Genomic DNA, 58,579 nt, shown 5'->3' with positions numbered 1-58,579 from the left:
TTTTCTTGGACAAAGACCAGACACGGAAAACAAACAGGCACCACAAAGAACATGAAGTAACTAAAATCATACATACAAAGTAACGAAAGAAAATGAGCAACCAGACTCCTCTAAAACCTGGGAGCATGGACCAAGTGCACCGGTAGAGTAAGCGTTCTCTGCTTTTATAGAAACACCCACCGTGTTGCTCATAATAAGTCAATTCCGGGATAGACAAACCAGGAAAAGAAAACTATGACACGTTGAATAAATCAGTTTTCATGGCGCAGACGGATACACCATAACGATCCATGAGTCCATGATGACGGCCATAAAACTTCTGTAGCGATGACTTCAATCTTGTAGCAAAATAACCCTGTTCCAGAAGCCCATATGTTTGAATTCCATCGCAATACAAATAGTCTGCGTAGTTTCGGCAGGTTCTGGCATAACGTATGAGTTGTGATATGAACACTCCATACGCAGGTGCTGAAGGGATGTTGCCACAGATGAAAGGAAAGTTGACAATTCTGAATGAAAAGTCATCACGTTTGTCGTAAAGTGTGGTCAATAGTTTTCCTTTACCATCGATTACTAAGTGTAGGTCAAGATATGAGGCTGACTTCACACTGTCTGTAGTATTCTTTCCTCAAGTTCTTTGGGGTAGATACGATGTATTAAATCCGCGAAATTAGGATTGTTTAATTACTATAAGCTTTGATTTTATGGATAGGAACGGGTCTTTAATGCTTGGATAATTTCCTGCTTGTCGTTGATTGAAAACCAGAAGATTTACCATGACTCTTTTTTTAGACTGTTCTACATTTATTTATATTTTCTGTCTCTAAAAGAATAAAATATAAAAGATTCTAAATACTCTAATTTCACAAACAGACAAATGGACTATGTATTGTCCATTAACAACCATTCGGAAAATGCCTCAATATATCCACCAAAACTCGAGGTAAAGGAGAGTAAAGAAACGGCTTGTCTTTTATTTTTGCTGACATTTCGAATTCTACAACAGTTGTCATCTCAGTACTTATATTTATTATAACAGAGACGACTTTAGTTTTAAAATGATAAAGCAGCAACATACCTTCATCTCCTGCAAATGGTTTATATATTTCACAATTGATTCGCTACGCAAGAGCAAGTACTAACTACTCTGATTTCCGTGAACACCTTAGATAGCTGTGTATCTCCTGAATCGGTTATGAGTGAGCAAAATGCGGTACAAAAGGTATCTTACCAATTTTAATTCAGATATCACTCCTCGGTTGTAAAATACTCATTTTCTTCTAAAAACAAAGGAATAATGATTGCTTTGTGTAAATTATGTTTATGCTGTAACCACTGATTTATAGTTAGTGGACTGAGATAACTCTCGTGCACCCCCACTCATCAATCAAAATATGATTTTCAGGTACCCTTATACCTTCCATTTACGAATTTGTTGTCGTTAAAAACAACTTAAGCATTTTTGTGTTTTTGCCTACTTATTTTACCTCGTTCCTAAAAAAAATTGTTAAAAATATTACTCCTAAGGGTATTGACATTGAAAAATAGGTCAATGTAAGCGATTTATCGGCGGGGTAGGGGTGCATTGTTTTCATTTTACCCCAAAACCTTAAGTGTTACCGCAAATTGGTACCATTGTAAAGCCGAAGCATTGGGCTACACGATGAGACCTCAATTTGTTTGGTTTGTTCATATATGCTATCCCAGGAAGGCTTAGACGCTCAAACAATTGAGTCACAAAAATTTTGGCTTTTTGATTCAGTGGGGTAAAAATATAGGCTTATACTGAAAAGGAATCCGAGAATATTCTTTGACCACAAATTGATTCGGTAATAGGAGATATAAACGTACCTAAAAATCACCATGAAGTTGATGAGTGGGGGATGCACGGTGGACACTCTTACCAAAATTTACCTCGACCATTGTATATTACAAATTATGACACAAAAATATTCAAGTGTTATTCAGTCACCACCGGTATATTCTCGCCGCAATGGTAGAGGACTATGCGGTACCAACCACTCCTATGGTGTAATATTTTTTTTATTTAATTTGGTCTTGACTTGGTTACGGATCGGATTAGTGTTTGGTTGTTTTGTTGAAACCCTCATTTCATGATATGATTTTCATATTTTATATGTATTTCAAAATTTATTTATACAGCTGGTCCAATCTATATCTATTCCATGATGTAATCCCCCCGCAATAGATTTTGGATTATATATAGGAATAAGCATGTTTTCTGTTTAATCAATATTCTTTTAAGATACAAACGTTTCATTATTTCAATATGTATAATTTCAGTTGTTAAATGTTTAGAAAAATCAAAACCATGAAAGTTCTAATCAGTAAGCAGACGAAATCAAGGGATTTTAATGCCACGTGTATACTCCACTGAATTTACATACTGTTTTACACATAACTATCCTAAATACTTCCATTTTCTTTGCTACATAATTTTAGAAGACCTGACTGGACACTTTAATTAATGACCCATCCTCAAGATAATTCAAAGTGTCTCTCTCTTCCGTGAAAACATATTTATTGTGTTCGCTTCTCCTAGAGATTGCCATCATTTCGAAAAACTTTGAATAATAACGTTTCTCTTGCCTTTGGCTTTCTATTTAGTAAGAAAATGAGTTTAGACGAGTGCGCGTGACCTCATCTTAAACGGGTCGTCTAAACGCGCAAAAGGCTATTCCCGGAAGAATCAAACGTTTTCTAGCGAGGCTCCAGAGAACGATTAAATTTTACTCTCTCTGAGATGACCTGAACTTGTGTTTGATTATTTTTCTCATTTTGAGTTTGTTGTTTTGAATTGACCCACATTTAAAAGCTGACCATTGCTAATCATTGTGGTCAATAGTAGTGATACATCACGACCAGTTGTAAAAGGTAGGTCACTGGATAAATAAACTGAATAAAATTATCAATCAAAGGTTATGCTCGTGTAAAATAAAACTTTTTATGGTGTTTACAAACACAAATTGCTAAGATATTATCGTTTTCTAAATAATTATTTTATTTTGCAATTTTAAGGGAATGCACATGCGTTTTGTCTAAACCCGTGGGTGAGATATGACGCAGAGCTTAAAAAGGAATAGTTTTGTCTCTTTTGTCAGAAACAAAATCTAAAGTAAAAAAAAACTGGAACTGAACGGCGACATGATCATAAAACAGGGCATCACGCAAATGCTTCAATAAGATAATCGACCTTTATTTAACTGGAAAAGGTTTCTAATTATGTCGCACTTCATAATAGACAAGGCAACTTCGACATATGACAATGGTTGGTACATGATATAAAAGAGTATTGTCAAAGGACAGATCATACCCATCATACGGAGATTTTTTACGAACACTTTACATAATTGTATGACAAAATCATATTCAACATGTAAATGGTGTTTTATATGTTGTAAACATTTGATAAAAATGCATACAAGAAAAAATACAATACCAAAAAAATTAGAAGATTCCATATCAATTATGAATTAATTAATGTTCTATCAATATGTAATTCTAGATTCTAAGTTTTCGTTACAAGAAAAATGTATGATGTCTATGTTTTCAAGTTTTTTTTTGACAAAAATTTTGAAAATCCATATTCTACAAGATTCCAAATATGAAGACTCAGGTATTATGAAAACAAGAAGGGTTACCTTTATTTCAGATTTCAGAGAATATCCTGTATAGTATAATAAAAATAAAGGTTAAAAGTAAAAAAAAAACATCTTAAAAATAGACAAAAGAAATACAATGACATCCTTTTTCAAAATTTTTTCCACAATTCAAAACCTCTAGTGAAATATTTTTGTTACTTTCTTCAGTAAGGTCAACCAATTTTAACTGAATGTTCTTAATAATATTGTTGTCACCGCTATCTTCTATTGTATTATCTCCCTGGCAATTTCCTTACTGAAATTATAATTAAACATATTTAAATCATAGTTTGTAGAATGATTTATGTATAGAATAACATACAATGTTGTTTATTAAAGCTACATACGAAATGATACCGTTAACAAACTATGCAAATTAGCTGTCATTGTTCTGACAGTCGGGACGTTTTGGATCAATATTTAATATAAACAAGACACATATTTGAATTTGCAAACAGTGTTATTTCAATAATACTGAAGATTCATTCTCTGTATTGCACATGGTAGAACTTCTCGTTGCGATATTTGGCTTCATATTTTGATATTGTTGTTTTGGACTACTTCTGTTATACAAATTATTCATTTTTTTTAAATATATTTTATTGACAAATGACTAACATAAGTACTAACTTTAAAGTACAATATGATTTTTTAGGCGACAAAAACATCAAAAGGTTTTTATACTAGCTTATTTATTATTGCGATTTTCCATTTTGTTCTAATGCTGTTCATAGATTAATACTCCTTGGAACACGTGTATAGCATTCTATAAGTTTCTAGTATTGATATATTTTGTGTTATGTTTCAAGTACGTAATAATCAGAAAATTAATTCAATAATTAATTAAATCTTATGACGAATTAATGTAATAAATATATCTACCTTACAATGATTATATTCTACACCAGAGTTCATTGTACGTAACAAAAGTTCGGAAACGGGAAAAACAACTTTATAATTTTTAGACAAAGGCATGATAATGATACTTCAAGAGAAACACATTTCTGGAAAACCTAACTACCAATTCAGGTAATCACAATATTACCGAGCTCATGATCACAATCGGAAAGGGAGATAATTAATTGTTCATGAAATGGTAAAATCAAAAACGGAACTGGAAAATGAAATAGCCAATATGTTCTTGACTTGGTAAAACATTTCAAAGTAAATTGGCGGGTAAATCAGATTTTATGACTAACCAAACATTCTGCTTTCATAGTTGCAGTAAGAGTTCCGATAAAAGTATATGTTGTGGATATAATGGTCAAAGAAGGATAAACATTTGTCAAATCAGTGTTTGACTAGACTACTTGTGTAGTCGAAAATATATTTGTAAAAACTTGTTCCGTTTTGATGTCAAATTTAAATAACAAACTAATGCAACTCAGTGACATTGAGTATTTTACATTATAAGTGGATTCAAGTAGTTTCCAAAGGATTAATTGCCCAATATGTTTAGAAAATTTTGCAACGCAACACAACGTCCAAATGGACAGGGATTTGACAGGCATTCATTTTCTGAAAGAAAAATGTCAACAATGTTAGCATTCCATCCATTCATTTTCTCAGAATAAAGTCTGGCATTTACTACAATGTTAATAATTATCATATCTCAATTCGTATGTCAAGCACAAAATTTCAGAGGTTGTTGCCACGAAAACGTCAATCAAAAAGCACAATGTTCAAGATCTTTGTTACTGTCGGTAAAAAAATTTTATACGTCACAGGTATTCACCTGATTAGGTAGTGAGTTGTGTTCACAGACCATTTACTTTCATACACGCTCAGTTTATTTATGGCACTGAAGAAGGTCATTTGTTGACTGAAAATTTTGCCCATTATATACTTTATTATAGTGTGTTAACATCTTTATCGGTATCGTTGTACAATCCTTTAGACTTATATAATTATTTTTGTTTGTGCTGCATCGCCATGACTGGACGATCCGATACCCATTAAGTTTGCTGGTTGGCAGATTCCTTTAGACTTTATATATACATATACGACTCCGTGTAAAAATATGTAAAAAGAGAGATTCATATCCAAGATCCATGCTGCTATCAGGGAAAGAGATTCATATTCAAAATCCATGCTGCTATCAGAGAGACACATTCATATCCAAGATCCATGCTGCTATCAGGGAGAGAACGATTCATATCAAAGATTCATGCTGCTATCAGGGAGAAATATTCATATCCAAGATCCATGCTTCTATCAAGGAGAGAGATTCATATCCAGGTTTCTTGCTTCTATCTGGGAGAGATATTCATATCCGGGTTTTATGCTGCTATCAATCAGAGATAATTATATCCAAGATCCATGCTGCTATCAAGGAGAGACTCATATCCAAGATTTATGCTGCTATCAGGGAGAGAGGGATTGATATCCAATATTCATGCTGCTTTCAGGGAGAGAGATTCATATCCAAAATTCATGCTACTTTCAGGGAGAGACAATCATATCCAAGTTCCATTCTGCTATCAATGAGAGAGATCCATATCCAAGATCCATGTTGCTTTCAGGGAGAGAGATTCATATCCAAAATTAATGTTGCTATCAGGGAGAGACAAACATATCCAAGATCCATTCTGCTATCAGGGAGAGAGATTCATATCCAAGATTCATGTTGCTATCTGGGAGAGAGATTCATATCCAAGATTTTATGCTTTTATCAGGAGGAGAAATTTGAATCCAAGTTTCATGTTGCTATCAGTTAGTTTACCTGTGAATTATCGCTGAAGCTAAATCACACACATTTTTACGTCTTGAAATAAAACAAGATCGTATTGGACCGAAACGTTTACGAATTACCTTCAATTTGAGAAATCAAAATTACATTACGCCTAAATATGTATTATTCTATGAAACTTAAATTAGTATAAATTATGCAAGTAATTCTTTAAAGAAGTAATAACTTAGCACTAAAATTGTTGCTTATTTAAATATAGTATAAACAATATATATTTTGCGAGCGATTAATCTTTGCTTATTTTGCAAGTATAAAAGATCAATTATGACGATACTGTAAGTACATCATGATTAATTTTTGAAGAAATGATTCAGGATAAGATAATACCAAGACGACACCTTTTAAATTTTGTTTAATAGCATTCTACGTACTTTTTCATACTGGCATTTTCTTCCCATAAAACCGGGTCGGCATACACATTTAAAATTGTTCCTTAGTTCTTTAAAACGTCCACCATTTTTACACGGATTTGACAGACATTCTTTTTTCTCTGACAAAATATAAACATCTTTAGACTGATTAGATAGGATTGTGTTCCTCTAACGTTGGTATATTTTTAATAGTCAAATTAAACTGAAAATGCATATAAATACCTTCTCTACACTAAAGCACTTAAAGCCTTCCCTAATATCTTGATGTTATATATCTACAATTATATTTAAATAGTAAGGGCTTCTCTTTTTGAACATTGCCATCTGTAAAGTCATTTTATGAACATATTCATGCCGTAATGGATATATGTATGTATTTCTTTAACCATACGACGGACCATGAAGGAATATATAGTTTGTATATTGTTCTGCGAAAATGCCATATATCATGATATTTTGAAAAAAATGGTTATTTTTTTTAAGATTGTTATTAATTTAAAGCACTTAAAAACAATCTACCAATGCTTTTTCAAAATATAAACATCGATTTAAGAAAAGGATTGAAAAGGACCACTCAAACTTTCCAGTTTAACATTTAGGATTATAATTCGTTTTTTTTATTTTTATTTTTAGTAAACTCTTTACCACGATGAAATGTGTCAATTTCTTTACAACACCAAATAAATCTTGACTCTGATGGAATTTGAAACATTGCCAAATCATTTGAAATTCTAACGAAACTGAATTATAAACACAAATGTCAATTCTAAAGTTGATAACTTGGGGATTATCCAGTCTGGCAATTTATTTACAGTTTTTAATATATTCATCATCAAACTTTGCACTCGCTTTTACCCCTTGCCATATCAATGACTTCGAATTAACAATTGATCATGCACTGAAGAAAAGGTACAAGGAAAAGTACCAAAATAGGGAAAGTCATATTTGATAAATTTGATCTGATGAAGCAATGTAGCGAAAAGAGTCGTCACATTTTGAGACGTGTGTATATATATATATATTTACAGACACGCAAGATAAAAATGAGCTGCCTAATCTTTACATACAATCTGTGTTAAAAATAAGATTTTAAAATAAGATATTTCTATGAAATATTTAATTCCTTTATGAATACATTGCGATATACAGAAATCACAAATCAGTAATGTGGAATATACTGGTGGTTACTCTAAAAATCAATAATATCACGAGAGAAATAATATATTAAGGATTTAAAAAAAAACAAATCCATGTACTTTGTAAAACACAAAACAAAATGATATTACAATATGTATACCTGCAACAGATATGGCTGAAATCAGCAGCACTAAAGTTACCACTATGTACATGTTCACATAAGTTGATTGTAATGTCCGATTCACTTCAGATGAAAAACACTGTTTTCAAATATACCCAACAAAAGAATAAATGCCAAAATGTTAATCGTTGCTAAATGTATGCCATTATGTTTAATGTGTATATATGTAGAATGAAACAATGATTTGTTTTAATTTATTGATAGATTCATATACAAATAAGTCCCCATTTTATCAACTTTAATTATGATTATTATTTTATTTCATTCTTTTTGTGACTAGTATAATACATGTTCAGCATGTTACATCCAACGTTGACTGGTGATTTTATTTTTGGTAGTCGAATCGAAATTTAAGGGGAAAATACAAAGATTGGGTCGAAGAAATATTGACAAAAAAAGCTAAAACAAACCAACAATACAGATATTAAAAAAAATCATTCACTAGCAACAACTTTGAAGAATAAACTCATGATTGAACCATGGTAGGGTGAGCGTACTTATCTAATTCTATATACAGAGTACGTTTTCTTTTGTAGATACTCCCCCGCTTTTACAGCGAAATTTCAAACGTTTACCGGAGTTAATGTTTTACATAACGACATTTTTTTTCTAATTTTGGGACACAATTATTGACATATATGATATAGTATAGCTTTAAATCATTACTGCAAAAGTTGAACGCTATATCTTGTTTTTTTTTTATTTTAGATGATATTTCGTTGATCTGAAGCATAAGGAAAATAAATTGTACTATTTCTTACTTCAAAACACAAGAACTGTGCCAAATAACTCTACACTATGGACCAAGGCTTTTTTATGACCAAGAAACATAGAACAGGACTGTTCGACACGCTAATTGTGACGACTTTTATTGTCACTATTCTTCAAGAGTTTCTTTCTGCAAAAGTCTGGTGAGCGTTCTTCCGTCTATCGAAGCTACCAGATACTATGAAGAGTTTAAATAAAGTTGAAGTTTTTGCTACTGAACATGAGCACGTAAAATAATTTGGTAATAAAAAAAGCTATATTACCACATTTTCACTTCAATCATAGAATAATACGAAATTATCATGGCATTATTTCCTTTCATCTGTGGCAACATTCCTTCAGCACCTGCATATGGAGTGTTCATATCACAACTAATACATTATGACAGAGCTTGCCGAAACTACGCAGACTTTTTGTATCGCGCTAGAACTCTAACAAATAGGCTTCTGGAACAGGGTTGTGTTATAAGATTGAAGTCATCACTACAGAAGTTTTATGGTCGTCATCATGAACTCGTGGATCGTTATGGTGTATCCATCTGCACCATGAAAACTGATTTATTCAACGGGTCATAGTTTTCCTTCCCTCGTTTGTCTACCCCGGACCTGACTTTTTATGAGCAACTCGGCGGGTGTTTCTAGAAAAGCAGAGGACGCTTACCCTACCGGTGCACCTGGTCCACGCTCCCAGTTTTTAGTGGAGTCCGAGTTGCTCATTTACTATTGTTACTTTGTATGTATTATTTTAGTTACTTTATGTTCTTTGTTGTGTATGTCTGTTTTCCATGTCTGGTCTTTGTCCCTGGATGACATTCTTTTGATTACCGCTATAACCTTGGTTACCTTGATTACTCTTTTAAACTACAATGTAGAATCTTTGAGCGGTAGTAGAATTTTGCGACACTTGCAGTCATGATATATCTGAGAAACTTTCCTTCTATATTGCATTTAAGATGTCAAGACGTCTGATTTAGGCCAACTTGAAATTTTTGACCCAGAAAATCGCCAAAAGTGCCACCTTTACTGGCGTTTTACAACGAAATATTTGCGTAGAAATATCCATTATTTAGAAACACGAATGAAATTATTAGCCAAATGTTTACCGTCTTCTTTGTAGTTCTCTAGTTCAGCGGGCACGGTTCCTTTCAGATTTTGGATCAGGGTTTCTTTCAATTAGCTCATGAAAAAATTTTGTCAATAAATATCGGCAAAAAGATAACGAGGCGTCAGCAGTGGAATGATTCAACCCATAAAATCCAAAAACATGGCCTAAATGTGATCCCATGAATTGGTTATCTCTGCTTTTTCTCTACCAACACTGGATATAGACAGTAATATATATTTCAGCCTATATTTTCAAGATTGTATGTTATTTTTAGTACATTTTTGGCATTTTACTTATTTTACAATAATGCAAGAACATACCTAAATTAAGTATTCATGTTTCTTATATAACTATAAACAGAGGGTATAAAGATTACCGATAGTTTGACACAGGGAGCTCGGCACCATACAGTGTATAAAAACACAAAGCAATGCTAATTCAATGCATTTTTATTATCGTTTAATTTAAACTTTGGTATTGGTTTAACTTCCCTTCTATCTTCAGTTTCTTGTTTCTCCTTCAAATACTACAATTATTTAAATTAAAACGAATTAGTGTTATTAACAGGCTTAATAAAGATACAGGAAAAAATGTTCTACCAAAATAATATAAACGAGAAAGTTAATGGAATAAATGAGAGTATAACAAAATCCATTTTTACAACATAGAACTACATTTTACATGTATTAATTCTTTTTGTTTTTACATTCATCCTATTTATATCACTTTATTAACCAAGCGTTATTTAAAATATATCAACTCAATCAAAGATATCAATAACTGACCGTTCTGAGGCACACAAACTTTAAATGTTATGCTTAAGGAGGTAGACCTAGGGTAATGGACACAACTCTTAAAAATCATTGAAACGTTTGTATTCAGCATTTTACATCAATCTCATGTATGCATCAAAGTAACTTAGACTGATTTCCTTCTGTTTTAAAGGAAAGCTTGATAGGCTTTTGTGAAATTGAATATGATACAAACATATCACTGATTTCAAGAGTTATGTCTCTTACCCTAGGCCTACCTATACATATGTTAGGACTAAGTCATTGATTCATGAGAAATAATCTACATCTTATTGTTAAAATATTTTCTCGAAATTGATTCAAATTTATCGTTTATACCTTCCCTTAATGTCCGTAGAATGACACAAACGATTTAAATACAAATTTAATTAGATCTAAGAGTCTGTCCATGTAAAATTCAGGCAAATTCTATGATTGTGTGGCACAAGCAAATTTTACACCATTGATTTTTTTTGTTCCAATGTAATGTATATGCCGTATGTATGTCAGAAAATATAAGAATATAAAGTTTGTTTTAAATCGACAATGAATGGCTCAGAAATGGACTTCAAAATTCCCTAACAATGAAACCAAATTTGTTCCCAAATTGAATAGTCGTCTCCCATTTTTCAATGATTTCTTATGCTTCCTTTGTAATCTATTTCTCTTTAATCGTTAAAGTTTATCAAAAACCAAGTTTTAATTTTGAGAAAGGATGCAATTGTGTTATTAAATAGGTGATTTTTTAAACGAAATTTGCTGTGTGCCACCTCCTGCCTGCTTTTTGCATGGACTCCATTTAATTTTTTTTCATTAGACTTTCAGTGTCAACCTAGGTAAGAATCAGACAGAAACATGGTATGAAAAAAAATGCATTTAAAAAATTTAATTTTGACTTAGAATCAAGGAAGTAGGAGAATATTTTCCACATCATGTTGATAAATTCAGTTAGAATTTCATTGAAATGTATTGAACATGAACAGTTCAAGGGCAGAAAACTCTGTCAAAAATATCATTTTTCTGACATTCTAATAAAAATTTCTGTGCAAATCCAGTGATGCAGAAATCAAATAATGGTGTTTTCAAACAGAAAAAAGCATGAATTGAAATTATATTGTCCGATGGGGTGGCTTTTTTACATGCATGCTTCTGATTTTTCCCATTTTGTCTGATTACTACAAAAAGGTACATTTAGTCAACTGAAGATTTGAATTATTTAATGATTTTAGAATACCTTTGTTTTATTTGTATCACAGGAAAATCTATCCTAGCGCATCTTAAATAATCCAAAAACCTGTCTAAACCAGCCGCTTTTTAAAGTTGCTTTATATAAAATTAAATGTATTTTGAACCCTTGGTGAACCAAACGCATTTTAAAGTCTGAAAGGGGTTCAGTTTAGACAGGTTTCACTGTATGTACGAAAAAAAAAACATGTGTTTCCAGACTGGTTCTAAACATAACAAAAACACGTGTGTCACTTTTTCGTACGAAGAACTTGTGATGACTGGTGATTTGAAAACTTAAACCTGATTTCTGCCTTCTATCAACGCTTGTATACAATTCAATTTTAAATGTTTTAATGTTCCAAATGGATACATACATTTATAAAAAAGAAACATAAAACTCGTGACAAATACTCTGATTGCAAACAATAATCTACTCCCGGTTGCGTTTTCTGAACAAGAAAAACAAAAATTGAGGAAACCAAGATTCGAACGGTTACCAGAAGAATTCAGTCCAATGATATCTTCTTGACAGGGAAATATACACACATAACAAGGAACATGAAACAACCACAATATTATAGAAACAAAACTGAAGTGAGCAACCCGCATTCTACTTAAAACTGAGACCATACACCAGGTTTACCGTTAGGGTAAAGAAACGCTTATACTAAAAGTTAAATATTGAATTATTAGATTCCGTTTCATCTGGTTCTTAGTTTTCTTTTGTAGTTCGTAATAATGATTTTGATATAGTTAAACTTCTCCAAAAAGAATCTCTAAGGGGCTGTAGAATTTATCCGGTTTAGAAACGTTTTCGGTTTACCCAGGTTAAAATACATTTAAAATGAAATTGTAGGACTTAAGTAGCAGTCTTTCTAAAAATCAGACAGAAGTTGATTTATGCATGTCAAAAACCCACCAAATTCAGTTTTATTTCTTATTCAGAAATAGTTACTGATTACATAGCCTTCTTATTTTTTCATTGGAGTGTTGCACTTTTGAGATAAAATTATTTAGATTGTACATGAAATCGGCACTTTGGAAGAGATATCCTTCTCGATTTGGTTTCATTTAGTTGATTTCAGTGGGAGATGAATGTATGATTTTCTAAAAAGTGCGGATCTGAATGCAGAAATGACTATCGTTATTTGAATGTATATCATATGTTGACCGAAAAAACATCGTTTGTTTGGTGAATTTTTCTACACCATGAATCACTTGACCATTGGTAATGTCTGAATTTTATTTGAATTAGTACTTAAAAAGTGTCTGGTTAAGACAGACTTCTGCTTTATCCAGGGGTCGGTTAGGACAGGATCAACGTATATATCAGATTTGTGAATGTGACAATTCGGTTGTTATGCTATGTTTGCTGTAAGTATTGTGGGTTCCTACTTCGCTTTTATCTCATGTCTTTTGATTGATATATATTTTTACATTAGTTTCTCAGACAATTATTATTTACACGATAATAAGTAATAATAATAATAATAAGTTGTTAAGACAATTACAAAAATCTTTGTTATATTAGGACAATGACGGGAATGTTTACTTCCGGATGACAAATCACCTCGGACGTCTCGAATACTTTCAACTGGCATCTTTGACTTTGGTTGATAAATAGGCTTATACCCGTAGTTCTATTTACTTGTGCTTTTACTGCATTTAACATTGTGATAAAATCAGAAAAAAAGGTCATAGCATCACTAGCTAAGATTTTCTAATAACTATGAAAAAATGTTATCACGATTTGGTATGTTCAAGACATAATCATATTACAAATAAAACCACTACGTATGTAAATCAAAAGTATTTTATTGATTTTCTAATAGCCATGAATAAATGTCATGAAATATTTAAATTCTGAGGGTATCCTAATACCACAAAAAGGATCAAGCTAATTTCATAGTACGTACTTCATTTTTGTTGACCTATTGAGCCGGTAAATCTAAGTCTACATCTACAGATAAAACCTCTCTTTCCTGAACTTCTTCTACATCTACCGTTGTTCTTATATGGATTTTTCAGACATTTGTCTATAATTAATGATATACTACGTAAACGTAGAGTTTGTATACAACTGAATGTAGAACTTATTCATCATACAATAGATAATGTTCAGGAATTTCTTGTAACTAAGGACACTTCCAACATACTTAAGTCTGCTCTATGATTTTAATTTTAAAATACATACCAATAGCTTAATATTTCGATTCCTAACATTTTTTATTTTTCCCCTGATATTGCCAATTGTTATATGGACTTTCTTTTTAGACTTTTCCTATCCATGAAATTCAAGACCGTTTTGATGAATTTAAACAAAGTAGTGTAAAATTCATACATCTAAAATAGCTTCATTCAATATAGTAGATTTTCTGCAATTCTTGACACTTCAAACACGACGGGGTCTGCTTTTTGCTTTGAATTTAAGAAAACAAACCAAAAAACTTTGATTCCTAACATCATATTTTATATATTCAATCAGCATTTACTTTACAATTTGTCACTATCGTGCCTTTTGTTTACAATGTATTTAGTTTTATTCATTATATATATTGGCTTTTTTGTTTTCAACAATGTGAGCTAAAGTAAACAGTTATTGTATATGACAGCGAATAAAAAAAAGATAGGCATAACATACTTCAAAGATGCTTCTAGAAGACTATCAAATTTGAACAGCTATTAAGGAAAGTTTTGACAAAATGTTAATATTTAAGATAACATAGCGGTTTTAACAACGATTCACTTACTGCGTCTTCTGCAAGTTCTTCCATAAAATCCTCTTTTACATTGACAAGTGAAACCGAATGTTCTGTTTCGACAGTGTCCACCATTCTTACAAGTAGTTTACCGACATTTAGAAATCGCTGAAAATAAATACATATCTTTCAGCAATGCCTGCATTAAACTCAATATTGATTTTTTCTGTTTCAAATGGTCACATAAAGTTTTCTAAAAATACCTAAAACTTTGACAAATTATGTTGTTGATACCTTGGTGTGTACTTTATTTTTAGTTTGATAATTTAAGGAAGTTGACCTAGGATAAAGGATACAACTCTTGAAATCAATGATATGTTTATGTCATATTCAATTTCACCAACGCCTTTCAAGCTTTCCTTTGAAACAGAATGAAATCAGTCCAAGTTACTTTTATGCTTACATGAGATTGATGTAGAATGCTGAATACAAACGTTCCAATGATTTATAAGAGTTGTGTCCCTTACCTTGGTCTACCACCTTAATTGAAGTATCCTGATCACATTTTTTGAACAAGCAACGAAAGAACTAACCCTTTTGCATCCGTAAAAATCGAATTTTGTTTTATAAGTTACCTCTGTGGTGCATATTGTTCTCCTTTTTTTCCTACTTTAGTTCGTTTGAATATTGATATATTCGATAATATTCGTGAAAATTTCAGTTTTTCTACAGTGTTCGCCGAGACTATCACTAATATATCGAACTTCTTGTTATTTTGTCTTTGCCATTCGGGTATTGAATAATATTCAAAATGGTTTCTAAGCTTTAAAAAAACGTGCCGTGATTATGAAGTGGATGATATATCTACAAATTATTAGTTATGATACTATTTTTTGCAGATTTAGTATATGATTTTCCTATGAGTCGTAAGAAAAAATAACAAACATGTACATGTAGTTTCCTTTTAAGAGATATGTTTCGGACGTAACATAAACGGAAGAAAACGTTTTAGAAAATTTCACTGATATGAAATTTGAAAGTCTGAGAGTCATTTGTACATTAACATTTGTAATAAGCATGAATAATTTTTGAATATTCAAGGCATACTTATCTACGTACTTCTTTTATATTGACATTCTGTGCCGATAAAACCAGGTCTACATCTACAGGTAAAACCTCTCTTTCCTCTGCTTCTTCTACATCTACCTTTATTCTTACAGGGTCTCAACAGGCATTCGTCAATCCATGAAATCGAAAACGTTTTGACTAATCTAAGCAAAGCTTGTATTCAGCTGAAGTAAAATTCATTAATCTAGACTAGCTCTATTCGAATGAAGATATTTAGTAATTACTTGTAATTCTGGCCACTTCCAACACGATTGAGTCGGATTAATGATTTTTTTTAAATACATAAAAACTTCTTTAGACTTTTATTCCTAACATTATATTTCTATATATTCAAAACAGTATTGATATCTTATCATCAGCGCACCTTCTATTTTCTTTGAAAATTATAATTGATTTATATTTTTTATTTATTTATTATATTTAACTTTTGTTGTCGACTATGTGAGCTTAAGTAAATATTTATTGTGCAAGGATAGTGAATTAAAATTAGATCCGATTTACAGACTTAAAAGATACAGCTAGAAGAACTATCAAGATAATAATCACACAAGAAAGTTTGGATAAGATTTAGATATGGAAGATAACATTACGACTTAAGCAATTCCTTCACGTACTGCGTATTTTGCACATTTTTCCATAGAATCCTCGTCTACATCTGCAGGCAAAACCGTGTTCTGGTTTTACAGTATCCACCATTCTTACAAGTACTTGTGCGGCATTTAGAAATCTCTGGATATAAAAAAAAACTTTCAGCAATGCTTGCATTGAACCCAACATTCATATTTTCTGTTTCAAATGGTCACGTACTTATTAAAAATAACATAAACCTTTAACGAATGGTGTTGATTATACTCTGATGTCTACAGGATACCTGTATTTATATGACATATTCCTGATAACATTCTATGAACATGCAAGGAAGAATAAACCCCTTTGCTTTATAAACAGTTGTACATTGATTCATCTTTTTTTTTCTTTCTCTTTCTTTCTGAGTTCTTTAAAAAAGTGATATATTCGTTAATGTTTGTAATCATTGCTGTATTTCTAAAGTGATCAGAACGTACATAAACGAAGAATAACATTTATTGTAAATTCGTAGAGCATTTGTCATAATCATCAAGTGTCGCCAAAGTTTTAAATGATCAAGATATATTTAAATCACAGAAATTACCCTGTTATTTACACAGTACGTACTTCTTTTATATTGACATGTTGTGCCGGTAAAACCAGGTCTACATTTACAGGTAAAACCTCTCTTTCCTCTACTTCTTCTACATCTACCTTTATTCTTACAGGGTCTTAACAGGCATTTGTCTATCCATGAAAATCAAGAACGTTTTGATAAATCTAAGCAAAGTTTGTATTCAACAGGAGTAAAATTCATTAATCTAGCATAGCTTTATTCGACATATGATTTTCAGTAATTACTTGTAATTCTGGACACTTCCAACACGATTGAGTCGGCTTAATGATTTCAATTTTTTTTTTTCGAAGAAACTAACTACTGTTCTTAATTTTCTTTCACATAAACAAAGTTCGTTTTTATCTTAGAAATGACTTCACTGGTTAATCATCGGCTCTTATTTCTGTTAAAGTCCATAAATATATATTTGATCATTTCAGTGTTGTTTGTGACTGTTCAAGATTTCCAGATATTCTTTTCATTTAAGGTTGTTTGGTTATTAAATAATATTCCTACATATGTTTCTAGAACACTTGAAAATAGTAGTCATGAAACGGATGATAAATTTAATAACATGTTAATTGGACACTATACAATTCCTCTTCGTAAAAAGTTGATGTCGTAAAGATTAAGAAAAATAATACTGGTGTGTTGCTTAATTTCCCGGAGAATTGCTTCACATTGTATAAAATGGAAACAAATTTTATCTGTTCATTCTACTCAAATCGGGTGCCATTTAGGCAATCGTGAATAAGAAAGTTTTGATAACTATAAATCAGAATGTTGCTGACATTGTTAATGGTCAAGTCGTATTTATATCACAGTAAGTACCAAGTAAGTCACATTCTACGTACTTCTAAGAAATTGACACGTTGTGCCGTAAAACCAAGGTCTACAACTACATGAAAAACCTCTCATTCCATTTCCTTCTCTACATTTACCATTATTCCTACATGGATTTGTCAGGCATTCCCTTTTTCCTACACATGAAAACCAATAACATTGTTTAGATTTTTATTCGACAGCTACATGCAATTGAAAATTTGCTGAGTGAATATTTGTTTAAAGATACTATAAACATGTTTGTGTCGGCTTTATATTTAGAAAATATGTATTTCCAAAGGTTTTAAAACATGGGAAAAATGTAGTTTTTTTTTAGATATCTGATTTTTAGCATTATGTTAATTGCTAGAAAGATTTGTTCAGAAATAAAATAAAATGTTTCTTTTTTAATGTATCGTGTAGAGAAACACATATATAAAGTATAAGATTGATCCCTTGTTTAACAATGTTTTTTTTAATTGTGATTTGAAACATATTGAAGGACCTTCGGTTTTGACCCAATTTAGAAATACATTCTACTTCTTTAATTAAAAAAAAAAGTAAATTTAAAATCTCAATTTGGGATTTTTTTTATGACACCGGGCCCAAATCACTTTAAATTGAAGATTTAAAGAAAAACTTAGGATTTTTAGTTAATTCTCAACTTAATGTTTTTATTGAAACCCATGTCGATCTTCAGGTAAATCCACTAATAGCGACGAGTTACATGATTCATTGTTCAGGTAATATTCGGCAATTATCAAAGTAATATTACGCAATGTAAATTACTTCTTACATTCCATGTATCAGTAAACATGTATGTGATGTAGTTAAACATTTTTCTCCTTTAAATGACCTTTAATAAATAGAGTTCAAAAACACAAAATATATTTATTTGTTATTCAAAACTCGTTAAGGGGTCGGGTAGACTTGGGTTAAGGGACATAACCGTTTTCAAACATGTAGTAGAAGATTTGAGTAAGTTAGACTGATGAAGGGTGATTAGCTCTAGGTAACAGTCAAAAGGAATAATCAAAACGGAAACAAATGGCAATATCAAGATGAAAACCGAGAAGTTGGATTCCACTAAACGGTCCACACTTGATATGTGCACGTCTGGTGGAAATGATGGGTGAAGGAGGTAGACCTCGGGTAAGAGACACAACTCTTAAAATCATTGGAACGTTTGTATTCAGCATTTTACATCAATGTTATGTAAGCATCAAAGTAACTTAGACTGATTTCATTCTGTGTCAAATGAAAGCTTGATAGGCTTTGGTAAAATTGAATATGATACAAACATATCACTGACTTCATGAGTTATGTCCCTTACCCTAGGTCTACCTCCTTAAACAGTTAAATAGTTTATTCTTTTTCAAATGAATGTTTGACAGGTTTTAATGAAATTAAATATGATAGAAACATATCCCTGATTTTAAGAGTTATGTCTATTATCCTTGGTCCACTTCCTTCTTTTAAAGGTTTAAAAATTGTATAATAAATACATTCGGAGGGCTTTTGATTAAGTCCAACACAGAAAATGGCTCCTGATGAAAATCCTCCTGAAATCCGCTTGCTGTAAAAAAAATCTTTCAAAAGAACAGACTTAAGGCAAATCAATTATAATTGTTTTATATTGATAAAAATTCGTTTCGTATAATTTTGACGGATTGAAACAAGATATTTATATAATGCATGCTTTTAGCAAATTTTCATATCGTGCTAAATAATCAGTCTGCGTCACAATAAAATATCACTCCATCCTTTTTATACACATTCCATGAAATCCAAGACATGTAAACAGAATTATTATTAAAACCACTACAAAGCCCTCGGGTTTGTTATATTAGGATTATATCTAAATATCATAACCCGATTTCAATCTTAAAAACATCCGAAATGATCTCTCCCACAAAAGAAAATCGGTAGTGACAACCAGCGGTCCGAAAGAGATGTCCTGCCAGAGGCTACCGTTGCATTCCAAGTAAGTGAGATCTTGTGAAATTCACATTCGGTGGGTTTACAATAATAAAACGTTTCATTCTAAAATAGTAATAAAGGGAACTAAGATTCTATCGGTAATCAAAAGAATGTAATCCTCAAGGGACGAAGGTCAGAGAGTGAAAGTAGACACACAAAACAAAATACATAAAATATCCAAAATAATATATACAACGTAATAAAAAGTAAATAAGCAACTCGAACGCCACTAAAAACTGGGAGCATTAACATGGTGCACCGGTAGGGTAAACGTCCTCTGCATTTCTAGAAACACTCGCCGAGTTGTTCATAAAAAGTGAAGTCAGGGGTAGACGAAAGAGGATGGAAAAACTAAGACAATTTGAACAAATCGGTCCTCATGGTGCAAATAAATACACCGTAACGAATAATGATAACGACAGTAAAACTTCTGTAATGGTGACTTCAAACTTGTAGCAACATAACCCTGGTCCAGAAGCCTAATTGCAAGAACTGCACGGTACAAAAGTCCGTGTAGTTACGACAAGCTCTGGCATAACGTATGAGTTGTAATATAAAAACTCCATACGCAGGTGCTGAAAGAATGTTGCCATATACGAAATGATAGTTGATTATACGGAATGAAAAGTCATCGCATTTGTCGTATAGTTTTCCTTTGCCATCGATTTCTAAGTGTGGGTCAAGATATGAGTTTTAATTCGCAGTGTCTGTAATATCCTTTATCTTAAGTTTTTTGGGGTAGATGCCATGTATGAAATTCCCAAACTAGGATTTTTTTAACAATAATGCGTCATATGTATAGCGGAAATATCTAATGTTCTGGCTAAACGATGCTCCTTCCTTTGGATTAGATCAGCAACAAAGTCAGCCTCATAAGAGTTAAAGAATATGTCAGCCATTAGAAGGGCACAATTTTTTCCCATTGAAATGCCGACCACATTTGTTGAATAACGCTTCCAGTTTTCAGTGGAGTTAACTTTGTATGTATGATTTTAGTTACTTTATGTTCTTTGTTGTGTATGTCTGTTTTCCATGTCTTATCTTTGTCCCTGGATTTCATTCTTTTGATTACCGCTAGAACCATGGTTCCCTTGATTACTCTTCCACTACTCTAGACAAATATGTTGATAAAAAAAATCCAATATTTTGAAAACATCTTCTTCGGTATATTTGGAAGATTATTTGGAAAGATTTTTTAAACAAAGTTTGATGGTTCAAAAAGTCAAATTAAACATTCAAACTGGTGGTTTTTTTTCATACCATGTTTCACCCAGTTCGTGATTCTAACAGGTTGCAAATAAAAATCTTACAATATCAACAGTGAGGCAATGAATTAAGGAAAATCAATAATTTTAGCTATAATACAATTTTATGTGGAATCCATGCTGTTTTCTTAGGTGATAAGCTGTTATTTATCGCCTACAACCACTTTCCTGCAGTGTTAAGCCTATTTGAAAAAGTGAATAGTGTAATATACAAAAGTCGTACAACGTTAAAGTTGACTATACAATAACAACAATACCTGCAGATTCAACACTTGAATAAGATACTACAACTAATACCGAAGAGGTAAGAATTAAGGACCATATTGTCCCTGACATGCTTCTCCAGTACACAGAGGCTATACAGATTACAAGCACTGCGCCCAGGTCTACTTAAACTGAACAACCAACATAAAGGTTCTTGATTAATTGATTATAAAATTAATTAGTTATGGTTTTTTTTTTTTTTTTTTTTTTTTTTTTTTGGTTTATTTGTTTGTTTGTTTTTTATTATTATTGTTTTTTGTTTTCTTTTTGGTTTCTTTTCTTTTTTTTTTTTGGTTTTTTTTTTTTTTTTTTTGGTTTTTTTTTTTGGTTTCTTTTCTTTTGTTTTTCTTTTGTTTTTTTTAGATGATAACTTTGTGAATATATTCTTTTCTGTTATTGTTAAAATTTATACACAGTATATGACACATTGAACATCGCCCATGTGTTCATTGAATTATAAATGAAAAACGGCAAAAATATTGACTTATAATATATGATAACAGATGTGCAAACACCCTTTGTTGTACGTTCTGTATATTAAAGTACATAACTCTTACGGAAGGGCAGAAAACAAGTGATCGGAACATAGATGTATTTTATGTGTTAAATTTGTCTTGAATATTGTATTCTTTTGTTGGCACTCCCCGGATTAATCCTGTGTACCCGCGTACCAAACTCCATTATGTGTAAAATGCTTTTTTGGGAATATCTTGACCCTTTATCCTTTTTACCGAAGGAAAATCAGTGCATAAAAAAGCTTAATATTCTTAACTTAAAAAGAAGAGCAAGTCAAACAACACAAAGGAATTAGAAAGTACACACAGAAACAAAAGAACGGACTCCATAAAAATCGGAAATGAATCCGAGTTCTCCGTAACGGTATGCAATTTCCGATTAATGCAAGACACAAAGACACACATGTCTGGAGAAATACGATATCTTAGACAGAAGTATCGAGTTCAAAATTGTCATCTTGTTTCCGTAGCCAAGCAATACAGATGCCAATCAAGCATGCTGTATCCAAACCAAGATTGGCTTTATATTAAATTCACTTAGCTTAATTTGAATCATACTTGATAATTGTGGTATAAGGTTTGTTTTGTACTTGGTTTAAATGGGATACAAAAATCGGAAAATCAAGAAATCCTGTAAACTAACATTTGTTTGATAAAAACATGGGAGTTGTTACAAGCTGTCTTTTGTGTTCTTTAAATTATATGAAATTGAATTACAATCGAAAATAAACATGTAAAGAAGTTTAGTCCATCAATCTACAGTTTTCTATAAGTTATTCACACACAATCCATAGTTAGCTGACAGCGAGTGATCAGATTGAGCCCTCTTTCCGTTTCTCGTTTCTCATGGATATTTCTTTAGCATGCTTGTTTCTTATGTATGTGTGTTTTAAAAACAAATTAACATATGTGATACTAGAACAAAATGTATATCGCATGTAATATTTGATGAAAGTAAAAGCAAAGAGACAATGATTGGAACGAGAAACAGGATATTCATTGTCCGGCGACAAAGTTAGAATATAGAAAAAGACAAAACATAATAAATTAAACAGGTTAGATAAAAACAATACACACAGGAAAATCTGACATTTTAGAGGTGTCAATCGGTTATTATATATGACGTTCAAATGTGAACTTTTCTCTTCTGTTTTATACCAGTTCATGTAACCAACAAGATACTTGTATTAAAACTGCTACAACTAATTCTAAATGCTGTGCTTAATAGGTTTTGGAAATTATTTTCATAAAAGTACAGAGTGACAGAGTATTTACCGCATTACTCAAATGATTCTTTATAACAATGAATATGTAGGTCGATAGAAAAAAAAATTGTCAATACAAAATTGAAGATAACAAAGAATACTAGTAATTGAATGATGCAACTTAGGTACAACTGCATTCAAATGAAACATTGGAATTTTAGTAACACCATTTGGCAGGAAATAGGTGTATTTGTTATTGGATTCCCATTGTCTTTATAGAAACTATAACCACATGATATCTATAAACAATTAGCTGATGACCAATATGAAAAAGCTTCTTAAATGTTAGACTTATATGGGATAAATTGAACTGCCGACATAAACTTTGTCAACTTTGAATATGACAAACAAAGACGGTGTCCGTCTGTTATCGATATCCTTCCTTTTTAAAGAACATGACAGCACAATGGTTTGTATTGCAAGACAAACCAGGAGCTGCTTTACTTCCTATGGTACTTGATATCAACTCGATTTTTATTGGAATCCACGCTGAAATAGGCAAACCTAGGGGTCTTAACTTATACATCAAAAATGGACAAATGCTCCATCTTTATCTCTATCTCAGTATACAAAAAAAAAAGTTTGTTTCTTTTTTTATTGAATCGGATAAAGATATAATAGCAATAAATATGAGAAAGTAAGATATTGCACATCAATTAATTAATAAATAATGACTATTTTTATCAACTTTCAAAAGAAAATGTAAGGAAAAGACGACAGCAAAAGAACAAGTCTCACAGCACAAAGGAATTAAAAAGTACACGCACAAACTAACAGGACGAATACCACTTCAAACTGAAATCAATTAAAGTTGTCCTTGAGAATGACAAATTTACACACCACTAAAAACTGAAATGAATTCAAGTTCTTCGTGAGACAGTAATCATGGGAACCAAGATTCTACCGGAAATCAATAGAATGTAAGACAGAGACAAAGACCAGGATGATCAAAGTGATATGGAAACGCTTGTCTTTTTCCTTGATTCTGATTACCAAAAATGTCAAATTACACTTTCAAAATGGTGATTTGATTTTGTACAATGTCTCACCCACTGCCTGATTCTTACAGAGACACGTAACTTGAATCGCATTCTTGATATAGTGGTGTGTTTTATAAGTGTTTCTCCTTTAACTTCATTTAAATGAGGAACGAAATAGGAAAACATTTACGGAAACCAGTATATAGGTTTAGTAAAAACTGCATGAAAGTTGCTACTATTTCAAGTAATATTTATTTTGCTCCCGTAAAATGTCATGAATTTACATAATTCTATTTGAAAATTGACAAGTATTTTTGGGAATTTTATTCAAAATTAATCAAGTGTGTGAACAGTCTGTTACTTAGTCAGGTTATTGTTTGACTTGCTTTATGATGTCATGTTGAATCATTTATAGAGTTGTATTCAATGGAAACAAAATATGAGTCAGGTTTCTTATGATATGTTTTAAGCAACTGAAAACAGTATTGTATTCGGAAAACCAAGGGAACCAGAATTCGGACGGTAATCCAAAAGAACATAGACCAAGAGTAACGAATAAACAAGGAAAATGGTCACACACTAGAACTCGAAATAACCAAGGCACAAATGTACATAGAGACAAAGGCTGCACTATGCAGATGGGATTGAGGTGCACTGTTTCGTACACAAAATTGACCCGGTTTAATTTTGTAAAATTTAAAAATAAAAGGTGAAATTTGGTGGAAATATTGATTGTGGGTAGTAGAGTATTCGTACATAAATAGATGCAATACTTGAGAAGGTAGAGAGGTGTTAAATGCATGATTTAAGCTATCCGGAAAGATTCGGGTCCTCACCGGATTGGGTTCTCTTCCCTGCACCAACTTGCTGTTTTTCAAAAATTCAAAATTTCGCACGCTTTAAGAAATCATGAACGAATGAGCAGAAAAGGGTACAGTTCTTATTTGGTTTTTTTTTTACAATAATACCATGCCCACTTACTTTTTCTGGCACTTTTAAAGTGCCTTATATTTTAGAAAACCTTTTTTTTTTGACAAATAATTTTGGAAAGGCACCAGAAATTTGTAATGAAAACTGATATATTTTTATTATGTTACCATGGCTACAGATTTTCCTGACAAAAAAGAAAATAGTATCTATCTATTTTCATGGATCTCCATAATGAAAGATTTTGAAAAAAATATGTTCTTTTTACAGGAAAAAATTGTTAGATTTGCTTGTTCAAGTGTCTCAATTTAGGTTTATTTCCACAAATTGCCATAAAGTTATCTGCAGTGACCTATCTATAAATGGAACCAAAGGTAAATGAACAACTCAGACGCCACTGAAAACTAGGAGTATGGCCCAGATTGCCATTCATATCTTATTGGGGTCCTTATTTCATATCTTAGTGTGCTTTTATACAAAAACGTTTGGCATGTAAGATTCCTAACAAAATATGGCATTCTTACCATTTTTAAAGTTACATGCAGGGAGATAATGATTAGAATGAGAAACGGGATATTCATAACAAGACTAAGACTTAGAACACAGACAAAACACAAAACAGAATAAACAATACAGACATGAAAATCTTATGTTGCAATCCTTGTCTCTCGTTATAAACTATGTTTTACAGTGTATCCATCTGCATCATGAGGACCAATTTATTCAACGTGTCATAGTTTTCCTTTCCTCTTTCGTCTATCCCGGACTTGACTTCTTATGAGCAACTCTATGGGTGTTTCCAGAGAGGCTTACCCTACTGGTGCACCTGGTCCATGCTCCCAGTTTTTTTTTAAGTCCGAGCTGCTCATTTACTTTTGTTGCTTAGTACGTGTTATTTTGATTATTTACATGTATTTGTGGTGTGTATCTCTTTTCATTGTCTGTTGTTTGTCCCTGGATTGCGTTCTTTTGATTTCCGATAGAAACCTGGTTCCCTTACTTATTCTTTATAACGTTCAAATGTGAACGTGTCCCTTCTGCTTTATACATTTTTATGTAACCATCCAGATACATAAATAAATAATGATAATTCTCAATAAACTATATAAGTAGATTTTAGAGATTATTTTAAAACACGTACTGAATGACACAGTTAATCCACACTACTCAAGGGACGGCTCATAACAATTGAAAATGTAGGTAAAAGGGGAAAAACTTGGTTGATACAAAATTGAAGATAACAAAGAATAATTGAGTAGTGCAACTTAGCTAAATCCGTATTGAAAGGGTAATTAAGATTCACATCGGTTAGCACGAGGCAGATGTATTTGTTATTGGAAGGTCTTTTTGTATCCATAGAAACAATCTTCAAATTAATTAAATTACGAAAGTCCTTAAGATTGTTTTTGGCAGTGACACACGTTACCGACTATTAATATGTATGCATGTACCGAACGCTCTTACATTTCAAAAGCTTTCATATTGGTTTTTACTTCATCTCGCCAACCCAAAAACAGCTTGATTTGATTTAAAATTTGATCTCCCCATTACAAATTAAGATGCTTCGGTTTGATTAAATGGTGGTAATAACACAGATTTACTAGATATGGATTCACGGCCTATTCAAAAATTACTTTTTAGATTTAGATTGCGGCAAATAAATAAAGGTCGTTGCGCCAAATGTTCTATGGTCGTCATCATGAACTGAACAACCGCCATAGACAGCATCCATCTATTTATCAATATCCTTCCTATTTAAAAAAAAATACTTTCAAAGAACAGTACCATGGTTTGTCTTGCAAAAAAACCTTGGTGGTTTACTTTCTAGGTCACCTGATACCACCTACGGGTTATGTTGAAATCTACGCTGCAGTAGGCAAACCAAAGGGGCTGGACGTATACATGTTCAAATTCTGTGCTTCCTTTTATATTTTTCTCTCCTATATATATCCAAAAGCCATTTGTGTAAATTTGCTTCAATAGAACAATATTAAACAGATAACAATTATAATACACAGATAAAATTTTGCAATAATGTTGGAATTCTTGAATAGTTTTGTCAATGTTCAATAAGAGTTATAAAAAAAATTCTGGTATATTTTACTGGTATACTTAGTTTATAACTTTTACAAATGCAACATCCTCGTTAAAATTTATTTGAAAATCTTTGAAATGTTTTATCATGAGTAATCATTAGTTGTAGTTAGAAGACCCTTTCGTACTTTGGCTGTATAATCACCCTGCAATTTGTTTGTTTTTGCTCTATTCTGATCTGTTTTGTTTTGTTATTTTCATTTTTGTTTTTGCTTTTTGTTGTCTTGTTTTGTTTTGTATGTATGTTTGTTTGTTGTTTTGTTTTGTTTTGTTTTGGTTTTTTTTTTTGTTTTGTTTTTTTTTTGGCTCCACGCGTACCTTCCTATTAGTAGATCTCTAACTTTCTAATGGTATGAATTCCTAATGGTGTCACTTACGGTTTTGATATAAATACAATACATATATCCCTACTCACTGAAGAAAAACTCGAATTGACACATTTTTATAATTAAAACCTAAATACTTTTCTTATAATTCGGTAAAATAATTGCTTAATTTTTTTTTTTTTTTTTTTTTTTGTGGGTTTTTTTGTTTTTTTGTCTTGTTTTTTGGGTGTTTTATTATCATTAATTGTGGTGATTTTCACAAATTTATAGAACTTTTCAACTTCTATCAACATTTGCAAAATTTATGTAATTTAAATTTTTCGAAGTTTTCCAAATAGTTACAAAGGATATTGAAAAGAGTGTTCTTGAACATCACATGAGTTAATGCTACACAAATTGTTTTATAAATTTCTATGATAACGTTTTGGCTTCAAGCGCTCTGACGTTCTGCTTCGCCAGGTATCACAACTCTTATAAAAAATTTTCCCTAGCTACAAGGGATGTGAAAATTTCCCAGGCATTAGCACTACCATTAAATTCCGCATAGTTGTTTTTATGGTATTGTTCTTATCTAAATAAAGCCAACATATTAAGTCTGGAATTATTCTGGAATTAGTGTCTGTTCAGGAGATTGATTTTAGTTTTACAAACCGTTACATTCATAATGTTACATTATAACATCTTTTAACAATGATTCATTGGTCAGTTTATCTTCGCTATATTTGAAAGTACAATATTTTCACAAGGCGCATAATTTGTCACGTGGGACATTTATAGGTGTTTTATCAACTGGAACTGTACTGAATACACATTATAGATTTGTGTCATTTCCTTTTACTAAATACAACGTTTTGAAACAATCCACCCCAACTGATTTCTTCTTACGAGGCAAAACAAGGAATAAAGAAATCAAATTATATTTTTTATTTAGATATTATTCTTTCTTTCTCTTAGATGTTGCTCCCTGGTGCATCACTTTCCTAATAAAAAAGATAACAACGAAACAACTAATACTTAATTTATATTTTTTTTTAAACATTACGAAAAAATATTATTTTTACTTCATCCATAACTTTAAAATATGAAAGTTGAAAGTAAAAGGGTCAATATTATTTTAATCAAACAATTTTCAGAATTTATACATAATCATATAGGACTACTTTCACCAATGAATATATTTTGATAGAACTCTTATACAATACCAGTAAAGTGTTGACAAATATTGCCCGTGAAACCTGGCAGGCATGTGCAGATAAAATGATTCAACTGGTCCACACAAATGCCGCCATTCATACAGGGGTTTGATAGGCATTCGTCAATATCTGAAAAAGTGCAAAACATTGACTTGAAAAACTCACAACAAAAGCCAGCTTTGTACTCATTTGACATATATTTATGACAGAACAACAAATGTATTTACACATATAGAAACAATTTTTTTTTTAAATAATATGACGACCATATCTTTTGTCATAACGTTCATGTGTTAATCTAAACATAAGAAAAACAAATTTGGAATTGGGCGAAGGTACTTGACCAAATGTAAGTGAAAAATCTGGGTTTCCAAACAAATTAGTTTTATCAACTACTTCACAAAACAAAACAAGCTTGCGTTTTAAATTTAGATTTTCCAAAATACATGAATAAGCACGTTCATGGCAGTATTAAAAAAAAACAACAGCAGCCTCGGCGTTTTCCTGTTTTTGTATGTCTCTGCTTCATGTCAAACTCCAATATTCAATGGTGATTACCATAGTTTAATAATTGGAACGCTATGACATTAGGAAGGAGACAGAGACGTGGCACACAGAATGTAATTGAATAGCGAGTCAGGCGGATTGTGAAAAGTGGTAGTGTGCATGATATGTACAGACCTTGTTTTTTATTATTATTTTCAGTTTAAAATTTTAGTATGTCATGTCGTACTTACGAACACAATTAACATTGGCAACTGCTTTTCTTTGTCACGGCTAAATTGGAAACTAGAAAGTCGAGGAACAAAGGCTTGGCAAAAGAGGAGAAAGGAACCAGAATCCACTACAGGAGCAACACTACATATATACTCAGAAAATATAAAGGAAATTACATTTCAAATACAACTTCATTTATATTGGAGGCATGGGTTGAATGGACCTTTACAATATTGTCATCTACTTTTCTAAACATCTGCTTAGTTCATCGTGTCATATCAAAAGCAACAATTTGAGCGTGCTCATATAAAGGAATATTCAGTAAGCAAAATGAAAAAAAACATGTTTCTGCTTGTACTACCACTACCGTCCCCTCCACACTACCGTACTCTCCAAATAAATCATAAGACAGAAGCAAACAAACAAGATATTAATGAAATACCTGCAGATTCAGACAGTTGGGTGGAAAGTAGAAAGACAATTGTTGTCAACAGGAAGAATTTCATCGTTTCTCTTCTTGTCAGTTTCAAAGTATAAAATACCATAATTACAGCCGGGGACACAAGCGATGGGTTCAGTATACCAAATGCTTGAATAATGTTAGAAGATGAGAGAACAACATGTTCCACAGCAATATAACACATTAATAAAACCTGAAGCGATTTTATCATGCCAAAATAAATGATATAACATTAATGGCAATTCGTTATTACATTTTTTCATCACACGAGATGTTGTATAATTTGAATTCTTCTTTATATATATATATATATAATACAACTCTAATGGGCTTTTATGTTAAATTATGTATGATGATGTATGTCACAGATGTCTTTAATAATGATGTTAGTATGAGCAACTAAATGGATACCCATATCCAGATACTTATGTTTTATGTTAATCCAGTCTGTTTATTATTCAGAAGGATGCACAGAAATACACGAACTACCACTAAATATTATAACCAATTTAGATTTTATCTCCAACAGAGAAAAGATAAGAATACCAGGCCTTCCGATTATTTCCAATTGCAGTTCTCCAACGCATTACTTGTGACTTGTGAAAAAAAAAAGACTGTCCTATACTTTTGAACAATGAGAACCTACTTCTAATATTCTTGATATGATGTGCAATGGGGACAGTATGTAGCTCTGACATATGCGACATACAATGGGGACAGTCTGTAGCCCTGACATATGCAACATACAATGGGGACAGTATGTAGCTCTGACATATGCGACATACAATGTGGGCAGTCTGTAGCCCTGACATATGCGACACACAAGCCTAAAAACTTATTAACTTTTTGGTTGAAAAGTTCCCAAACAAGCACAACATAATTAGTTCCGAGATGATGGCTTTATTGTCTTTAATGGGTCTTTTGATCAGCTTCAAATGTTATTTAACATTGTTATAAGAACCTGAACTACTCAAATTTAATTATATGTTCTTTAAGTCCTCAGTAAATTTCTTAGAAGAAGTGCAAATCCAAACGGAACAGAGTTGAATCCTTACAACACTTACGACTTAATAGTAGTCCAATGTGCCTAATACATAATCTCAACAATTTTATTCATTAAAAAGCTACTCGACTGCAAAATATACAGCTTGTTCTGCCCACTAGCAGAGGGTATGCTCTCATACTTAAAGTCAATAAAAAAATAATAAAAAGTTATTAACATTGGTAACAAAATACTATCCAACATTACACACAATCTCGTTTTTGTTATATATATAATTAGTGATCCTAAATAATCTCAACTATTTGAGGCTGATTCTGGACAAACCGTAATAATGCACGTCTTTCATGAACAGTTAAACTATGGATGTTACTAAATAGCACTTTTTAACTGTTTCAGATAAAATCATGATTGTACATACCGTTCTTTAAATATGCATCTTTTCCTTAACACATTTAATTATGAGACTTAATTAATGTTTTCACTATACGATCGGAAGCCAATGCAACATTCGTGAAATATACTTGTGATATGTGTATATGTATTACAAAATACATTTGATTTTACTTAACTATAATTTTTTATCCGCCGATGAAACTTTTCTTCCTTAATACCGCCTCAAGGATTGCGAGCTGGAACGAGCGGACATTATAGCAAACCGGAAAAGCTGTCAACGCTGCAAGAGAAATGGAGCGCTACAACCTTGGGACGAAGTTAGATGGAATCATCTGGAGCGGTCATACTATCTTAAGGCAAACTCTACTGTACTCTAGACCACCAAACGAGGATGGTAACCATCAACATGGTGATAAACATGAAGTAGATGAAAAATGAACATGAAATGATGATGAAATGAAAAATGGAAAGGGACACAAGGATAATGGGGTCGACAAATTTTTATTGCCACTTGAAATTGGGAGAGGTGGGTAGGGTTGGGCAATTTAGACTTCTAAGGCGAAGCCAAATGGTTCCTACGTATACTCCAGTATAATACCAAAAAAGGTTCTCTAAAGTGCAAGGAATGTAGCATCTTTCCCAACACGTTGCACCACTAGGATTTTCCGTATTATGGACTGACAACCCCAGCATGTTAAATGCCAGGGTTACCCTATTCCATCACCTGGGGGACACAATCCAGTTGCTCTATGGGCAGAACGCTCTTGGCCCCCGCCAGAGTTCTGAGAACTATTTACTTGTCTTTTACGACAAGCTTAGCGCTGCTGCGGGTCTATTCTTTTGACACCTGCCCTGGAGGCGTAAGGCATCTTGCATGAGCAAGATATATGTACTTTATATGTACTAAGACAATATGGAATCCCTGTAAATAGTAAAGATTATCCAAGGACTCCACAAAAACACCAAATGCTAAGTCATCCACAGAATTAACACATAACACAGTAGCACCATGCTGTATGGATCGGAGACTTGGAAACAGACGAAGAAAACCGAACATGACCAACAGGTCTTCGTAAACAAATGCCTCAGTCAGATTCTACAAATCAGATGGCCTGATAAATTACCAGAGCTATGGGAACGTATCAACCAAACACCCATTACTGACACCATCAAGAGTCGTAAATGGAGATAGGCCACATACTAAGACGCACAGATAGCAACATCAACACACACTCTCGAGAGTGGAATCCGCAAGGCAAATGAAAGGTAGATTGGCCATGCATAATTGGTTGTGACGTGGGCTGCTTCCCTGCACGAGTCTTTTGTGCTATCACAGAGGAAGCTTCCTACCTGCACGAATCCCAGGCTTGCTCATGCTATCGCATGGGGAAGCTTCTCGGACTGCACGAGTCCCAGATTTCTCGTGCTTTATGGTTTATAAAGAAGCAGCTTTTTGTCCAATTCCTGGCTATAGACAAGGCATTGTTTAGGCCAAGTAAATTTCATCCAACCCTCACCAACAATATGGGGTGGTTGGCAGGATTTTATATTTTATTCCTTACCAAATGTTTCCTATTCTAATTTCAGCTATTTGACATGTTCTAAATCCATAGCCACATCAGTTTCAGAGAAGAAATATTATTTTGGTCAACAAGAATTGAAAGATTTGTATGTTATAAGACCTACATACATATCTGATTGAACTTAATCATTATTTTTTGTATGGCCTCCTTTGATATCTATATAATATTTTCCATTAAGGCCAACTTTTTTTATAATATGTGTTACGGGATTTTTTTTCCAAAAAATTGGGTCGAGGGGAGCAAGTCAAAATCTTGGCGAGTCGATGGAAAAAATAAAAATAAAAGTAATTGTTTTTCATTTTTATTTATTTATTTCTTTATTTATTTTGCTTTATTCTAAATGTGCGAAAAGTAAAAGCTTTCGATACCCAATTTTAATATACATTTCAATTCTACAATTATTAAGACTGATTGATACTGTTTTCACAATGAAACAGAGAATACACACAAATTTTAACTTTTGAAAAGATGTATAAAATATTTTCGATGTGTAGGTACATCTGTACCCCTTTCAAAGTTTTTGGCTACATTTCTGAAGTGTTTTGCATGTTTATTTCAAGCCATTTGTAAACATTTCGACCCTTCTGACAATATATTTTTGCCTAAGTAAATACATCAGAACCCACGCCACATTTGATCCTATTGTGACTGATCTCCCCGTGCAGGTCCGAGTGTTAAAAGAATAGGCCTGCAGCAGCGCTAAGCTTGTCGTAAAAGGCGACTAAATAGTGCTCAGAACCCTAGCCGGGGGCTAGGGCGCTCTGCCCACATAGCAACTGGGATGTGTGCCCCAGGTGGTGGAATGGGGTACCCCTGCCCCTGGCGTGTTACATGCTGGGGTTGTCTAATACGGAAAACCTGACCGCAAACCATAGTGGTGCACCGTGTTGGGGAAGATGCCACGTTCCTCGCACGTTAAAGAACCCTACTGTGGTATTCTTCCGGAGTAGGAACCATAGGGCTCCGCCACAGGAGGCTAAATTGCCCGACCCTACCCACCTCTCCCTATTTCCAGTGGCAATCAAAATTTGTCGACCCCATTGTCCCTGTGTCCCATCCCTTTTTCATTTCATTTCATGTTCATTTTATCATCAATTTCATGTTCATCGTCTGAATATAGCTGAAATATTGCTGCTCGGACATTAAACCCCAACAAACAAAATATTGTGACTGATCAGTTATGGTTATTAGTTGGAGAATCACATTTGTATCGAGTCCTAGGTATGACTGGATGTCGGCATCTTATTGATATGTGTTTTGATAATGGTTTTATTGGTAGGTGTAATGATCTTGATAAAAAGCTGCAGCTGAGATGTGCAGTGTTGTCCATCAATCTTTGGTTTATTTAATTTGATAGTTATTTTAAAAAGTCTGTTGTTTATAATAATGACATGTACATTTATAACAATGATCAGTAATCATCAACTGTCCAAGCCAGATAAAATGGTAATTACAGGCAAGATGTTTACCCAGTACAGTATATAAATGTGATTCCATTAATTTACCCAGAGGATAATCTTATCACTTGGTAGTTAGATACGAGCGTTTTCTAGATAAGATGATTATTTTGAATTTGCAATTGGTATTGAAATAGTTGGCTACATCAGTATCAGTTGTGGAGGTGGGATGTTGGACAACTCTTTCTTTGAAAAATGTAAATAATTTATGGGCAGAACGTTTTTACTGTGTTACAAGATATGTTGAGATTTAGACATAACGTTTAAGGAAATATTGTCCGCTTGTGTTTTGGGCAGAATGTTGTTTGGTTAATAAGCATTTATTTCATAATCATGGAGTCAAATATATTACTATTAATCTCTGTGAAGCTGTTTGAATAATAAATGTTCGTGGGACCATGGCAGGACACCTTTGTTATGACAACTGCAGCTTTCTCATCGACAATCTCGAAATATTCAACAGATTATAAAAAAATATTCAAAATATTTAATATTAAACCCCAAATTATATTGTAATTATTTACAACCACTCTTTCTATGATTTCTATTAGCACTTAATTTTGTCACCTTTAGCATATTCTAACCACGCTTTTTTTTTTTTTTTTGGGCACAATAAAGTCACCGCTGCTGCAAGTTCCTATGTTAATCAAACTAGATGTAGACCATATACATTTACATCTTTCTTTTTTCTTTGTCGTTGTCAGAATTTATATTTTCTGTTTCTATTATTTGTGCTATAACCATTTACTGTAAATGTGTTAGAACAAATAAAAATATTGAAATATCGAAAATATATCTCATCAATTATTTCGTTGACGGATAGAGAAAGATTCACCTTTCTGTATTCCCAAACAATAATGAGTTTGAAATAATCGTAAGTCGACCCTCAAACACACTGTTGTTGTGGTCGGCCATTGACCTTCAGTTTTTTCCACTAACTAATGATAAATGCAGAGAGCTTTCAATAGCTTACTAAAATAAAACGATCTCTGATTGGTCACTTTTTTTTACTCGTCCACTGAAAATTTGCGATCTATTTTCTTTTATTTTTAGCATGGGATTTTCTCACAAATATTGCAGGAGTTGGCAGAATTTACAAAAATAAAACGACATTCACCTACTTTTATTTTTATTTTATTTTTGGACAAAATATGGTCTGCAGTCCCCTAAAACAGATTATAAAAAAATGACATGGTTAGGTGAAATGGTTTATTAAAAGTGTAAACTTGCCCAAATAAAGGTTTTTGATATAACCTGTTAAAAAAAGGGATAAAAATAATATATGTTGTAAAGTGGCTCATTTAGCATAAAATAAGATACTTTCCTTATTATTTAAGGGTGACTTATAATTAAAACATTACTTTCTTTGGGTTTAAATTGTGGAGTCAATCACACCATAATACCAAGGCAAGTTATACAAAATAACCTGGTTTGCTCAAAGAGAACCAAGCAATGAAAAGGCTTGTTACGAAACAAATTAAATTACTAAGAAATACACAATTTTACATACGTAACTGTTTATTGGTAAACAAGCTTAAAACCTCTGTGTACGTCAATACTACAAAACATTAACAAATATTCATCACTTTCTTACATACACTGACATATGCAACAACATATACATAAACTCTGGCTTAACATACACACACACACACACCAATACACAGTCACACACAGTTATACACATCTATACACATTACGTTACTTCAATGATTTTTTTTACTTTCAATAATTAAAAACAAGTTAATCAAGGTTGTAAAAATTAGTCGAGTCCAATATTCACTTTCCTTCACATTTAATTTAGATATTGAAATTTTTAAAAAAAATTGTTACCATCAGATCAAAAAGAATTTTTTAAAGAAATATACTGACACTATGCCACAAAAATAAATTGCCTTTACGTTAATGACTAACACTATTTCATTCAGGTTTATAGAAAAAAACACTGTTTCATATAAACATCATTCTAGTAATGACAATTAAAATCACCAGTACAAGAATTCAAATTCTAGTCACGACATGAAAACTCACCAGTACAAGAATTCAAATTCTAGTCATAACAAGAAAAATCACCACTACAAGAATTCAAATTCTAGTCATAACAAGAAAAATCACCAGTACAAGAATTCAAATTCTAGTAATGACAAGAAAACTCACTCACCAATACAAATTCTAAAAACAAAATGATCCTGTGTTAAGCAATCTTGATTCTCATTTTTTTCATAAAAATATATGGAAGGATACTTGTTCTTTTTACAAGTTCAAAACAACCCATGAGGAAGTATTTTACATGTTCATTGTTCACAGACATAAAAAATGATTGAGGAAGTTGCTTTTTTTTTGTTTTTTATCTTGTTGATATGGTAAAATAAATGTGGAATAAAGTAAGCTAGACACTGGAAGGCATGAACCCAACAAATTATTTTTATCTGGCCTAAGTTTTACAGTTAACTATATTGTAATTATTTCTTTTCTACAACCTGAGGAGATGTAATCCTGAATGTTATACAAAAAAGTATACAACAACTTCATGATCAACAAAACAACTCATCAATTTAACTGGAAGTACATGTAGTGAAGAATGCATGAACTTTCCTTTTTTCCTAAACTTCTATCTTTATGATACAAATATGTTCCCTTTTCTACAAGCAGTTGAAGAAATTCAATAGCTTCTGCATCTAAAACATTTTAACTCAGGAAAGTTAAGAATATAACAAAACTTCCTAAATTATTTTCAAATTATTTCCTGATTTTTGTAAAAGTATTATATTTCCAACATAATGTTAGTAGACAATGTGAACTACTCATCGTGGCTGCATAGGAACTTGTGATGAAAACCCTAGTCCTACGCCTCTCTGAGTATGAGTAGTCATTCTGGCAAACTCATAGTCTTTATCAAGTCGCGAAAACAGTTCATCATGCTGTTTCTTCTTTTCTTCGATCATATCTGTTGGAGCACCCTCATCCCCTTCACCTGATGTTGATCCTTCACCTTTAATACCCATCAACTTACAGAATTTGGCCGTTGTTTTACCGTCAGGGTCTGAGGCCAGGGATGCTGAAGTCTTCCATTCCTTCTCTTTGTCCTTGAAGAACAAAATAAATCATTTTACATATCAAAATACAAACTGTTACAATGATACTGTGAAGTTTATAATAAAAATGAGAATAATTTTCATGGTCTGCTGAAATTTGTAAGTTCATGTAATTTTTAATTCATGGATTTCAGTAGTACCATTATGTTTTTGAACAATAACTTGACATTTTATTAGAAAAATCAATTTGTGGTTTGACTGAACCATAAGCCACAAAGATAGGTGCCTAACAAAAAATTATTTTTGGGACTGTTCTACTGAAACACACATGCATAAGGTTCTTGGAAAAGCACAATTTTTTCAGGGGTCTCACCCATAGAAGTTGATTTTAAGTCTAATATTTCATTCTATTTGTCAAAATTTCAGACAGCCATTTATATACAAATTAAAAACAGTATTGACATTCAACGCAATTGAACATATATACATTTGCAATTTCTTGTGGAAGCTACTCCATAATAAAAACGTCCACAAAGACACAAACTTTTATCATGCTCCAAACACATGTGAAAAAGCTTTATATTTTAGTTATTAGAATGGTCTAAAAACTTGGTAATGAGAAAATAGACATATATTTTTGCAAGTATTAATTTTTTCGTGTTCTTGAGGCATCTGCAAAAATAGTGAAAATTAGTATGTTTACAGTAATTTGCAGTCAAATTTAAAGAAACAGTATAAGAACACACGTCTGTTATATGGATACAAACCTCTTTATGATCTTTAGCTTTTGACCAGAGAAGTTTCCTTTTCTGAACCTGCTCAGCATATTTCAGTGGGTTTACTGCTGCTGGGTTGTAATACTTAGGTACAGCTATTCCTGTCATCTCCTGAGCCTGTTAGAAACAAGAGGCTCCAAGGAGCCTGAATCGCTCACCTTGTTGAATTTTGCCTTTCAAAGGCAATAAATTAAACAAGAGGTTGTCCAACAATTTTGACTCAAGAAGTCTTTGGTAGGACTTATCACAAGATCTTTTCATCAACTGAAAGTTTCTTTTAATCCATCATAGTTTTCAAGATATTGAAAGTTTGGTTTCAATTGGTCAAGTAGTGTCCAAGAAGATTTTTGAAAGAAATAACATTAAAAATAGCAAAAATCATTGAAATAGGGCAATAACTCCAACATGGCTTGATGGATTAAATCAAAATTTGACCAGAGATAGATTTCATCAAGCTGAACACTTTTACTCATGTCAGAATTCAGCTAAACCTAACGGTTTAGCAAAAGTATTTGAAAAACTACTGTCTGACCCCCCCAATGTTCTATTTTTAGTAACGGTGGCCATTTTTTTTTCGACAAATAAAAAATCCTCACATCAGTTCTATGCAGTATACCCCAAGAAACATTCAGACCCAGTTTGGTTTCAATTGGTCAAGTAGTGTCAGAGGAGAAAATTATTCAAAGAAAAAACATTAAAAATAACAAAAATCATTGAAAAGGGCAATAACTCCATGGGTTAACAGATTAAAACCAAAATTTGACCAGAGATAGATCTCATCATGCTGAACACTTTTACCCTGTCGGAATTCAGCTAAACCTAACAATTTAGGAGATATATGTGAAAAACTACTGTCTGACCCCTCTGTTCTATTTTTAGTAACGGCGGCCATGTTTTTCGACAAATCAAAAATCCCCATATCAGTTCTATGCAGTATACCCAAAGGAACATTCATAGCAAGTTTGGTTCTAATAAGTCAAGTAGTTTCAGAGGAGAAGAGTTTTGTATAATTGTTAACGACGACGACGACGACGACGACGACGACGACGGACGTCAAGTGATGGCAATAGCTCACATGGCCTTTGGCCAGGTGAGCTAAAAAGTAAAGAACCTGCTGGATTACTCTCAAAATAAAAATCTCTTACAGAATTCTATAAAAAGAATCTGAGAGTATTCTAATAATAACGCACCTCAAAGAGTTTTCTCAAAATAAAGAATCTATAAGAGCATTCTTGAAAATAAATCTCTGAGAGTATTCTCACATAATTATCATGTACTTCTTATTTCAGGGATGATTTCACAAGGTCAACAAATGAAGCAGAAATTGTCAAAATCGGAAATAAATATACAGTTAAAAAAAAGGCAAATATACAGTAAAAAAAAGAATCGGAACAGTAAAATCAGAATTGGAAATAGCTGAATTCTGCTTAAAAGCCCCAAAAAAGTCATGTCTGTGATTGCCCTTGGCAAATATGATCATCTTTCTTTCTAAAACTTAGGAAATGTTTGCAAAAGTCCTCAAAACTTTTTATTACCAAACATAAGAAGTGAATACAATGGTTTAGCTTTTAAACTGTTCGTGACATTCCTTTCTCCAAGATCGAGGTTTATTGTCTATTGTTTGTAGATACTTAACAATTCATACTGATCGACCACTCATTAACTTGTTAACACCTGCCAAGTACAATGTATCTATTGAGTTTTTCTCTTGTTACTAAAACAAAAAGTTCCATGAGTTAAGAACTTAATTAAATGTACGTCAGTGAGGCTGCTTGATGAACCATACTAAATCTTACCTTCTGGTGCATTGTTGCCATAGTTTGCAGCAGCGCCATCTGTGGAGTTACTCCCCCTGCTGATGATATGGCTGAAAACACATCTTTAGAATTCAGTGGTAAGTTACTTGGCTTTTCCTTTGGCATCTCTGGAAGGAAAATTACAGAGATTATTATGACATTTGTACAGAAAATTACCTACCTTTCAATTGTATTTTGATATCTACTGATAAATATTGAAGATATTTCAAAACATTTGACAATAGGGAATTTTATGTTAGAAATTTAATGTAGTCACAAGCCTACACAGTTACAATCATCTTTGGCTATCAAGAAGTCATCGAATAAAAGCAAAAATTGATTTTAACAGCCGACGTTGACTTCAAATTTGATTCTGTGGTGAAGATTGAGGTGTCTATGAGGTTTAATTTATCCATTGAAGCTGTAGAATTTAAACTAATCAATTTTACCTTGTTGGAATTGTTGGAATGTTGGTAACTGCAGCTACCAACAATAGTTTATCACCAGTGAATCAAACGGCAGTTACGTAAATATATTTAAAATTCCCTACACTGTCCCTGTACATGATGCAATGTATCAAATTCCATAATTCATAATACTGCCTTTGTTAGTTTCAACAAAACAAATCAAATTAACACTTCAATAAACCATTATTATATTTACCTAATTCTTTCCCATCTATACTTGTCAATGATTCATTGTTTTGTAGGATTTTACTGGCTTTAAGCAGTTGCTGCCTCATTTGGTCCTTAAATGTGAATGGCTTATTACTAGTGGTAGGACTTCTCCTAGATGATCTGTCAGGACTACGATGGCGATCTGGACTCCTGTGGTGACGTCTTGGACTTCTCCTTGGACTACGACTCTTGTGTCTGTGTGAATGTCTGTCCCGGCTTCTGCTTCGTTTGTGTCTTCTGTGTCTGTCCTTTCTTTCCCGGGAGGAATGTCGTCTCTTATGCCGATCATGTTTGCGATCTCGAGACCTACTTCTTCTGTGACGTCTTGAATGTCGGTCCTTGTCCTGAAATATAAATGTCAGATTGTAGATTTCTTGTTTTCAAGTGTAAAACATCTCTACCTTTAGTGTGACCTTGCTATCTAAATTATGTAGTTAAAACAAAAAGCATTAATGTCAAACCTTCAGAAAACCCAGGTCTAGGACATAAGCCCCCAGACAAACCTTCAGAAAACCCTGGTCTAGGACATAAGCCCCCAGACAAACCTTCAGAAAACCCAGGTCTAGGACATAAGCCCCCAGACAAAAGCACACAAGGAAAATTTTTTTTCTACAAAATTAATAAAATAATTTCTTATGGTGAGGCTTTTGTCCTGATCCCTTTAACTAGAGGCTCAGGAGAGCCTGAATCGCTCACCTGCTTAACCATTTGCTTATTTGAAAAACTTGAGGAATGAGACAGGCTAAGTTAACATCAACTAAATTATTCATAGCATTTTCATGACCTGAACCAGAATTTTGCTAAAAGCAACAATTTGTGATTTTTTTTCAAAAACCTGTCTTATGACCCATAAGTTTCATTTTTAATATAGGCAGCCATATCTATTCGCGGATTAAAAATCACAAGTCATTCTGAGCACAATACACTAAAGAACTATTAGAATTATTTTCATTCAATGACCTTAAATGGTTTTAAAGAAGAAGATTTTCAAAGTTGTGCATGTGAAAAAAAAACAACAAAAAAACTGTTTCAGGGGTTGTTACTCCTACATTAGTCAATGAATGGTTTTGAAAATTTCGGCATATGTCATTCTCATGATGCTTAACAATTTTACCCTATAACAGAAATTTGCTAAAGGCAACGATTTTTGAGTTATTTGCAAAAAACTGCCATCTGACCCCTGTGCTCTAATTTTAGTAACGGCGGCCATGTTTTTTCATGAATCAACAATCCCAATGGTCCTTTTGTGTGGGATACCCTAAGAAACATATATGCCAACTTTCATTGAATTCTGTGCAATGGATTTTCAGAAGATTTTCAAAGTTGCAAATGTGAAAAATGAAAAAAAAAACTGTTTCAGGGGCCGTAACTCCTACTTCAGTAGACCAATCATTTTCAAAATTTAGGCATAGGTCCATCTCATGATGCTGAACAATATTACCCCGCAGATATTTGATAAAGGCAACGGTTTTTGAGTTATTTGCAAAAAACTGCAATCTGACCCCTTATGTTCTATTTGTAGTAACAGCGGCCATGTTTTTTCATGGATCAAAAATCCCAAGGGTCATTTTGTGCAGAACACCCTAAGGAACAATCATGCCAAGTTTAAAACCTGTCAGTCCAGTAGTTTCAGAGGAGAAGATTTATTAAAATTTGTCCACCACAACGACGACAACAAGTGATGGCATAAGCTCACATGGCCTTTGGCCAGGTCAGCTAAAAAAAGAATAAATGCAAGTTTAATATAAGTTACTGTTAGTGATCAACATAATTCTTGAAACAAAAATAAGCTCTTAAAAATTGCATTGTACTTTTTTATTTCAGTCTAACTTATTTAAAGAGGACCACTTCTTATAACCCAAAATAATCATATTTAACCAAGCAAGTTACATGCAAGTGAATTCCAGATCTGATTTAAGGTGAACCTTTCAGATTTTGATATTAAAGTCTATGAATTTTCATCATTAATTCTATTTACATAGATTCCTGATGATAAAAACAAGCTTTTACCCTTTTTCTATCATGACTCCTCGATCTGTGTCGGCTAGATTTGTGGTGATCTCGTCTTTTATGCGATGGTGAATGTGATCGTGACCTTTTTCGTTTAGGACTTTTCCTTTCAGCCTTTTCGTCATCTTCTGTTGTTTTGATTGGTTCCTTTTCTGTTGAGTTGGTGGATAAAGTTCTCTCCCTTGATTTTCTTTCAGGTGAAGAGGATGGTGACCTAGATTTTGAACTTTCTCTAGATGAAGCAGAGCCAGATGAGACAGACTTTTCTCTTTCCAGATCATCTTGACCACCAGCCTGTGAAAATAAAAGTAAGAATATGCTTCACAACATTGTAAATACTATTTTTCTATAACGTTATAAAGATTGTTTATTGCATAATAAGAAATCTGCTATTAATACAATGCTAGATTGTTTAGCTTTTTATAACAAGCATTAGTTAACTTAAGACATTTTTGCAACTGACCAATGATTTGAATTACAGACAGACCTGTAACTTACATGAGGATCATGTGTCATGGAAGGGTATAAAATATTGATGTGTACACTTTACATGATGCTCAGAAGGATTGTTTCTATTTACTTTTAAGAAGCATGTACTATGATCAAACAAAACCCTATAAATCAGGCCAATAATAATTTCTTGAATCTCAAGCCCTCTCTCAACTCTTTTAAGGTGCCTGATTAACTTTTATTACAACTTCAATAAAATACACACGAAAAGCACCGTCCTGGTCATTTGTCTGGCTATGGGCAATGTTACCAGTTCCCTCATCAATTCTTTGAAGCAATTCAATAATATCTGCATCCCTCCCTCACTGGGTTTAATAAGAAATATGCCTAAGATCAAACAAATTAACTTGTAATAGACTAATGTTGCTAAATTTATGCTGTGGAATGTTCAGTAATTCTAATATTGAAGACAAAATGATTAAAGCAAGATTCCTGCTATGATAAAAAAAAAATGCTAAAGGTATTCTTTTGTAGCTTTGCCCACAATACTAGTACCGTATACATGTAACAAGACTGCCATTATCTAGGTACGTATGGCTCATCTCCTTAAGTTTAAGCTTTGAAAGAGGCTTTCCACTCCTATTTCCAAACTGAGATTTCTCTTATGGTAGTATTTTATTCACTAAGTGAGAATGTTTCATTTCAAATTTGATATGGCCATATAAACTACATGTATGTAATACACAACTGCATTCCAACTGAAAATGTCCCATTTACATGTACATATGTAAATGAGAATTTTTTACCAAGAATGTTTAAAACTCTTAATATCAAACTATGGCAACTTTCAATATCACTAAAATGGTCCAATTTTAAAATTATATCCCAAATCACTGCAAGTGATAGAAGATATACTCTTGTATTTTACAAAGATAACAGGACAGTTTGACAGAAGAGATTTACATTTTCAGAGATTATAAGATTAAAAATTGTCAAAAACTCTGCTATCAAGTGCATATGATACACTACAGAAATAATAATAGTGAATTTTTATATGTAAAAATTCTTACTTCCATCGAACCATAGTGAATCTGTAAATGTAAAAATTCTTACTACTGTCAAGCCTTAATGAAACCAAATATGGTGATACCCATGGTCTGAGATGATCTTACAGGGTACAACTGAGAAGCAGAAATTGGTAAATATACAGTAAAATAAGGGATCATTACAAATCTAATTTTGATAATAATGGGGGAACTTGCAAAATAGCAGAAGGAAATCATCCCTGCACAGTACAAAAACCCTGTTTGAGCCTATGAATATACAATGTACAAAAAAATGACATGAACACATTTGTTTGAGGCTTCTTCTATTCTGGTCAATATCAGGAATATACATGTATATATCTATCTACATTAGTATAGGGTGCACTATCTTTGTGGTGAACAGACCAAATAAAAAGTATTTTATCTCCCTTTTAAAAAGGGTGGCATTAACAACTGTGTTCACTCAGCAGGTGAAACACTTTCAACACATTTGTAAAAGCAGTAGTTCCACAGTTTTCAAGTATGATGTAAAATTTACTAAACAGCAGATATCAAGGGACTCAGTAATTAATATTCCAACATGTTTAAAAGCAATATAATAACAGCAACTGTTTCTCCTCTCTCTCTGACTGTACACCATGCTCTGTAGACTTGACAACAACAGTTTTTCTCGTTGTTTTTTTTTTTTTTTACTTTACCTGTTACTTACACGACTCTTCTATTGACCAGGCAAGGCAACCATTGATGGTTGCCTACAGGCGAACTTGATGGCAGATCTGGTTAACCTAATATATAGGCAAGTAGTAGGTCAGATTAATGCAGAAGATGGCTTTTAGGGGCCGAAATACAAATGGGATGAATTGGTCAGCTTCATACTCAGGTGTTATCAATTTTTTCAAGTTTTCCCAATTATGACTATATTTCTTTTTTAATTTTTATGTTACCCAAGGATATCAACAGCAAGTTATGGGGTTCATACTGGAGGTTTAATAGTCCTGAAAATTAATTAAAAAATGGCAAACTTTTCTTCCAATCTGCCTTACCTAGAAATTTGTTCTGGCCAATGAGACAGCAATCATACAGTTCAGACCATTTTTTTTCCATTTTACACTATTTTATAGTTTTGGAATTACCCAGTGCTTTTTTTCAACAAGTCTTTTTTTTTCAGCTTTACATATTTTTTAAAGTCCAAACAAGATCATTTTCTGGAATAATAATCCCAATAAACATGCTGTTGATATGCTGATGCAGCAGTTTCATTTTTATATCATTTCACCAACATATACCAGAATTTTACTATACCTGCTCATGACACTGGTCATATTTGTAGATATAATTCATATTTGTATATTTTGTACATTCATATATTTTCTCAAGATTTTCCACTTTAGGTTTGTTCAGTGTAAAAGTGATATAAGTTGATTGAGGTTTTTAGTACATAATTTAATTGTTTATATGTTTAAAGATACCAAAATTAAGTTAAAATCCTGTATTCATACATCAGAGGTTTCAAAAACCTTCTTTCATTGTATACAAATGTTTTCTTTAATTTCAAAGAGAATACAAAGCAATAAGCATATACCACTTGTACACAATAAGTCCTTAAATGAGTTACGAAGCTGACAAAAGTGACCCTCCCAAATCAACATAAGTTTCTCCAGCTATAAATAATACCTCAGAGCTCTGTTCCATAATTCTCTTTACACTCTCTGCCAAGGAACATCGTCCTTCCCCTGTAAAATATAGTTGTACAATTGTTGTAAATTTCGTAACTAGAAAATGACCTTTTTGGTGCAAGCTAATCATGTACACAATTTTACATATTTTTAAGTAGTTTTAAAAGACAGTCAGGCCCAAAAGATAATTTGGTGTTCTAGTTTCATACCAAAAATGAGTCAGGATTTCTTATCCATGTTAAGGCCAAAAGTTTGCTGCATTCTCAATCAAAATATTGAAAGTTCTTACAATTGTTCAGATTTGGGTTTTTTCTTCTTACTTGTAATCTAAGAATCTTTCCAAGATTAGTTTTTTATGCTACAACATTTTATACTTTTTTTTAAGGATATGCCATTCAAACAAATGTCAGCTGGTTAAAAAATGCTTATCTATAAAACAAATAATAACATTGTTCAAATTTCAGGGCAGCACTGACCTGACATCTTAAAATGGTTTCTCAAAGTATAAAGATAAAGCTAACTGATTACAGAATTTTGAGAAAAAAAAACTATATATGAAAATTTAACAATACATCTTCAATTGTTTCGTGATACCTCTGCTAGCTGGATTGTTATCTGATCTGTCTGTGCTATCATCATGTTTTTCTTCAAGTTTTTCTGTTTCTACAGTATCTATTTCACCAATCATCTTCTCAAACATGCTATATTCATCTTCAAGATTTTGACCCTGAAAAAATGTTTCGTAGTTCTGTACTAATAACCTGCAACCTACATAATGTATTTACATGAGTATATGTCGATCCACCTATAAGTTGGACCCCCTTTTCAGTCCAAAATTTCTGGGACCTAGCCTTGGCCCACTTGTAAGTCGATCTGATTTCTGACAGCTGCATCACTAACATTCCTTAATTACAATGAATATACCTGTTTGTTTAGATGACTTCAATAAATTTATGTACAAATAAATAATTACCAGTCAGAGTTGTTTTTATAGTAGTAAGTAATTAAATTCTTCACAAGTCATGTGGATTGTTTCCATATGTCCATTTATTCATTCATTCTAATTTAGGCACAACCAATAACCCAAATTAAAATTATAAATATAAAAGCTACACAACAAAAAATAAAACAGAAAGTTTATGATGCTCTAACAACTCATTTTGAAGTTATTTCAGTAAGTTAACAGGCTTTCACTTAAGGAAAAGGCAATTCATATAAAGAATTGCTGTAACTACATGTACATTACACCCCAAGAGTATAGATTCTCAAACTCCCATTTCTGAGTCTCTTTTTGGAGTGACTCCAGGAAATTTCCAAAAATGCCATAAAAATCCTGGAGTGACCTTGGCGTATTTCCTCCAAAAGACAATAAAATACTCCCTGCTGAGAGGTTTTTATTGCCCTGATTATCCTTTGAAGTACCACCTACATCCTGTCTTACCTGTCAGGTGAACATGAATACAATACACAAGGTAATAAAATACTTGGAGTGACTCCGACATACTCACAAAAAGACAATGAAATACTCCCAAATGGGAGAAATCACTTGGAGAATTTTAGGAGTGCACTCTGTAAAACTCTGTGATCCAGTAGACATCAAAATAAAAGTAAGAGAATCCTCCCTCTCTAGGTAAACTATAACTAAAATATTGATTACTTTCATCATGAATTATAGTACATTATCTGGTCATGTTTCTATTATACCGTAGGGTTTTTGGCTACTTTAGTGTACACAGGTAAAAATCAATATTCAAAGTAGATGATTAGGAAATACAAGTAGATCAATGAAGGCCAGTATTGTGGCAAAAAAAAATCATATTTTAGCTATAAAAAGTAGTAGATGAAGACAGTCTTCCTAAAACTGACATTTACAATTTCAACATTGGTCTGGCTGTTCCATGTTGGTGTCAAATATCAAGCTTTTGACATTTATAAGCTGAAAATTTAGTTCATCAGCTAGATCTGGTCTATAAGTCAAAACCCTTCCCACGAGTTAAAAATGTAGTCTCAAAAATACAACTTACAGGCGAGTATATACGGTAACTAAGAATTATCAAAAATTCTATGGCATCAAGTATTTGAAGCTGAAATGTTAAAGAACTTAATTTATAAGGCCACAATTAAAACAATGTTTGTTTCCCCATACCCAACCCTACCTCCTGACAGGAAATCATGGTACATCAGGTCTTCAATTGTGAGGTGATAAGGAACATCTCAAAATATTCATAGAAACAATATGGCGGATAAACAATATGTACAGTGTAAACTTCTCGCAGAAAAAGTAAATACACAATTTTTCTATCTCAGAGGTAAGAATGAAAAAATCTATGAGAGTTGTAGTACAGAACAACATGAATAAAATGGCAAGTATTTTAAAGGAACTTACAAGTAATTAAAAAATCAATTTAAAATACGGCAAACAGGCCGAGGTGAAACCGAGTATAGTACAAACGGACACCGGGCAAATATGTAATATAGCGGACAGGGGTAGCAGGTTGATCCGTCCCCAAGTCAATCTCAGGGGTCGCGCTGGGCTTCGCCAATGTCGCAATTTGCGATTTTTTATTTGATCTGGCGACAAAAATTACCAATTGGTGATTTTCTTGGCGCCTAAGTTTTGTTTAATAAAATTGACAGGAAGTTTATCAGTAAGGGATATTTTCTCTAATTATCAAATTATGTTGGCACCTGGTCAGAGTTAACTGACCATGACCAATTTACGACTGAAAACAATTATCGGTAATTAGACCAGACAACCGTGACTGACAATATCCAATGGGAGGTGTCAATCAAATGTAAATATATTATTGAGCCAATCAAAGCTCTCATCATCTGGTCAAAGGTAAACACACATGGCCTTGTGCACGTGGCTACATACAAGCTTCACAGCCTAACACAGCATTCACATTCTAACCATGTGATACATTCAGAAAAAGACTTACCTAATAACAGAATAAATTAAATCCAATTAACAACGATTATCCCATCAGGATGTGTCTAAACACTTAGAAATTAAAGAATTCATGAAAGAAAATGGATGACATTTGTTTACACTTTTGCCATGTGACTTTTTGGCGGGAAAATCGGTAAACAAATAGAATGGGGATTCCCAAAATCTAATTAAGGAAATACTATTCTGATACCAAGATAATTATGTTCGTTTGTTTGTTGGGGTTTAACGTCCGAGCAGCAATATTTCAGCTATATTCAGACGATGAACATGAAATTGGTGATAAAATGAACATGAAATGATGATGAAATGGAAAAAGGATGGGACACAAGGATAATGGGGTTGACAAATTTTGATTGCCACTGGAAAGAGGGAGAGGTGGGTAGGGTCGGGCAATTTAGCCTTCTGTGGCGGAGCCCTTTGGTTCCTACTCCGGGAGAATACCACAGTAGGGTTCTTTAACATGCGAGGAACGTGGCATCTTTCCCAACATGGTGCACCGCTGTGGTTTGCGGTCAGATTTTCCGTATTATAGCTTGACAACCCCAGCAAGTAACACGCCAGGGGTACCCCATTCCACCACCTGTGGCACACATCCCAGTTGCTCTGCAGGCAGAGCGCCCTAGACCCCGGCTAGGGTTCTGAGTACTATTTAGTCGCCTTTTACGACAAGCTTAGCGCTGCTGCAGGCATATTCTTTTAACACCTGGACCTGCACGGGGCCCAAGATAATTAAACAGGGACACAATTAATGGTCCATGGTACAAAATGTAGTTTGTTAGAAATTTTATCACAAAAAAAAAGAAACCAGTTTGTTAAATTAAAAAAAATCAAATTATATTGTAAGATAAATTAGACCTGCTTCAGTCATGCATCAAGAGTGAAACTTGTGTACATGTATGTCATGAATGGAGAGGTTATTTTGATGAATTGACAAAGATAATTCATCTGTGGTCTTAATACTGTCATATTTTTAAAAAAAAAGTAAATATTTTTTTTGGCCCCCACTGGCTATAATTTCTGAAAATTGGCGACATAAAATGGCAGCTGGCGATTTTTCTGGCGTCAGAATTTTCGAAGCCAGAGCAGCCCCTGAATCTGCCCCAGGTTTTTCTGTTCCCTCTAATTAGCATAACTTTATGTGTATAAAATCTAAACTACATTGTATGTGTATTACACATCTTTACAATACACTACAAATAATGACTATTTTGACGATGCCACTCACCCACGGTGGACACAAGTCCACGTGCCCATCGTGTCAGGTGGACAGTATAGTGTCTGCGCCCACGGTATCCAATGGATGCGTGATAACCTGATGATTGGATTTAATCCATGATCGGCAATTTTATTACAATGTTCAAACAGTTGACAAATAAAAGAACAATGTGTCAATCATTACCTTGACCGTGAGAATCAATTTTCTTTCATGAAAATTGGCCTCAAGCCAGAATTGTGACACCACCCGGTGTTTACTTAGGAATTAATATAATTAGGGTTTTATATGAATTAAATGCTTTAAAATCTTGTTTTTTTGTTTTGTTTTGTTTTGTTTTTCTATTTCTTACGGCCCACATTGTACTTAAGTCTATCATTATTTAGTATCATCGAAATGTAAACCTGGATTAATCGGAAACCAAAGTTGACATAATTTTTAAAGAAATTCATAAGGCCTTAATTTTATGATTTCCAGCAGTTGCTACATGTATCATGTAATAACATTTTACACCTGACCTGTCACCAGATTGTTACAAATTGTAAATTACAATGTTCAAGAAAATCGAGTACTTGTGAACTACTCATTTTACAGACAGGTTTCTTACGTAATAATTCTAAAAAAAGAACAAAGTATTTTAAATCAATAACTATAAAAATGCTTTAAGTGTGTCAATTTCTTATGCAAATTTGATAAACGCCTTTGTAATATCATTGACCAATCAATGTGTTTATCAAAAGGTGTGTCCCTGTGTTTTGAGCATCGTATGAGGTAAATTGAGATTTTGTTGACATGGCAACAATTATCGATCAACGAACAATTTATTTTGAAAGAGTAATTAAGGGAACCAAGGTTATAGCGGTAATTAAATCTCGTAAATTTTTTAGAATCTTCTGAAACTTTATTCCAGAAACATTATTACTTTCATTTTCGAAATATACATTGTTTGTTTATGAATATACAAATAGGTGAATGACACAAGGGCAATCGTATTTTTATTTCAATAATTAAATGTTCATTGTTCTTGTAAAATCATGCTCAATACAAGTATTTTTTTCTTTTTACTAAACGTAATAATCTTGTAAAGTATTTGTGATTTTCATATCATAGCCACCTAGAAATAAAATTAATCAATGTGTTTAAACGTAGACTTAATTAGTCAATTCAGTATTATCCGTGTAATGTCACTACTTAATACCCGAGCGTGTCACACTATATACAGGAAGTGGTCGATTAACTACTAATTAACAAAAAGGAATTGTTTGATAATATTTAGATTAAAGAATAAAAAGAAACCAAATTTAATGTTTTATGATTACAGAAGCGATTAGGGACATCCAAAGTTTTATTTTTAAATCAAAATTTCCACATTTAAAATCCCTTATAAAATATAAAATAGTGTTTGAATCCCCCAGATATAATCTGATAAAAAAATTAAATTCTTCTAGTATAAATTTTACGACTAAGTATATATAGAATAAATTAAACTAATTGGTATCTTTATTTACACTGGTGTGCCGACTTAGGCCTTTTTCTGAAAATCTCCAATATATTTCAATACTACAACTGGACAAAAATGAGTTTGAAAATTTTATATTTTTGTGTTATTTTGCCTTTCACTTGTAGTTGTTGAAATGGATTCATATTTAATTAATCATAGTTTAAAGTATTATTCAAATTTTAGCATATTTAAAATTCGTAACACCAGCCCACAGTTGATTCAATTTTATTTTTGAATTCAATGAGGGTTGCACTCATCGTATATCTCGTTTATTTTTTTACGGTTGTTGACAAAAAAAAAAAAAAAAAAAAAAAAACAATTTGTTACTCCTCAATCTTAGTACACACATGCATGAAGGTCTAATCATGATTAAATCATCTACATGCATATGTCTTCTAAGGTACATGTAAGTGTTGTTTGCTAATACGCGTCGGTTAACTGTCCAGTTTCAGTTCACAATACTTTAAACCGCAGATAAGGTCCAAGATAGACCACCTGCATCTTTAGCCACCGTGAGAAATTCATAGCAAAGTAATGCAGTGCCGTAAAAGGGGATGCAGTTGTAAATAGTTTCATCTTTCAAAGGGACTGCACATCCAATCTTAGCTGATTTTCTCTAAGAATTTTAAATGCAATGTATTATAAGCAAAAGGAGGGTGCACTTTTTCCATTACATGGCCATTAAAGTATTTTTCTCAGAATTCATCTTACAAGATTAGTTGTTGTTTCCAAATTCATATAAGTTATGTTAAAATATTCAGTATTTCTGAATATATTCTAATCCAACAAGTAACACTTGATTAACGTGAAATCAAAATTTCTCCTATAACACAATTTATTTTTTGACAAGTGATAGGGCTGCACTGTATTAAAACCTGCCGCTACCGTTAATTGATTAACTGTCAATTGAAGAGATCAAATGACACCTATCAAAGGTTACCACGATTTCCTGTATTTATTCCATTTGTTGGCAAATGCTCACACTTCTCTGCTTTAATCCCGCCCACAGGTAATTGATGAATGTCAAATTATAAAGAAGCTCTATTGATACCTGTGAAATACTGTTACCGATAGTTCATACAATACAACAGGACCGTAATATTTAGTACGTAAGAATGAGTTTTAATTCCGAGTCCTGTTAAAACGAAACAAGATTTAAAAGTGACCACCAGAATGCATGGGCAACATGGACAGAGACCAACCACATGACCACCATGGGCCGGTGGGAACGTGTCCTAGGGTGGACACAAATTGTCAACCATTGCCCACGCCCACCGTGGGAAAAGGGAATCGTCAAAATAGTCGTTAGCCGTAGTGTATGTAAGAGATTCAAAAGTTATAATTTAGATGATTCCGTGAACACTTCATCTGTAAAATGACTCTCTAGTAACTTCAACCCCATTTCACCTTGATTTTGTTGTTCAACTACACTAAAATTTGTTATTCACATGGATTTATTTTGCTTTGTACATTTGAACTTTTATTGTCTCTATACTATTCTAGATTAAGAAGAAGGGGATACATGACAAGGATAGCATTCATTCATATTCAAATTTAAGAAAAGACATATAGAAAAGAATGAGATAATTTATTTTCAATATTTGCATTTAATTTTTGATTGTATGAATTCATAATGATTGGGGATGGACCATCATGAAATTCGTACAGGTACCTGGGCAAAAATTCAGGACGAACAGACCCAAATAGTTACGTGTGGTAATGCTTATATGGGCCAATGGGGGTGACCTTACTGTTCTTTACTTTAGGGAACCTACAAGATGGCGGATAAACAATATGTTTACAAAATGCTTCGCTCACACATCAAGCAAATGCCGAGTAATGGGAAACAGGTGTAACGGGAAAGCATGACTTGACTCACAAAATTATACTCCGCCACCGAGGATCGAACCCTAGACTGCTCGGCGACAAGCCAGCGACAAACCGATTCGCTAAAGAATTAATCCTTTAGCCAAGTAAACTAACTGGCTATTTAAATCTCACTACCTACCACAACGCAGGTAGGTCGTCCTGCCACACAAGAAACGCCAAAGGCCACAGCATTTGAGGAAGTGGAAAACCGAAAGTAAACTTTTCTATAAAAAGAGTAAGATTTAAAAAATATATCTTTGGGAGCAACAGAAACTCTCTACCTGTGAACCTATTGCATTATCGTCGTTTTCATTTGTTAAATTAACGTTTTCTAAGTCTTCATCGTAATTTGCCAACATGTCCATGGCGGATTAAGTGTATAAAGTTCCCGGATGTAAATAACGATCTCTCTAGTTAGAGACAAGAGATCACAAGGAGTGACGTGAAGTGTCAGGAAGTCTAGAAAAAGCGACATAAAAGATAAAACCAAGATATTTTAGCAAAAAGAAGTAGAAAATAGCGTAAAGAATATATTTCAACTAAATGCGAAATAAAAATGAATGTTAACGCATTCTAATAAAGTGACAAAAAACATAAGTGCAAGATTTTTAGTAGCTGCGAAATCGTAGATTTTGATCTTTTTTTGAGTTAGAGCTACGTTTCGCAGCTAGATTTTTAGAGAAAGAAAGTTCGAACAAAAAAAATTAAAAAAAGAATAAAATAAAAATACACATGAGTAAAATTTTATTGAGGAAAACATAAATTTTAAAGTATAAAATTAATGTTAAGCAAACAAAAAGTTCTAAAAATGAAAGTACATTTAAGACAAGTTAAATTTAAAAAAGATAAAATTGTTAAGTTTTTTTTGTTATGTTTTATTTTTGTTTGTGTTTGTGTTTGTGTTTGTTTTTGTTTTTGCTTTTTTTGTTTTGTTTTGTTTTGTTTTGTTTTTTGTTTTTGAAGAACTAACTTAACAAAAATGGAATATTTTCTCAGGAAATATGAGAACGTGAAAGATGGGGGAACACTTTTTGTTAAAAAAATAGCGGGGATATTTAAATGAGTATTCTCATTTATCTTGGTTATTGGTACAAGGCGCGTAGTAATTAATGATAACTCGACCATGCGAGTTGGATAAACACACACTCTTGTATACCGGACCAATTAACTACTGACGGGTGTGGCGCTCGTTTGGATTAGAGTAATATATATAGTTATCATGACCTAATTGTTAGTTTAAACATATTTATTCAAATATGAGCACCAGCAAATACAGTATACACATTTACATACAAACTCATGGTAGGATTCGGAAAGAAGCTAGATAGCTTATACAAAGTTCCGTGACCTTTAGAGTAACTTGCAAGAATATTCTTATAAATAAGATGCATGTGGAATGATTTTCATAATTGACTAGTAAATAAGACAAACGAATTGAAAAACAAAAATGGAAATACAAAATTAGTGTAGAGATGCAGTACATGGAAGTTATTTATTTATAAACCTTTTACTTTTGATAATAAACTTCTGAACTTTAAGAAAAACTTCTACATTTTGTTCAGCATTTAGAATATTTGAGCCATACAATAATACATTTACAGTAATAAGTACATCAAGTGCCATAGAAAATATGATTTCATTTCGTAATAAAGTATATTTTGGACAAAAGAGCAAAAAATGGGAAGTTGATTCGACATGATCACAGGTGCAATTGGGGGAATTAACAAGGTTACGACTGAACAGATGTTCGTGGAGTGAAGCACAGTTCATTCGCAGTCTGGCATGTAATATTTGCCTTAGTCGTGTACCAATAAAGTATAGATTCGGACGTTTTATCAAATGTTCCTTCATCTCATTTCTAAAAATGTCAGTGGAACTAGAACTCCTGGTATTCTGAGGCAGTTTGTTCTACAGTTTAACTGTTGGTGGCAGAAAATATTCAGAATAGAAGTTTGTTCTCGTGCGAATCTCTAACATATTTTGTGATTGTCTAGTATAATGTCCATGCAAGGAATCAACCGAGTTTGGAATTAACGATTGCAAATACTCTGGCGTTTCCTTGTTGATAATCTTATATAATAATATGAGTCTATGTTTGTCCCTTCTGTCCGAAAGTTTTTCCCATCCCGTTTTCTTATGCAGTTCCATGATAGTCTTTTAGATGTTAATTTGGTCCCTCCCGTCACAATTCGCATAGCTTCTATCTGAACATTTTCTAGCTTGTTAACTAAGGACATTGTCGAATTGTCCCAAATAACATCACCATATTCTAAAATTGGCCGAATAAATGAAAAATACATTTTCTCTAAGGTGATTCTGTCAAGAATGAAACGCATCTTTCGTAAAATAGTAATCCTACTATAAGCCTTTATAACTATATAGTCAATGTGGTCATGGCAAGAACCATTATTTGAAAAAAATGATACCAAGATGTTTATGGGATTCAACTTCCTGAAGGTCCTGGTCATTCATCATCAAAGGTGGGTGTAATGGCTTTACTGACTTACGTGATACAATCATTGATTCAGTTATTTTTTGTGGATTAAATTTTACTAGCCACTGACAAGACCAACGGTGTATCTTTTCTAGATCACAGTTCAAGATTCCCGCAGCATTTTCAGGAGTATCTACAATGACGTATACACTAGTGTCATCTGCGAAGAGCTTGTTCGACGCAATAATGTCAGATACTATATCGCTGATAAATAGTAAAAACAATAAAGGTCCGAGAATGAAGCCTTGCGGAACACCCGCTTTAATTGGTCTCCAATCTGAGTTACTTCCATCCAAGACAACCCTTTGAACCCTCCCCGACAAATAATTTTTAAACGAATGTAGCAGCGTTCCCGTAATTCTCCGTATTTTTCCTGTTTAAATAAGAGTCCAGCATGCCAAACTCGGTCGAATGCTTTACTTATATCACAAAATACGACTCTTATTTCTTTACCACTATCAAGAGCTCGACCAATATCATTCGAAAAACTAACTAATTAAATTACAGCTGAATCATCCTTTGTAAACCCAGACTGACATGGAGTGATTATCTTGTTTTCCAGCAGAAAATTATGGACGTGTTTATAGACACATCTTTCAAAGCATTTAGAGAGAATGCATAATAATGAAATTGGTCTATAATTTTTTACTTCACAAGGATGACTTAATTGTTGGAGATTTTTCAATAAAAAAAACCAAAATAATATATAACTGAATTAAAATAAAATTAATCACCTAATATGGGGTTCCACAATGCAATATATTTATACACATAATCTCTCATTTTATTTATTTATTTTTTTACTATTATTATTATTATTGTTGTTGTTGTTTTTATTATATTCTTTTTTTACTTCATGTACACATATGCTTATGAAACATATCTACCGCGCCGATAGCTCCAGCCGTGTGTAGTATAACGTTGCGTGCGTTCTTCTTTAAAAAAAAATAACTTCGGTTTATACCTAGTCATAAAGCTAAACTCCCAAATAACAAAAAAAAAATATTTTTTTCTTTATTTTCTTTATTATACTATCTTTTATTTTACTATTTTGGTTTATAAATACATTTTTTATTTGTTTCTTTGGCTAAACTTTTGGCTGTTTTTAAGTCCACGTGTAAATTTTGGATTTACATTTTACACTTGTTAAATTCTAAAAGTTGACCAATCTAACCAATGATAATCAATCCGGTCTTCAAACTTATAAAAATAATTGGTCAACCCATTCACCAGAAGCATGAGCTGGAACGGTCTCGTGTGGCGTTAGTAAAACTGCGTACTAACGTCGTGTGCTAGCACGGTAAAATCTGGGAACTACGCCCGGCTAGACAAGGCAGTCTAAATTTACATATACTTTTTTTTTGGCTCGGCATAAACTTTTCGGCATTCTAAAAAAGCATACATCTTTGGTTACTAAAACTCTAACATTATCAATTATTAAATTTGCACTTCACCTTTGGATAGTCACCAAACCACACCCATTTGACTATAAAACGCATACACTAATTGGCAAACTAAATCGCACAGGTTTCCCGCCTTCTGGATCTGACTGATTGTCCTTGGCTCTTCTCCATCCAACTTGGCATTTTCCTCCTTTACATGGTGCATTTTCAAATTTTATTCTTATTATTTAATATCTAACATTTCAGCTATTCATAATTTATATTACCTTATTCCTATTTTTTTTAAACTTATTTCTTTTTTTTTAAATACAAATTAAATAAATAGCAAAATTATTTAAAGCCCACCAAATTGGGCCGTCCGTGCGAGACCCGACAGGGTAGTCAAGGACCTTAAAACCCCCCTTAGTAGTAGTAATTTGTTGGAGGTACAACAACAATCTTTTGATAACCTTGTAAATAGCAATAAAATTTAATCGCGAACTATACTTTGCAGCATGCCTGAGGCTCGTAAGTGCAGAATGCCTTACTTGTCATGAAGTATAGATAAAAATCTTATCAGTAGATAGGTAGAAACAGGGCATAGTTGAATTTATTTTGCAAGAAATGTGATTAATTCCTCGATATACAGAAGTAGTCAGATATATTCATTTGTTATCCTGTGGCTGTTATAATTAACATAAGGCTTTTTTTTCTTGCAACTTAATTCATTTGATCTATTTCAATATTTCTTTGATTAAAGAAAATCCTCTCAAAACTATCAAATAAATTTATTATCTTTCATTATAAAATTTTCTTCAAGAAAATATTTAATTTTACTTATTTAAAAATTATACTCAATTTTCAACCGCTAGAACTTTCTTGTCACCACATTAAAATAACTTAAATTCATTTTCATTTCGCATTTAATTGGAAAAAAAAACTTATTTGCGCTATTTGCCAGTTTCATGCACGCGGTTTCCTGTCGCTCATTTAAATTCTTACCGTCGCTTTTAAGACTATTGGACGCTTCTTGTCGGTTTTTGTTACTATTTAGAGAGACCCGAAATAAAGCTAAACCCAATTTACTGTTTAGGTAATTTCGAGATGAAAGTCCGTTACGGATTTTTTAAATTGAATTGACAATGTATGCTTACAGTAGATAGAACATTTAATTAATTCAGTGGGTATATATATATTTAAAAAATGTAAAAACCCGTCAATTGTGAAAATTACCCGAAAAGTAACGATAATATTATTCCTAGTCTTAGGCAATTTTTACAAGACTTCTGAGTTGACCAAGCGTTTAGAAGAAGGAGAAAACATAGTAATGATTTAAAATAAGTTGTACCCTGAAAGAGTAATCAAGGGGACCAAGATTGGAATAGTCTGCAGGAATATGCAACCCAGGATACCAAGATGGCGGATCTATCAAGTAGGTGTAGAATTGCGAGGTAAAA

At 32.7% G+C, this 58,579-nt stretch overlaps 1 protein-coding gene and 1 long non-coding RNA gene across 3 annotated transcripts; both read right to left on the bottom strand.

Moving 5' to 3' along the window:
* Positions 1–28,347: 28,347 nt before the first annotated feature.
* LOC148606178 (uncharacterized) lies at positions 28,348–29,994 on the bottom strand. The gene is made up of 3 exons (XR_015915307.1): positions 29,791–29,994; positions 28,641–28,760; positions 28,348–28,418 (listed from the first exon to the last, which is right to left on the bottom strand). It is a non-coding gene; the product is annotated as an uncharacterized LOC148606178 (long non-coding RNA).
* A 5,750-nt stretch (positions 29,995–35,744) lies between these two features.
* LOC148606177 (uncharacterized) lies at positions 35,745–53,684 on the bottom strand. 2 transcript variants are annotated; one of them, XM_088543498.1, is made up of 8 exons: positions 53,528–53,684; positions 46,305–46,437; positions 45,709–45,767; positions 42,539–42,832; positions 40,515–40,872; positions 39,852–39,979; positions 38,047–38,172; positions 35,745–37,330 (listed from the first exon to the last, which is right to left on the bottom strand). In XM_088543498.1, the coding sequence occupies exons 1-8, from the start codon at positions 53,609–53,611 to the stop codon at positions 37,049–37,051; spliced, it is 1,464 nt and encodes a 487-aa protein (XP_088399624.1). In that variant the 5' UTR covers positions 53,612–53,684; the 3' UTR covers positions 35,745–37,048. The 2 variants fall into 2 exon arrangements, with proteins under 2 accessions (XP_088399624.1, XP_088399625.1); XM_088543499.1 differs by lacking the exons at positions 45,709–45,767; positions 46,305–46,437; positions 53,528–53,684 and adding exons at positions 43,254–43,375; positions 44,744–45,648.
* Positions 53,685–58,579: the final 4,895 nt, after the last annotated feature.

This window comes from Perna viridis, chromosome 9, assembly GCF_037379345.1.
Source record: "Perna viridis isolate PV_CMFRI_1.1 ecotype Kerala chromosome 9, ASM3737934v1, whole genome shotgun sequence".
Lineage (NCBI taxonomy): Eukaryota > Metazoa > Mollusca > Bivalvia > Mytilida > Mytilidae > Perna > Perna viridis.
Note: the sequence above shows the minus strand (reverse complement) of the source record. Positions and strands in the feature narration are given on the sequence as shown.

Bases quoted from the DNA above. Each gene is read 5' to 3' on its own strand.
- LOC148606177 (XM_088543498.1), bottom strand. From the start codon at position 53,611: ATGGACATGTTGGCAAATTACGATGAAGACTTAGAAAACGTTAATTTA. The intron at 39,980-40,514 runs GTAAATATAATA...TTTTCCTTCCAG, and splicing joins TATAGATGGGAAAGAATTAG to AGATGCCAAAGGAAAAGCCA. The intron at 38,173-39,851 runs GTAAGATTTAGT...TGTTTCTAACAG, and splicing joins TGGCAACAATGCACCAGAAG to GCTCAGGAGATGACAGGAAT.